We start from the raw sequence: 72,089 nt of genomic DNA on the forward strand, positions 1-72,089 counted from the left end.
CTCTCTCTCTCTCTCCATTGTCTTTCATCTCTGTGTCTCTCTTAATTTCTTCCTGGCTTCTTTTTCGTTTTCTTTGTGTATGTGTGTGTGTGTGTGTGTGTGTGTGTGTGTGTGTGTGTGTGTGTGTGTGTGTGTGTGTGTGTGTCTGTGTCTGTGTAGGCGCTCGCTTCTTCGGTCATGTTGCATATTTTATTGGTCTCTTTTGTCCTGTTCCTCTTAGCAGTTTCCTCGCCATTTGCAAGACGCTCCTGGAAAACTCTTTGCTCGCGTTCTCCTTCTCCTCCTCTTCCTCTTCTTTCTTTCTTCTTTTTTCTTCTTCTCTTTTCTTCTTTTACTTTTATTTTTGTTGCTGGTTCATTCATTCATTCACTCATTCATTCATTTACCCTTGAGATTTTTCGTTTCTTCTTCTTTTGCTTCCTTCTTTTCTTTTTCTTATCTTATTTTTGTCTCAATTTCTTCCATTTGTTTTTATTCATTTATTCACCTATGCATTCATTATTTCTTTTAGCTTTTATCCCTTATTCCATTTTTCTTCCTTCCTTCCTTCCTTCTTTCCTTCTTTTCTATCATACTTTTTTTTCCCTTTATTCACTCATTTTCTCACTCTTCATATTTTTCTCAATTGCTTCCATATCTCTCTCTCTCTCTCTCTCTCTCTCTCTCTCTCTCTCTCTCTCTCTCTCTCTCTCTCTCTCTCTCTCTCTCTCTCTCTCTCTCTCTCTCTCATATTTTCCTATCCTCTTTTATATTTCACATCCTCCATTATCTCCTCTCTCCTCTCATATAAATCAGTCGCTTAGAAAAGGGTAGAGATGGAGAGAAAGTGGATGAAGGTGGAAGAAGTGAGCGAGAAGAGTAAGTAGATCGAAGAAGTGGAAGAGAAGGGAGTGGATGGAGAGAAATAGAAGGGGAGAAGGTAAGAATAGATGGAAATAAGAACTGGAAGTGAGGAAATGTAGAGGAAAGAAAGAAGAGAGGGGAAAAATTATGAATAAAGAAAAAAATGAGTAAAAGATGAAAAGAAAATGTGAATAATTGAAAATTAATGAAAATTAAAAGTAAAAAACGAAAATTGAATATATTATCACACTTGTTTTTATTGAAGGGGGAGACTAGGGAGTTGAGAATTGAGGGGAGGGGGGTGGGGTTAGGGAAGGGTTAGTTGTGACACTTGTGTAATGAAAGGTTATTGGGATGGGTGTGTGGTTCTCTCTCTCTCTCTCTCTCTCTCTCTCTCTCTCTCTCTCTCTCTCTCTCTCTTGCGGGAGAGTTAAGGACGAGAAAAGTTACGTTGTAGGAAGCAGAGTGAGAGGAAGAGTTACCGTAGAGAGAGAGAGAGAGAGAGAGAGAGAGAGAGAGAGAGAGAGAGAGAGAGAGAGAGGCAATAAACAATAAAAACACGAGATAAATTATTACCATGTACACCCACAATGAAAGATAATGATAATGATAATAATAAGAAGAAGTAGGAGAAGAGGGAAAAGTAATACGAAATCACATACATAAAAGTAATTCCTAATAACAAGGAAGGAAAATAGATGGTGAATGTGGGCGGATTATGGGTGAATGATGATGGTTTGAAGGAGGAGGAGAAAAGAGGGGGAGGAGGAGGAAAAGGAGGAAGAGGAAGGGGAGGTGAAGAGTGCACTATAGATGATGGTGGCAGTGAATGAGGGGGACTGAGTGAATTAAAGCGCCCCGTTGGTCATAAATACAGACATAAATCTTGGAAATTGAGAAAAATGGGGAATTATTATTTTTTCGCTGCGAATTGTGAGGTGTAGTGACGGACGACTTCGACACACACAAACACATGAACGTACCACTGATTCTCTCTCTCTCTCTCTCTCTCTCTCTCTCTCTCTCTCTCTCTCTCTCTCTCTCTCTCTCTCTGTTATATATATATATATATATATATATATATATATATATATATATATATATATATATATATATATTTCCTTTTTCCTTTGCGTGAATCGAGAACAGAGAGAGAGAGAGAGAGAGAGAGAGAGAGGACACAAACGAGCAAACACCAAAGCGAGTTAGGCGAAACGAAAAAAAGTAAAACCCAACAGAAAACAAAAAAAGTGAACTGAAAACAAAAGATAAATCGGAAAAAAAGAATAGAAGTACAATTAACAAAAAAAGAAATAGGAGGAATGTTAATAAGGAATAATTGAGAGAGAGAGAGAGAGAGAGAGAGAGAGAGAGAGAGAGAGAGAGAGAGAGAGAGAGAGAGAGAGAGAGAGATTCTTATTTTCATACCTTTATTTACAGACAGGGCGCTCAGTGGATCATGTGTTTTTCTGGGTATAGTAGATAGATATTCAGAATGTATCTTATTCATACGTATTTGTTTGCCTATCTCTCTACTTTCGTACAAACATACACACATACATAAACAGGACCTTGTAATTATAATCAAGAAACTATTGAGGCTGGAAGTTACACGCACACACACACACACACACACACACACACACACACACACACACACACACACACACACACACACACACACACACACACTTAATTATTCACTTATTTTCTTTATTTCTTTTCATTTTATCTACAAACCACAATCAGTACAGTAAATATAAAAAATACCTAAAAAGAAACCATAATAAAAGAAACTCAGCTTAATATAGCACACACACACACACACACACACACACACACACACACACACACACACACACACACACACACACACACACACACCACGTAGTGTAGTGGTTAGCACTCTCGACTCACAATCGAGAGGGCCGGGTTCGAGTCCCGGAAAGCGGCTAGGCAAATGGACAAGCCTCTTAATGTGTAGCCCCTGTTCACCTAGCAGTAAATAGGTACGGGTTGTAACTCGAGGGGTTGTGGCCTCGCTTTCCCGGTGTGTGGAGTGTGTTGTGGTCTCAGTCCTACCCGAAGATCGGTATATGAGCTCTGAGCTCGTTTCGTAATGGGGAAGACTGGCTGGGTGACCAGTAGACGACCGTGGTGAACTACACACACACACACACACACACACACACACACACACACACAGACCAGGGCTTCCTCTACCCACGGCATGGCTCACAGTCGATTGATAAAATGGACATCATTAATCAATACAGTTTTTCTTGGAACACCGGACAGCGAGAAGGAACAGTTTGTCTCTGCCAAGATGCCTGGAAGAATATTCATGAGGAGGAGGAGGAGGAGGAGGAAGAGGAAAAAGAATAAGAAGAGGAGGAGGAAAAAGAGAGGGAGGAGGAAAAAGAGAAGGAGGAGGAAGAGGAAGAGGGTCAGCTACATAGGTATGGGGAATATGTGGAGGAATAGGTGGAAGAGGAAAAGGAAGAGAAAGAAATGGAGGTGGAGGAGACGTATGAGAAGAATCAAATATAAGGCCGTTCGGATGAGAGGAGAAACGCGAGAGGGATGAGGAGGAGTAGGGGGAGGAGGAAGACGAGGAGGAGGAGGTGGAGGATAAGGAAGAGGACAAGAAACTGTAGAAGGAGAAGAAGGAGGAGTAATTGGAAACGGGGCAATTAAAGGTATAGAAAAAAGGAAGAGGAAAAATTGGAACAAGAGGTGGAGACGAAGCAGTGGAGGAGGGAATTTGCAAGGACACCGTAGGATTTTAAATGACGTCCAAGTTATGTCCTATGTTGTAGAGATTTCCTTAAGTGATGTTGATTTGTAACTTTACTGGATCTAAACGAACATTTCTAACTTAACATTTCCAAAGCTAACATACCTTACCTTATCTCATCTTATCTTAATTTATCCTATCTTATCTTATCTTACCTTACCAAACCTAAGCTTAACTTACTTCTCTTACCTTACCTTACCTTACCTAACCTTACCTAACCTAATCTTACTCTAATCTACCTTACCTTACCTAACCTAACCTAACCTAACCTAACCTTACTCTACTCTACTCTACTCTACTCTACTCTACCTTACCTTACCTTACCTTACCTTACCTTACCTTACATTACCTAACCGAACCCAACCTAAACTAACCTAACCTAACCTGGCCTAGCCTAACCTTATCTATATATATATATATATATATATATATATATATATATATATATATATATATATATATATATATATATATATATATATATATATATATATATATATATATATATATATATATATATATATATATATTTTTTTTTTTTTTTTTTTACATTACAAGGGCACTGGCCAGGAAACAAAGTGTTGGAAAAAAAAAATCCACTATTGCCAGGCCCTATATATATATATATATATATGTATATATATGTATATATATATATATATATATATATATATATATATATATATATATATATATATATATATATGTATATATATATATATATATATATATATATATATATATATATATATATATATATATATATATATATATATATATATATATATATATATATATATATATATATATATATATATATATATATATATATATATATATATATATATATATATATATATATATATATATATATATATATATATATATATATATATATATATATATATATATATATATATATATATATATATATATATATATATATATATATATATATATATATATATATATATTGTGATGGGCACCGTCTTAATCCCCTTTAATTTAATTATATTATATGTGTAGCAACTGGCCACCCATCGCGGGCCCCTCGGGCTGTTCTGCTGAGCAGACGACCCGCCTCCCTCTCTTTGTTTCCACCATTTTCTTGTGTCTGCGAGCCTCGCTTCAATAACCAGCTAGTCTTCAGCGAAGGTAGACACGTGCGCTCTTGGTTTCTGGCACAGGGTGGAGACACGTGTTGCTGGGCTTCTCTTGTTACTCGCTGGTCATTGGTCTGGGAGTTGTGCCCTCCCTTGAGTAACTGGCTTGCTACTGGGTAGACCGTGACTGTTAGAGCAACGGGCTTGTTACTCTAGGAGAGGTGTAGTTGGTTTGGCTGCACTTCTGTTTTACGTCCGTACTGTAGTGTGGCGGCAACGCGTGGGAGAGACGCGGCATTGTCTCGTCCTGTTTGTTTGTTGGTGGCCGTGGTCACCAGTGGGGTTTGGTGGGCGGCTGTGTGCCCCCACCATCTTTTGTATAGTTTCAGTAGTATACTGTATTGTAGTGGTAGTAGCCACGCACACTATTGAATGCTGAGAGGCCTCATTTCGGCCAGTGGTGCGTAGTTGTCGTCCGCCAGACTTGTCTGCGACAAGTATTTGGACTCAGTGTATAGTGGGTGTCACCCGTAGGTGGTGTCTGGGCTTGTGTGTACATCACCGGATGTGCTGTACACATCATATATTGCAATAGTAGTAGGCTAGGGAAGTCAGTCTGACAGGTGTTAGGAAGCACTTGTTGCAGTAAGATAATATAGTAATATATACTGCACGTTTTGTCCCAGTCTGTGAACCCTCACAGCCTGGGTGCAAGGTGTGTGGAGAGGCATTAATACTTCATAGAGAAGTGGGTGGATTTGTCCTTGTGGGCGGTTTCTCTAGGGGGTATTAAGGCCTCGCCCTGTTACACATAACATCTACCATTTATAAATTCTACTTGGTTGGGTACAGGAAGAGAAGGAGTTGCTGAGGAGATTCCCTTGCAGTGGGGAAAATTATACACTGTTGGCGACCTGAGGGTTACGGCGGCTGTGAGTTATAGTAGTGGGGACTCTGTGGAGTGTTTTATAATCCCCACTGTACTGATCGTAACAAAGTTGGCGATTTTGCCAGAATAACACTCTAGGGAGCTGGAGCAGTTAACCGCAGCCGTGTGGCGTACGTAAACCATGACAATATATATATATATATATATATATATATATATATATATATATATATATATATATATATATATATATATATATATATATATATATATATATATATATATATATATATATATATATATATATATACATATATATATATATATATATATATATATATATATATATATATATATATATATATATATATATATATATATATATATATATATATATATATATATATATATATATATATATATATATATATATATATATATATATATATATATATATATATATATATATATATATATATATATATATATATATATATATATATATATATATATATATATATATATATATATATATATATATATATATATATATATATATATATATATATATATATATATATATATATATATATATATATATATATATATATATATATATATATATATATATATATATATATATATATATATATATATATATATATATATATATATATATATATATATATATATATATATATATATATATATATATATATATATATATATATATATATATATATATATATATATATATATATATATATATATATATATACATACGTATTAGTTAGTAGTAGTAGTAGTAACATAACACATAACATAAATAATAGGATAACAAAGGGCCACCAGGGCCCATCTAGGTTATCCTGTATCAGTCGCACAGCGACCTCGTCATCAGTACTTAAAGATACACTTACAAGTACACAATACATTATATACTAATTCTAAATATTTGGCCCATTAACAGGGCTAAGTCCTGCAGCGAAATCCTCTACAATTTGTGGTCCCCATACATGGGGATCATGTCTTGTTTAACTATAGTAAATTTCTTATAAAAACTATCATGCAGTGCTATACATAATTATAAATCTAATAAATTTAAGTGCTTATCTAATCTGTTTTTAAACATTGTCAAACTAGTGCTATTTACAACCGTCTCTGGCAATGCATTCCAGAAGTCTACCACTCTATGACTAAAGAAATATTTTCTTATATCTAACCTGCAGCCTTGCTTTCTAATCTTCCTGCCATGATTTCTAGTCCTATTTCCCTCCTCTAAGGTAAAGAAAGATCTCACATCTATGTAGTTTGTATCTGAGAACATTTTAAATAACTCTATCATATCCCTCTTATACATCTCCTCTCAAATGAAAACATGTTTAATTCCTTTAATCTATCTCTATACTCCAGGCGCTTTAATGCTGGTATCATCCTAGTTGCTCTTCTCTGAACTGCTTCTAACATGTTGATATCCTGCCTATAGTGGGGTGACCAGGCCTGTATGCAATACTCTAAATGGGGCCTAACATAGGAATTATATAAGCTACGCACCACTTCCTTACTTTTATAACTAACATTTCTATTTATAAAACCCAGGATCCTATTTGCCCTATTTCTTGCTTCTAAACATTGCTTTGAAAATTTCATAGTCCTGTCTATCACTACTCCTAAATCCTTTCCTTCCTCTACTGCCTCTAGCCAACATCCCTCCATCTCATAGTTAAAGTTTGTGTTGTCTTTACCTAAATGCATAACCTGACACTTTTAGAATTAAACTCCATCTGCCACCTGTCTGCCCATGCTATCAGCCTGTCCAGGTCTCGTTGTATTCTGTAATTGTCCTTTTCACCCTGTACTGCACATGCTATCTTAGTATCATCTGCAAACTTTGATACTTTGCTACTAATTCCTATATCTAAATCGTTAATGTACACCAAGAAAAGAAGAGGTCCTAGCACTGATCCTTGGGGTACCCCACTAACCACTTCCTTCCACTCAGACATTGCCCCATTTAATACTACTCTCTGTTTCCTATCAGAAAGCCATTCACTAATCCAATCAACTAACCTACCCCTATCCCATGTAGTCTCAATTTGTACACTAGCCTCCTATGCGGTACCTTATCAAACGCCTTGCTAAAATCTAGATATATAACATCTATGCTATTTCCATCATCTAACTCCTTGGTAATATATTCTAAGATATCGAGCAAATTTGTAAGACAGGACCTCCCTGATCTAAAGCCATGTTGGGTATCTCTAATTAATCTATTCTCATTTAAATGCTCCCAAATACTACCCTTAATGATTTTCTCTAGTATCTTACATACTATACTAGTTAAACTGATCGGTCTATAATTATTCGCATCATCCTTCCTACCTTTTTTAAATATTGGAGTAACATTAGCTAACTTCCAGTCCTGTGGTATCTCAGCAAACCTAAGTGATCTTTCAAAGATTAACTTAAGTGCTTCAGAAATACTGTCTACACCCTCCCTAAGTACTCTGGCATGTAGCTCATCAGTAGTAGTAGTAGTAGTTATTGTTGTTGTTGTTGTTGTAGTAGTAGTAGTAGTAGTAGTAGTAGTAGTAGTAGATTAGTAGTAATAGTAGTAGTAGACTAGTATTAATAGTACTAGTAGAAGTAGTAATAGTAGTAGTAGTAGTAGTAGTAGTAGTAGTAGTAGTAGTAGTAGTAGTAGTAGTAGTAGTAGTACTAGACGTTCTAGTAGTACTAGTTCGGTATTATTATTATTATTATTATTATTATTATTATTATTATTATTATTGTTATTATCATTATTAGCAGCAGCAGCAGCAGCAGTAGCTGCAGCAATATACCGAATTATAACATACTACCTACTACTACTACTACTACTTCTACTTCTACTACTACTACTTCTACTACTACTACTACTACTACTACTACTACTACTACTACTACTACTACTACTACTTCTACTACTGCTGCTACTATTACTACTGCTAGTTTTTGTTATTTTTATTATTATTATTATTATTATTATTATTATTATTATTATTATTATTATTACTGTATACATTTAGATAACACAATTGGGCGGCGAGCTCGGCACACACTGACTCCATTATGCGTGACACGTGACATCAATCAGCTGTTAATTTCGTTCTTATGAATCAAGCATTATTTTTTCCTTTTTTTTCCCATTATATCCCACACGTCATTCATATGTTATCAATTACTGAATAATGAAATAATTTTCCGCCCACTGCACCAGCCCTGCCTCCAGTGAAGTAGGTGGTGGTGGTGGTGGTGGTGGTGGTTTTGGTGGTGGTGATTGGGGGTGAGTAGGTTGGATCAGCTTATTGGTCGGTAAAATTAGGGTCGAGAAAAGCATGATTAACTGTGTACTGTCCCTGCTATCTTTGTAAGGGATCGATGATTAAGCAGAATCTCTCTCTCTCTCTCTCTCTCTCTCTCTCTCTCTCTCTCTCTCGACAGGTGAAAGGAAAAGTAAGGTTTGAAAGTGATTGGGGCGTCAGTCTTAGTAATATCCTAAGAAAGTTGGATTTTGGTTCCGTTCTCATGGCGGTATATGATTTATTGACTGGTAATGATACTGTGACACTTCTTGCATCATCATAGTAACGTTAGTTACCTACTATGTACTGAAGGTGCAGCAGTCACATCAGAATTTCAACTTATGGTAGTGTCTTGGAGAAATTAATTGTAAATTTGGAAATAAAAAAGTGTTAGTTCGTGTTCAGGAGTACTAGAAAATTATAAATATTTAATGAAAATAAGGTATTTAAGAAGTAAAGGAAAAATAAATACTACATGAATTTAAAGTAATGAAAAAATTAATCAGAAGGCCAGTATGAAAAGGACAACAATGTTACAGAACAGATTTAAAACTAAGGTATTGGAAGAGTCAGGTCGTCACTTTCCCTCCACCTTCACTAACAAACCCCATCCCTCTGTGTCGTATGAGGCTGACCTGCTGTTTGGTCCCCGACACCCTACTCTCTGGTGTCTTGCTGGGTGTTGGCTGAAGCTCTCCTTGTTCCTTGTTAGGCAGGACAGTTGCAGCAGAGGAGGGTGTGGCGAGGCAGCTGCTTATCCGTATTGATGACTGCCTTCCTTCATCATAGTGAGCGGTGTTAGCACTTGTGTGGATAGATTGATGGGTCTATTGATCGTAATGTCTCTGGGTAACTGAACTGTGTGATGGGAGAATGTTTTAGTGTGAGATAAACAAATGAAGGTAATACAGCTAAAGTACAAAAAATATGGTAATTAAACTGTCGGGGTCTAATGTTATGGTGACAAATCTAAAGAATAAAAAAAAATAATGGAAAAATATATGATGAACAAAATACCAGCAATAAAACCACAAGTGAAAATATATATATAAATAATATGTATATATATATATATATATATATATATATATATATATATATATATATATATATATATATATATATATATATATATATATATATATATATATATATATATATATATATATATATATATATATATATATATATATATATATATATATATATATATATATATATATATATATATATATATATATATATATATATGGTAGTGCGGGCAAGGTTTTTTTGTTTTTTTTATCAGAATATGGTCAACAACTGTGGCACTTCAACAACTGTGATCTTTGACCTTTTTGGTTATTTCCTTTATGTGAGTGCCACTGACCAAGAGCAACACAGACCTAAAAAGAAGGCCTATTCAAGATACAGGCTTAAAATAAAGATCAAAAGGGTCTTCAGTATTTTGTAACATTCCTCTTGAAAGCGTTGAAGTATAGGAAGGCAAGAATGCAGAAACAGACAGGGAGTTCCAGAGTTTACCAGAAAAAGAAATGAGTGACTGAGAACATAGATAACTCTCGTCTAAGCACTGCGTTCCCTTGGTTGTCGCTGAATTTCCCTTCTTGTGATTAAAAAGGATAAATGTCTAGTGGTGTAAACTGAGATATTTTTGCGTCTATTTCCTTTCAAAATTTAAACCCCGACGCTTTTTTAGCAGCACAGGTGTCGCACCCTGAGTCACTGTGCACTCAGATCGCTAATTCACGTTATTACTCATCTGTCTCGCACTTGTACAGCCGCGTGAGTCACTGTTTACACTAGGACCACATGTTTCTTGCGACGATATACCGCGACTATGTATGTACTGTACGTATAAATGAATGTTTTTTTATTTTCAAATTTTGTCGGACTAATTCTCACCATATAATTACATTTTCATGCTATTATTGTTAGTACTTCATCAATATATATATATATATATATATATATATATATATATATATATATATATATATATATATATATATATATATATATATATATATATATATATATGAATTACGATAAAAAAATGAAATAAAGGAAAAAAAACATATGTAACCAGATGAGAAATTCGCAGTTCATGACAGCGAAAGAAAAAAAAAAAAGACATCAACAGGACATAAACTCATCAATTCCAATAAAACACTCTTGAAATTCAAAGCGACAGTATATTTAACCAACACATGAGGGCGCCAGACGAACCAAGCAGGCGTGATGGCCTGAATAAAGTTGCCACGCTGCATTGTATATAGATTACTGAATTAACCAGAGGGAATGTATATTGGAAAGAGATCATCAGCGTAGTAATCAAGTGCAGGTGTCAGAAGTCCTCACCTGTGTCATACTTGTCTCGTTGTTATCTGGTGTACCGGGGGAATGGGAGAGGGGTGTCATTGTACCGGGGTACGTATTGTAACTATTGTAACTGTAATGAGATATACTGTACCGTGTACTTTTTGTTGCACCGGGGCGTTATCATTGCTGTATCTGGATCTGATGTACCGGGAGTTTATTTGTTTTACAGGGTCGTCGTCGTCGTCTATTGCTGCTGCTGCTGCTGCTGCTGCTGCTGCTGCAGTAGTGATTAACTGAGTTACTAAGAAAAAAATTATAGCGCCTCAATTTCGTGGTCATGTGGCACCGAGAGAAGAGTGTTACGGAGCTTACGGTCTTTGACCACCAATCCCATCAATAACAGGCAAACAATAAGAATAAGGTGGCACCGCCGCTAAAGTTCAGTTTACTTCAGTATTCCATTCACTGAAGTCAAAGGAGTCCGTTTTCCTTAAGCCTCGGACAGAAGACCTCCCTTACCTAATCCATTTCACTACTCGCATTCCCTCTCGCTTAACTTGGAACTATCCACACTCCAATATATAAGAAGAGCGTTATCATTTATCCATTGATTTATTCAAAAGTACAAGGCAATGGGGAAGGTTTAGCTAATGGGGGAATATAATGGCAAGATATTTTTTCCTTTCAGCCTGTCTGATTCTTAACTAATGCAGAAAATGGTGATCTATGGCTCAAAGAGAGGGATAACTGATGTATTTAATTGATTCTTCATTTAGTGTGCTGTCTTAGAGATTGATTTTTACCCGTTTAGATATAATGTTATTGCTCTTGTTCTCCTCTTTGTATTCTCTAAACTTGTTCTCTTCTTTTATCTTTCTCTTTTTATCTCTTCTACATCTTAAATTTGTTATCATTCTCCTACTCTACAATTCTCATTCGTTTTATTCCCTAAACATTTCATCTCCTTTATTTTCTCGTCTCATATCTTCTCTTCCTTTACTTTTACTCTCCTTTCCACCTCTCCCTTATTCATCCTTTCTATTTCTATTTTCTTTTTTCCTCATTCCCTATTCCTTAAACATTTTTCCTTCTCTCTCCTCTTCCTTCTCATCTCACCATCCTTTATATTCCTTGTTCTCCTCTTCCCTTCGGTTTCCTCTTCTATTAATCACTATCCTTCCTATTCCGTAATCCTCTTTTCTATTCTGCCAAATTATTAACCGCTACTGTTCTCAATTCTTTTATTTCTGTATTTACTCTTCCCTATCCTCTCCTCGTTACCACCTTCCTTTCCTTTACTCCTCTCTCGTAACCACTGCCTATCTCATCCTTCCTTAAAATATCTTTTCTTCCTCTCGTCTTCTCTTCCCTTTCACCTCCCCTCATCTCGTCTCGTCTCCCAAATTAGTAACCGTACAACCTTTATGGGCTATCGTTAACCCCGGAACCTCGCAGTGACGCCGCTAAACCCGCCTCAAATTAACTGTGGTTTGCCCTGAGCGGCCGAAATGTCTCGTCGCCGCCGACTCGTAAATTAGATTTGTCCATGAGGGAGAGGAAGCAGGGAGAAGGAAAGGAGAGAAGAGAGATGGAAAGGAGGGATACTGGTGGTGGTGGGAAAAGATTGAGCAAAAGAAGATAGGGAAGCTGCAAGAACCCATTAGCCTATTCGTGGCAGTTCTTCTACAAAACTTAACTATACATTTTTCCATCCATCTTTCTCATCTATAAATTCATGTTTCGGAGTTCGTTGCAAGTTGCAATCGTGTTATTCTAAGTGAAGACTTATTCTTACTGCAGGTAATATATTATACGGTATTGTATTTTCTAATTTTAATTCATCTAAGATTAATTACACCACTTTTCAAGATTGCTCATAATGTCACACAAATTCAATCAATGCCCTTAGAAATGTTAAGCTCATCTCCGTAAATCCTTATCTCCGTAAATCCTTCATCAATGTTAATCACATACAATAAAACCACAAACATTAGGTGCCAATTTCACAGCTGATGCATCTCAATATCAACTCAATGCTTGACTTCTATAAATGCCCATATAATGTATACACCACAATATATCATATGTAATTATCTCCTCAATATGATATATCTTAATGCATCAACTGTGGAATTGCACTACACATACATAAAATCTTAATATAACATCCTAATAAATACACATCCTATATTTGTTTCCTCCTTTCACTTAAATGACATAAACATTGTCTTAGACTGCATTAACAACTATAGAGCTTTACTCACTAATACAAGAAAGAGTCTGTCCATGACTCAAATGTTTCTTCTCCTCCTCTCGGCCACTGCCTTCTGCTTTCTCCTCTCGTTTCTGCCAAGATTCTAGAGATCTTCTTGCTGGTTTCTGCTTATTTTAAATACTCAAGGTTTCGTACCTTTTCTCCACGCCCATTTTACCATCTACCATTCAGAGATCAGACATGTGGAGGTCCACGTGTGACAATGTAAGGACGAGAACACATACGAAGGTAATGTAGAAACAACCTTAAACGTAGTATACACAACATTGCCTTACTGGTGTTTCATAGGCTCAACTTTTCCCTAGTCTCATAGCACGTTCACCATTGGTCTAAACATGAAATACTGCTTGTTCATTGGCCATTTAAAACCACCAATCCTGTTTAACTACACGTGGGGAAACACGTGTTGACTATACTACTCTCCAACATCGTAACCAGAGTATTTTGTTTTGGGTGTTTGTTTGGGTCTGCGTACCATCTGATGCCTGGCTTCCCTCTCTTCTTGTTAATGTTTGGCCTCCCACTCTCGTGTTCGCAGCAGGGTCCCTTTTACAATTCTCCCGTAGACGTAATTATTTACATCCTTGTGCCACTGCTGCATCACGCTATGTCCCACCAGGCTGTGGCATGCCAGGTTATGACACATGTAATCTTTTCATATTCCCCAAATGCCTCAACACGAACAACCTGGTTACTGAATCAAGTTTATTTCTCTCTCTCTCTCTCTCTCTCTCTCTCTCTCTCTCTCTCTCTCTCTCTCTCTCATCTTTTCATGGGTAAAGAATACGGTTTGACTGTATGTTAAAACGAAGGATACTACTGTTTCTGTATTACTACTACTACTATTGCTACTGCTACTGCTATTGCTCTCTCTCTCATCTTTTCATGGGTAAAGAATACGGTTTGACTGTATGTTAAAACGAAGGATACTACTGTTTCTGTATTACTACTACTACTATTGCTACTGCTACTGCTACTACTACCACTGAGCTACTCCGAACACAATCTCATTTCTGTATCTTGTCCTATTTCTCCAATCCCTCCTTAGGATCCCCCAAAGCGGAGGTGCCTCTGGCGCCTTGCCTCTGCCAGTTTGGGGGACCTGAGGAGGTATTATGCCGATTTTCCTTGGAATGATTACTGTTTCCGAGTCAGAGACCCATCTCTGTACGCTGAACGCATAACAGAGGTGATAGTGTCTAGCCTGGAGGCATACATTCCTCACTCTTTTTCTGAACTTAAACCTTCTAAACCTTGGTTAACACATGTGTTTTCGTGCCGTACATGATAAAGAGGTTGCCAACAAAAAGTACTTGAGCCTTCCATCTCCTGAACTCATGCACTTTATTGTGAGGGAAAACGGGAGGCCACGATCTCTCGCCCTCAAAATATATGATGTTATGCCAGAAATAATTGGACTCGCCCTTTGGAAAAGGAAAACAATACAAAACAGAATGAGTGTATTAACACTAAAGAGACAATAGACACACAACCGAACCACTGCTGTCGTGTGCAAAGAGACGGCGTGCTGAGTCACCGGGGTTGGGTGCACCAGTGAAGATCCACTCAGCAATAAGCCGGGAGGTGAAGTCCAGAAGCTGGAGTGCGGCAGGGAGACAACAGCGGTAGCAGGTGGAGGTATGGAGAGAAGCAGCAGGAGCCCAGGCTGGCTGCTTTTCCGGTGAGACGAGGAACCAGCTTGAAGAGAGGCGAGGTGTTCACCCAGGGATTGTGTGCTGGTGTCTGTCTTGGCTTCAAAACCTGGATCCAATTGTAGCCTCGAAAAGGGAGGAGCCAAGGCCAGTAGCAAAGCCTCATGGTACCGAAGGCTCATGATACCGGAGATGCAAAACTTAACAAGGGTCGGCCTGGGGGTATAGCAAAGCCGGCACAGCGTATAGTAACTACCAAGTCAAGGTAGTTTAGGAAGGGAGGAAAAGCCGGCACGGCGTATCTCCCTCACACGACCCCCCCAGACAAGAATCTTCTGCAAGTAGATTACACAATATTAGTAGGATCAACAGGATCTACTTAGCAAGTCATCACCTAGATTATCCTTTCCTGCCACATAAACGACTCTGAATTTGTAGGCCTGAAGAGACAAGATCCAACAAAGCAGTCTATCATTCTTGCCTTTGAAGGTAGACAGGTATAACAAAGGCTTGTTGTCAACCTCCAAGATGAACTCCTTACTGCGAAGGTAGAAGTCAAACCTGTTGATGGCAAAGATAACTGCAAGGCACTCGCATTCGATGGTGAAGTACTGGGTTTCACGGTCGAGTAGCTTCCGGCTGGCGTAGGCAGTGGGATGGGGACAGTCGTTGTAGTACTGCAGAAGGATGGCTCCAATCCCACGACTAGAGGCATCAGTTCTCAGAACGAAGACGAGATCTGGGTTCGGCAGATGGAGGACTGGTGGGCAGACTAACTGGTTCTTTAGGTGTTCGAACCGCACTAACAAATCTTCACTCCAGACCAAGGGTTTGGGAACAGCGTTCTTGAGAAGATTGGATAGGGGGCCGGTGTATTCAGTTGCCTGAGGAATAAACATGCGATAAAATCATACAAGTCCAAGGAAAGCTTTGAGAAGCTTCTTGCTGGCAGGTGGAAGCATGGCAGAGATATCCTTCATCTTGTCATGTTGAGGGCGAATGTTTGTCCCGTCGACGATAAATACGAGGTAGTGGATGGAAGAGACGCCAATACGACACTTAGTTGGCTTGATGGTGAGATGATGCTTTTTCAGCCTTTGAAGAACGCCTTGCAGAACTTGAAGATGTATAGGCCAGTCCTTGGAATAGACAAGAATATTATCAAAATAGAAGGAATCATTGGAGAGTCCAGCGAGTACAAGGCGCATAAGGCGAATGTAGGAAGCACAGGCAGTAGAGAGACCAAAGGGCATACGACGAAAATCCATTAACCCAAGGTGGGTTGGAAAGGCAGTGAGAGCTTTGGCCCTGTTGGTAAGAGGTACTTGATAATAAGCCTTACACAGATCTAACTCACTGAAATACTTGGATCCTGAGAATTTATGTAAGTCTTCAGTAATGTTACCAGTGGGTTCTGCATGAAAAACAGTGATTGAGTTTAACGGTAGGACTTGTCTGGTTTCCATACCATTACAACAGGAGAACAGTGGGGAGAGGATGAACATTGAATAATCCCTTGTTGAAAGAGTGTCTCAACTTCCTGTCTGAAAGATGGCTGGATATGAATAGGGACTGGATATACCTTATTCTGCATTCGATCTGTCGTGTAAGTGATGTCATGTTCCAAGGTAGTGCAGTGACCTGGAATGTCAGAAAATACATCCGTAAATTCACCCAAAAGATCTTCAATACTGGAATGGTTTTCCCAGGTGAAGGCTTCTCCTATATGAGGCCAAGGATTAGAGAAGTCCGAGGAGCTCTGTGTCGTTGGGGTGTGGAACACTTCATCAGGAAGCGGCTCCTCAATAATGGTTGGTCTATCCTTCCCGGGTGCCGAGAGTGCTTCTAGCGTAGTAGTTTCATCCAGGACCTGAACACACTGGACTTGGGCTCGGCAATGGTATTTCTTTGAAATATTAATATGGAAGACTTTAGGCCCTTGGAGAACATCAACAAGATAGTCAACCTTATTCCTTTTCTCCAGGATCTTATAAGGGCGTTTCCAGGACACAAGGAGCTTATTGGTATCACTGGGTAGCAGGATAAGAACCTCATCTCCTGACTTGAAGTTCCTATCTTGTGATTTGTAGTCGAAGTAGGTCTTGTAGAGGCGGCTGCTTACCTCAGCGTTCTGAACGGCAATCTTGCTGTACTCCTCCAGTTTCTCTGGAAGCTCTAGAGCATACTGGAAGCTGGTCCGTTCGTCTTGTGGGAGTGTCTTGTCTTCCCAGAGGTCGCGGAGCACGGAGAGAGGACCACGGACGCTGTGTCCATAGAGTAGCTCGAAGGGCGAGAATCCTGTCCTGTCACTGGGAGTTTCTCTAAGGGCAAACAAGGTTGGTATTAGATATCTATGCCACTCACGTGGTTTCTCACTGCAGAGCTTTTTTAAGATGGATTTTAAAGGACTATGCAGCCTTTCGACACAACCATTGCCACTGGGATGGTAGGGCGTAGTAAAAATTGGCTTGACCCCGAGTAGTCGATGCAGTTCTTCCATCAAGGCCGAGGTGAACTGCGTTCCACGGTCGGACAGGACTTCACGAGGGATGCCAACTCGGGAAAAGATGGTGAGGAGAGTTTCGGCCACTGAAATAGAGTTGATATCCTTTAATGGAAGAGCCTCAGGGAATCCTGTGAAGAAGTCTATGAGAGTCAAGATATATTTATGGCCAGCAGATGATGGAGGTGAGAGGGATCCAACCAGATCTATTGCAACCCGAGCAAAGGATTCGGTAACGATGGGCATAGGCTGCAGGGGGGCCGGCTTTACTCGTCCCTTTTGGGAAAAGCGCTGGCACTTGTCGCAAGAACGGCAGTTTACTCTGATGTCAATACCCATTCCCGGCCAGAAGAATTGGTCAGCAACCTTTTGTTCCGTCTTGTGATGAGAGTAGTGACCAGCTAAGGGATTTTCATGTGCAATTTTCAATATAATGGGCCGACACTTCCGTGGAACAACTAAACAAAGTTTACCCACCTTCACTGGACGGCGTGAAGAAACACACTTCCGATAGAGGAGTCTGTCTTGGTAAAGAAACTGGAAGGTGGAGTTGTTCCGGACTTGGTCTATCTCTCCCGTTGCAGCCTTGGTGCTGGCGACGGTCAGAGTATCACAGGTCCTCTGAAGATGGCCAGATTCCTCAGGAGTGACAGATAGAGGCTGGAGATCCGGGAGATGAAGTGGGTGGAGGCGCTTCATCCTAGTGGTCGAGGCACGAGTCTCCATAGCACACCGATGAAGTAACAGGAGGTAGAGAGTCTTGGGAGACAGATGAAGTAACAGGAGGCAGAGAGTCTTGGGAGACAGATGAAGTAACAGGAGGCAGAAAGTCTTGGGAGAAAGAGCAATGCTTCGAAAAACTCTGGACTGGAAGTGTTACCGCAGAGGCAGACAAGAATCCTGGAACTGAAACTAGCTCATCATAACTGAAGGTAGGATATGGTTCCTTTGGTGTACGAACCCCAGGGACATCACCAATAAAAACACTGGCAAACTTGATGGGAGCTCGGACTGCATCAGTCCAACCTTCAAAGTAAGGACACCTGATGTAGCACTGGATGATAGGAAATGTATCAATACGGCCCAGGTAGTCAGCAACTTGACAGGACTGGCAGTTGCTAATGTCAGCATCAGGTAGAACTTCCTTTGCTACCACAATACAGGAACAACCACTATCCCTAAGGATGGAAGATGTCCATGATTCATTAACGGTGCCTGTAACAAGGGGCCGAGGAACACGGTGATCAGTGAGGCAAAATCCTACCGTGAAGGGCTGAGATGGAGGACTCTCCTTGAAGGCACGTGGGTTCTTGGGACACTGGAGTCTAATGAGGCCTAACTCACCACATCCGTGACACTTGATAGTGGAAGAAGTCGATGAAGGTGACGAGTGGACAGGCGGTGTTTTCTTGAGAGGAAGCTTGAAGTATCGCGAAGAAGACCTGAAGGTGTAGTGTGCCGATGCCCAGTCATCAGCTAGCTGCACTGCTCGGTGAAGAGATGAAGGTCTGTGTTCTTTGATGAAGGTGCGGAGGTCAGGATTCAGCGAAGCCAAGAACTGGTCGAGCATCATGAACTTCTTTAGGGAATAGAAGCTTTCCTGAACTTGGAAAGCCTCAACCAGCTCAGAAATAAACGGGTTAAATGAACTGAAAACTGGGAGTAATTTTCACCGTCTCGAATTTTAGCGTTGCAGAAATCAAGGCGATATCCGTCTGAAGTCTTCTTAGATCCTGTCAACAGAGACATCTTAAGAGCTTCATAGTCTTTGGTGGTCTCAGGAGAGAGAGAGACGTATAAATTAGCAGCTTTTCCTGTTAAGAGACATCCCAACCTCACAGCATACATACTTGGTTCGAGCTGTAACAACTCTGCCACTATCTCTAAACGGGCGAGATAAGTAGCGATGTCTTCTCCTTCCTGGTACACTGGTAGCGTGGGAAGAGCAGCTACTTCTAGGATGGTAACAGCATCAGGCTTACCTTGAGCAGTGAGACGCATTCGCTCGGTTTCAGATTTCAGTTAGGCAAGTTCTAACCTCTCCTGTCGCTCCACTTCTTCCCTTTGTTCTTGTCGCTCAGCTTCTTCCCTTTGTGCTTGTCGCTCAGCTTCTTCCCTTTGTGCTTGTCGCTCAGCTTCTTCCCTTTGTTCTTGTCGCACCGAAGCTCGCTCATCCCACTCATATGCCTGTTGGCTGGTGATGTAGTGTAGGGCGTTTGTTCCTGAGAGACCAAGAGTGGCAGCCTGTTTCTGAAGTTGCTCAAAGGACGACATGGTAGATACAAAACTGAATAAATAACCCCAAAAGAAATACAACCCAACATACAAAAGACACCTCGCAAAATTGTATGCTCTGAGACTGAAGAAAATCTGTCAGTCTAAACAAGTGAAACAATTATAAAATTGTCCACTCAGCAAACACAGCAAGGATGTATGGATAAATAACAACTTACAAGAATGGACGTCTGTAAGGAACTCACTTCCGGGCCTCAGACAGTGAGTGCGTGCTCAAGGCTGTACAGCTGTAAACCTTCCAAGGGCTGGAACAATAGGACAATTAATAATAACACATGTCTATCCTGGCGAGGTCGCCACGTGTGAGGGAAAACGGGAGGCCACGATCTCTCGCCCTCAAAATATATGATGTTATGCCAGGAATAATTGGACTAGCCCTTTGGAAAAGGAAAACAATACAAAACAGAATGAGTGTATTAACACTAAAGAGACAATATGATACACAACCGAACCACTGCTGTCATGTGCAAAGAGACGGCGTGCTGAGTCACCGGGGTCGAGTGCACCGGTGAAGATCCACTCAGCAATAAGCTGGGAGGTGAAGTCCAGAAGCTGGAGTGCGGCAGGGAGACGACAGTGGTAGCAGGTGGAGGTATGGAGAGAAGTAGCAGGAGCCCAGGCTGGCTGCTTTTCCGGTGAGACGAGGAACCAGCTTGAAGAGAGGCGAGGTGTTCACCAAAGGATCCAATTGTAATGGAGGAGCCAATGCCAGTAGCAAAGCCTCATGGTACTGGAGATCCAAAACTTAACAAGGGCTGGCCTGGGGTATAACGAAGCCGGCAGAGAATATAGTAACTACCAAGGCAAGGTAGTTTAGGAAGGGAGGAAAAGCCGGCACGGCGTATCTCCCTCACATTTATATTTCTGCCCGGAATCATGCCAAGTCTGTTCTTCAACTTGCCAAACACTTCTTAATGAATAGAAAATGTCAAAATCTTTCAAAATCTAACCCCCTTCGAGACATCTGGCATCTGGCCAAAAACATCTCTAATGACTTGATTTCATCCTAATGGCACCACTGCCATGTCATCTATCTCCAAAGCTGAACTCTTCTCTCAAACCTTTGCTAAAAACTCCACCTTGCATGATTCTGGGCTTGTCCCTCCCTCTCCTCCTCCCTGTGACTATTTCATGCCTGCAATAAAAAATCTTCGTTATGATGTTTCCATGCCCTCGCTGGTCTAAACCCTTGAAAGGCTTATGGACTTGATGGGGTGCCTCCCATTGTTCTCAAAACTGTACTTCCGTGTTTGCACCTTGCCTAGCCAAACTTTTTCAACTGTGTCTATCGATTTCTACCTTTTCTTCTTGCTGGAAGTTTACCTACATTCAACCTGTTCCTAAAAAGGGTGACCGTTCTAATCCCTCAAACTACCGTCCTATAGTTTTAATCTCTTGTTTGCCTAAAGTTTTAGAATCTCCTCAGTAGGAAGATTTTCAAACATCTGTCACTTCACAATCTTCTATCTGATTGCCAATATGGCTTCTGTCAAGGTCGCTCTACTGGTGATCTTCTGGCATTCCTTACGGAATCCTGGTCATCCTCTTTTAGAGATTTCGGTGAAACTTTTGTTGTCGCGTTAGACATATCAAAAACTTTTGATAGAGTCTGGCACAAAGCATTGATCTCAAAACAGCCCTTGTATGGTTTCTATCCTTCGCTCTGCAACTTTATCTCAAATTTCCTTTCCGACCGTTCTATTGCAGCCATGGTAGACGGTCACTGTTCTTTTCCTAAATCTATTAACAGTGGTGTTCCTCAGGGTTCTGTCCTGTCACCCACTCTCTTTTCTATTATTCATTAATGATCTTAACCAAACTTCTAGCCCTACTCACTCCTACGCTGATGATACCATCCTACATCATTCCACGTCCTTCCAGAGACCACTAACCCTTCAGGAAGTCAACAGATCACGCAGGGACGCAACAGAATGTCTGACTTCTGATCTCTCTAAGATTTCTGATTGGAGCAGACAAAATTTAGTAATGTTCAATGCCTCAAAAACTCAATTCCTCCATCTATCAACTCGACACAACTTTCCAGACAACTATCTACCCTTCTTCATTGACACTCAACTGTCCCCCTCTTTCACTCTGAATATCCTCGGTTTGTCCTTTACTCATAATCTTAACTGGAAACTTCACATCTCATCTCTTGCTCAAACAGCTTTTATTAAGTTAAGCGTTCTGCGGCGTCTCCGCCAGTTTTCATCGCCCTCAAATGCTAACTATACAAGGGCCTTATCTGTCCTTGTTTTGTTTTTTTCATATTAACGTTAAGTTCTTAAGTTTATCTAGTTTTACCATATATGTTTCATTTTTAGGTAGCATTTGTAACCGAAGTTATAAATATATAATATATATTCCATCAGGTTTGAGATCAATAGAATAATATTATCTATCTATCTGTCTATCTATGGAGCACTCTTCGCATTTTATTTATTATTTTTTTTGGGGGGGCGGGTTCCACTCACACAGTTTTATTAGATAGGGTGGAATCAAAACTTTTTCTTCTCATCAACTTCCCTCCTCTGACTGTCTTCAGCCTCTTTCTCACCACCGAAATGTTGCATCTCTTTCTATCTTTAATCGCTATTTTGATGCTAACTGCTCTACTGATCTTGCTAACTGCATGCCTCCCGTTCTCCTGCGGCCTCCCTGCAAAAGGCTTTCTTTTTCTCACCCCCATTCTGTCCAAATCTTTAATGCAAGAGTTAACCAGTATTCTCAATCGTTCATACCTTTCTCTGGTAAACTGGAACTCCCTGCCTGCTTCTGTATTCCCATCTTCCTACGGAGACTTGACTTCTTTTAAGAGGGAGGTTTCAAGACATTTGTCCCTGTTTTCTGGCTAATTCCTTTTTCATCATTTAGGGAACTCGCGGTTAATTGGGTCTTTTTTTTTCTTTTAATATTGTGTTGCTCGTGGCAAGCTTGCATAAAAAAATACTACTACTACTACTACTACAATTACTACTACAACTACTACTACTATAAAAACTATTGCTACTGCTACTGTTACTACTACTACTACTGCACAACAACAACAACAACAACAACTACTACTACAACCTCTAAAAGTAATAATAAAAAAGCAAGGACAAAAACATTTCTTTTTTTAAACTTCAAGGTTAAATGCACGCTCACATACACAATACTCGTCTGACTGCGTGCGCACACACACACACACACACACACACACACACACACACACACACACACACACACACACACGGCTTTATCAAGTCGACACACGGCATTTCTCAAGAGTTGCGATAATACTTCTTTTTATCAATCTTATCGACAACCTACGATGAGGAAATATGGCGGAAACCTCTCGCTTGGGACGGCTTATCATTGGTTTTGGGACGTTCTAACTCATAGCTGGAGGAGGAGGAGGAAGAAGAAGAGGACTGCAGCGACGTGATGGAAGAAAAGAGGATGTGATGATGGCGTTTTGGAAGTAGTTGTTACCACTGAGGGACGTTCTGTTATTGTTTTATTATTGGAAGATGGTCTAGATCTGAGTAAGTTACGTGTAGTGTAGCTGGCATTTCTCTCTCTCTCTCTCTCTCTCTCTCTCTCTCTCTCTCTCTCTCTCTCTCTCTCTCTCTCATTGATACTACAATCTAGTGTTTTAAAGTTTTTTTTTTATGGTTTCAGTGAGAGACTGATTTCAACATTATTAACAGTAGAAACAGTCTTGATAACCCGTCTGATAATTTCTGTGGCTTTAGAAACCTTTTGAAAATAATCGTGGTGAGAGAGCAAACTGTTTCTGAGTACAGGGATAGGTTTCGCTTGGCTTGCAGTTTCTCTTTGTGTATCTCTACTTTCCTTGTGGCTACAGTAAATTTCACATAGTTGGCAGTTTCCCTTTCTCTATCTCTGTGATCGATAAAGTTATTCTCCTCACTACAGTTTGGATGTAGGTCAAAGTAGAACCGTTTGGAAAGTCTCCGTTTGTTTACGAGGCATATACATAAAGACTAATGTGTATGAAGATTTCACTGTGGTTTGGGCTGCTCTTCACTAACTGTTTACTGTAAAAATCATAATTAGAATACAAAGAATGAATTTAATGCCAGACTACCCATCTCAGACCCCCTTTCCTCGAGGTTATTACACACACACACTATTAAAAGCAACAGTAAGCACAAATTTGCCCAACACGCCATAACAATGACCATCAGGAGAGAAACATCTGGTGTCGGCCTTGGAGAATCCCATAACCTGGAATGGGAATCGGGAATAGAAATATCGGGAACACAATGCCACTAGCGGACGTCTTGCTGTGCTCGTAATTGAAAACCTCACTGGTAAGGGCGAGGGGAGGGGTAAGTTGCTGTTTCCCACCCCCGGCCCCACCAACCTAGCTGTCCCCCTTAAATACCAACCCCATCTTTCGCTGTCATCTCTACTGTACGCCTTGCTGTGAATATTTGTGATTCAGTTTTCCTCGGTGTATGTGTCCAGTGAAGGAGAATGAAGAGAGTGTTGGAAGATGGAAGAGTGTCAGCACATCGCAGAAAAGTGCCTTAAATCCACGCTAGAGTGTCGGGGCGCGGCAGCGTGTCCCTCCAATGCCCACAGCCACACATACTGACAGGGCGCGGAGCGCGGGGCGGGACACGACACTGCACGGCACGGCACGGCACGGCACGGCACCACACCGCACCGCACCGCACCGCACCGCACCGCACCGCACCGTGTCGTTCCTTTAAGCTTCATAATATATAAAAAATCAACCCACACCAGCAAAACAAATAACGAAAACAAGATGAAGATCGGTCTGCGTCATATGAGAGACAAGTTTACCGACCTTGCGCATTGTAAAATACAGTGGATCACCCATGCCGCGCCGCTCTAACCACATGTTGTGATAAAACTTATGCTGTTTGTGTTTTACAAGGTCTGGGAGTGTGGGGTAGCCTAATTCTGCATCACATACCAAATTTGGTGTAGTTTTCCTGTCGCCTAAAAGCTCTTTTATCGCCTAGTTATATAATTTGGTGACAGGTTTCACATCGGCACACATCCAAGACTCACAGCCATACAAAAAAGCAGGCATAAGTGCAGCATCGGAAAGCCTACGTTTTACGATAAAAGGAATGTCATTATTTTTCTGTGTAAAATATGCAGATTTTAAAATGTGACAATTGTTTTGCACATGTAATTTGACTGCTGATGACACCGACCCGTCACACGTGAAAGAGCTGCCCAGGTACACGTAGCTAGTGCAATGCTCTATCACTAGCCTGCCCACCTGCAGTGCCACACACGCACCGCGTAGTGTAGTGGTTAGCACGCTCGACTCACAATCGAGAGGGTCCGGGTTCGAGTCCCGGAGGCGGCGAGGCAAATGGGCAAGCCTCTTAATGTGTAGCCCCTGTTCACCTAGCAGTAAATAGGTACGGGATGTAACTCGAGGGGTTGTGGCCTCGCTTTCCCGGTGTGTGGAGTGTGTTGTGGTCTCAGTCCTACCCGAAGATCGGTCCATGAGGTCTGAGCTCGCTCCGTAATGGGGAAGACTGGCTGGGTAACCAGCAGACGACCGTGGTGAATTACAACATCACACGGTTCTCCATAAATTACGAAAAACGTTGTCTTATCTACATTATTTTTCATTCCATTCATCATAATAAAAATCATACACAAGCTGAACTTTTTTCAAAATATTTTACCTAGTTGTAGCTAGTAAAACGATGTCATCTATAAACAACAAAATATGTAACCAGTCGATAAAAGGCTACTTATAAAGAGCAGGCATGATGTAGACAGACCCTGCAATAAAAGTAGCAAGGCGGTCAGCCCGCCGTCTTTACGCTCCTCTTACTTTATTTCATATTTCATGCTGTACACCTTCGTCTTTTCTTCCATTTCACCCCCCTGTCTATCCCCCTAGCTTAGCTTAGCTTAGCTTAGCAGACCCTGCCTTACTCCAACCGTAGACATGACAACTGCACATCCTACAATGCTCTCTGTTAGGCGGTACATGGCAATAATGGCTGATAGCATGACCATTCCGCAGCCCAGTCGCTTAAGTGTCCTGAAAAGTGTGTGCCTTGGCATTACATCATACGCTTTTGAACAGTCAATAAAAGCCACAAATATAATTTGTTTTTTTGTTTTCCTTTTTGCTGAATCAGTAATCATGCGCAAACTTCTTATGTGCTCAAGGCATCCCGCTTCCGTTGTGCCCCTGCCTGCTCACGGCAAGGTTTAAACCAATCATATAATCGCCTACAAATCATGTCATGCAATTTAGCGATGGAGTTGGTCACACTGATGCCCCTGTAACTGTTCGGGTCTCCCCTGAGCCCTTTCTTATAGATGGTAAACATTTTTGCCCTTGCCCATGATGTAGTGTACTGATTGTCTGAAAATATTCGATTAAACAAAGTGGCAATAACTAACATCATGAAGTGAGCAGGTAACAGAGAGAAGATGCCGGGAGAAACTTCGTCAGGGCCACAAGCTTTATCTGGCTAGAAACTTCTCACCTGAACACACACCTCTTCTTGATAGATTGGCTCGTCTAGAATAGGAATAGTAACATCAGTGTTAATATCTTTATCTTTATCCTGTAAAATCCTTTCCCACCTTCCTAAATGTACGTTATCATCTTCGCTGTTACTGTCGACTCTGCTATAAACTGCACATGTTTGCAATTTACAAGAGAAATCACTCACCAGAACAACAATATCAACGTTTACATCCACATCCACATTAACATAGCAATACTGTTCCTGTTTTATCAATACTAGAAAAGTTCACCGAAGCAACGGTGAGTCTACGCCTGGCAGCGGGGCCACTCAGATATGAGTGACGCTCCGTGATGGCGACTCTGCCCTTTCAAAGGGCAAAGGTGATCAAGACTCAGTCAGATGGCCTTGAGCAGACCATTTTATGACCATTTTATGAAGATCACTTAAGGCGTTTTCAGTAGCGGTGCGGCTGGGGGCAAACTGAGTCAAACGGAGGCAAGTTTTTGCAAATGCGAGCGAAAGCAAACGCCTTTCCAAAACGTTTGCTTTTGTTTGGCAAACGCTTTTTAGCCAATCAACCTCATGGAATGAGATCAAGGAGTTACATTTCGAATAAAACTGAATAATAGGACGCATGTTAGGCCATAGAAGTGGGTACTGTAGATGTAGATTTACGTTTACATATTGTGCGGCATACTGGAGAGAACCGATAAAAAAAATACGGCGTGAAATAAATTAAGGAGCTGGTGGTAGCTGGTGACATGTCGCATCTATCCGTCCCTGTTGTGGGTGTTGTCCGATTCCATACTTCTGGTCGTGACTTCGATACAATAGTGGAGTTACTTTTCTATTATTAGGTGAAAAAATGATAATATTGTTGCAAATCCTTACATCATAAAGTAATGAATGATGGTAAAATATATTATCTGCCAAGTATTGACATAATTCAATTATATAGGCATCAGAAAACCGCAGCCATACATCAACAATGGAACAGCTTCAAAACAAGACCGCGTAGATCAAACCACTTTCAAGGACTGAAAATCTGTTGTTTTTAATGAGTATTGCGCTGCTCGGCCCTCGGCATATACAAATGATGAAACACTGGTGACCTCTAATACTCCCCATCAAGGAATAAATTCCCAAACTCTTCCACCATGCTGCTGTGTTTACGTCTTGACCACAGCGCAGACTCAGGCGACTGATGTGTACGATAACTTCTCCCAGGGATTGAGATCACAGTGACACGGTCGTCTGGCACCACCGACGGTGTCCTCAGCACTATCCTGTTCAGCGTGAACTCAAACATGTTTGACCTTGCAGTGACGCTACTGAAAACGCCTTTAGGCGTTGGCTTTTTCGGGGATTTCCTGGCTTGCGGCACTGCCAAACCTTGTGCTGGGCAAATTAAGGGATTAGAGCCTATGTGTCAATGAGAACCTTGCTTCCCACACCACCTCTCTCTCTCTCTCTCTCTATAGAATTTACATTTCATGCAAATACATTTCCATCAGAGATCTATACTTATAAATTACTAAAATTTGAGAAAAGAATCTGCCTGTCAGTCAGTCTCTCTCTCTCTCTCTCTCTCTCATCCTGGCTGGTAGCGGGAGAGGAAGTGACCCATGGATTAACATGGTCACTTTGACCTGTGACCTCACTCGGTCAACCAGAGGGATGTGACAACGCTCGGAGGAAACATGCAAAAACAATGCAAAATATATTTAAAAATAAACACAAATTCCTCTAACTTGCCTTTTTAGAGCATGACAATGTATATGTACTACAACACCATTCAGTTAATAAGTATTAAGTACCTAACTTGAGGTGCGTATTGGTACAAGTGTGACAGCGCCACAAGCTGGGAAATCCCCGAAAAAGCCAACGCCTAAAGTGATCTTCATAAAATGGTCAGACTATAGCAGTGCAAGGAGGGGTAGAGGCGGTCACACATGCGTAGGAGCGGGTAGCACAATCCATACCAGTCTTTATGGATTTGTTTGTCTTACCAGGAGATGGTGTTCAGGTACGCTTGATGACCGTGGTGGAGGTGTCCATGTGGTCACCTGGTGAAGTGGAGCCGGCGCTTGCGGGGTTGGGGCCCGGCTGGACCACTGTTTGGTTTCACCAGAGGCATCACCTACACAGCGTCATCCTGCTTATCCTTATTCCTTCACTATATGCTCTGTTGGTGGCGATGCTTGAGCTCTGTGGGTGAGTGATGTTACTGCTAGTCGGCACGGAGTTGCTCTGAACCTATGTCCAGTCAGTACGCTGGCTAGCTTGAGAGTAGTCGCATTCATCGTTTTAAGTTTGTAAAGGTGGTGTCACACTAGCACTTTTTCCGTCGTTTTTCAGAAAATCGACAATATTTTGGCTGCAGCCTGTCACACACAAACAGTGTTTCGTCGTCACTTCCCGCCAACACAATGTAAACACAAACATGGAGGCCATGCTGCGGCAAAGATACGCTGCTCTGAACGTAATACTGTGTATTACGAAACTTAGACGAGCTAAACAAGCCAAAAAGCGTGCATGGATGCGTTCATGGTTAGTGGTAGAACCAATGCACGTAGAAGCAGGTTGAGGAGACGCGGCAAGTCTTGTGGTCTTGGTCTTGGTATGTAAACAAAGGCGGAAAATTTGCAGACAGAAACGATCCCTATCGTCTGACAAATTCATGTGATAAGTTCATGCGGAACGTTGAAAACTAGACGGAAATCGCATTAATCAACGGAAAAAGTGCTAGTGTGACACCGCCTTTAAAGGGGGCTTTACACTTGGCAATTTTCGGGAAGCAACATTGCCGAAACGTGTTGCCGATAGCATTTTGGGTCTCGGTCTTAGACTGGGAGCGCTAGAAGAAGGTAATTGAGAAGACCCAGACAGTAGAAAACGGCCGGCTGGTGATCCAGGGCGGCGGCTACGACCTGGAGAGGGTCGGCGAAGAAGAGACAGTGAAGGAGGTGGTGGAGGCAGTGAAGGCTGCTGAAGCCAAGAAGATGTGTGTCATGGTACAATAACGTTTTGATAGGTAGACGCACGAGAACATTATTGGAACCACCAGCTGACTCAGTGACGTCATCCGGTTGTGTAAACAACTCCATATCTTTGAGTGAGTGTACACGTGTGGCAGAATTTGATCTTGGATTATATGTTTAATGTGCCTTAATATTAATTTCTTATTGTTAGTATGGGCAAAGCTAGACCTTGTGCAGTGTATAGATGCACGCCTGCCAAGTCTAGTAATTTTAAATATTATAAATTCCCCAAGAACAAGACCATCGCAAGACAGTGGCTCCAAAAATGCTATCGTGCTGACACAGTAAATGTAAATAATGCCGTGATTTGTGAGCAACATTTTAGTTCCGCCCAAATTAAGCACAACTTGAAATATGAGTTATTAGGCTCCCCAGTTCCAAGGAGTTGGAGGGATCTAAAAACTGAGGCAGTTCCTGATCAAAATCTGCCATTTCGTGGACACGATAATGGAAGTGGCCTTTCTGCAGAAAATACAGGTAAGGAAACTTAGATTTACTGGCTAAATCTGATCAGTTTCAACACTCCAAATTAGAAATTGTATAATCTGCTTATGCTTAATGAACGAAATTAGTTCTACTAGTAGCCTAGACCTAGTCCATAATTTACAGTCTATGCCAGTCTTACAGGCTACTGACTGTACCATGGTAGAATCACTTTTTGATATGTCTCGTTATTGTACATTGGGTTTACACTCAAGAATAAAGTACCTATATGAAGTGTGAATAGTTTAGGGCCGATGCAAGCTAAAGGAATGGATTGCCACATTTAAATAGCGGTATGCACTCACGGTCCATTCATATTACATGCATTTCAATGGCTTACGGCCCCCACTGAAATGCATTTAGTATGTGATAGCACCGTAAACAGAGCGTGACCGTTCCTTTATAGTGTGGATCGCCTTTAGACTCATACGTGCATTAGCCTTTAGGGCCCCCACACACGAAGCGATTTTAGAAGCGCGACTTGAGAAGCGCGATTCTGGGTTGACCCCACACACACAGCGACTGGTGTAACGACAACATACCCCCTCCCCCGCCATACCCCCATCCCCGCTACTGTATCCACGTGGACTGCCCACCAATGACGCGGGAAGCTATTTCTATTTCATCTATTAATAATTCGGTATTAAAGCGGTCAGCAGATCACTCATCTTGCTATGCGTGGTTGTGATGCACTCCTCCAAGCCGGATGTTACCAGTTACCCCGCACTCCCCCCCCAAGCTGCCCCGCGCTCGGACTCCACGTGGAGGAAAACTCTGCTTGATAGCTTATTGGCTCTAATCTCACCCCGACCAGCCAATGAGATGCAAGTAGTGATGAAATCGCGGGAAGCTGTCGCCTCGTATGTGGGGCTTCATAGTAACATGTGTTACTTGAGTCGCTCAGGAATCGCGCTTCACCAAGGGATATCTCGAGTCGTGCTTCCAACCCAGCGAGTCAAAATCATCAGCCCAGAAAAATTGGTTTCTTGCTTTATTAATCACCAAATATTTCCTTGAAGGTTGATGCATTAAAAAAGCATCTGATTTAGAAATAGGAAAGGGAAGGGAGGTCATCCTGAAGACATCAAAGGTGTCAGCTGGAATTCCTCGCAAAGGAACGATTAAGTAGAAGCTCAAGTCATGTAATGCAGTCTTATGGATTACACGAATAGCAGCTCTGTGTAATCCTAAATATTCTGGTTTAGGAGGAAACAATAACTCATGTTTATTTGATATCTCATCTAAAAGTTCTAGTAAAAGGCATTGGTCACAATATTAGGAGAAATATGGGTTTCTATCATACTTTGTAATCCTATCTTAAAATTAATATGATCAGCTGCAATGGATGTCAAAGCTAGCTGGACATGCAGTAAAATTTCCAGTGAAAGAATGGACTTTTCATTGTTTTTTATATGTTTTTCCATTTTATTCATAAGGGTCTTAGTAACACAGGTAGCAGTTTCTAGTTTTTCTAATGCTTGATGAACATTAGTCAGTTCATTTAGAGTGACATTGATGACATGATAATGAACATTGAGGAGTTTTCTTTCCTCTTCTGTGAAGGAATCTAATGATTGTAGTCTTTTATGAATGAAATCAATTTGATTTTGTGTAGCAGTCCCAAACAGTGTGTGTGCAAGGGAACCTACAAAGTTTATTGCCCCTCTAGTTTTCCTTTTAGGTTGGGGAATGTCATTGGCTACAATATGCATTAGAAAATCCTGCATTGAAACATGTAAATTTTGAAATCTTTCTTGAAAAGCAAGGATATGTTGAGAGATTAAAGAGGTAATTAAGATAAAGTCATCTCCCTCAATTTCATCTAAACTATATATAATATTCTGAGTGATATTGTTGGCTTTTCTAATAGGCTCATAAATATCCTCTAATTTCAACAGAAAGGGCACCACATAAGCTTGTCCAGTTACAAGTAGATGACGGTCGTGGGAGAAACTCATCCCTTGTTGAGGAGGTGAGCTTAGGGGTACATCCCAGGCTTGATTGTATCCCATGCATAGCCCCACAGTCTGCAAAGGAACATTTCTTTTTACTTATTTACTTTTACCATATTCTAAGGGCTTATGCATTATAAACGGAAGATTCGGCACACTTGTCCTTGACCGTAAACTGTATGGGACTGATGTGGTAGCTTCTCCTTGAGATTCTTCTTGCACATTCTCTGTTGCATTATCAATTTCCTCATCAACGCTATAACTCGCTTCTGATAGTGAACTGTCATCCAAGTCTGAATCGACACTGTACTCTACATCCCCTGAGAAGACTGGAAAAGGATCCAATGTCTGTAATGTTACCTCAGTTTCCCTTGTTTCACCTGGCTCGTATACTGGATATGCTCGTCTGACATTAGGGTTCATCTGTGGGGTAGCATTGTCTTCATGGATAATTCTTATTCTATCAGTGTGTAATGTTGTTGTTTTACCAGTTCTGATGTTTCTTAATTTGACCACTACATCACTCACCTTTTCTATCACTCTATAAGGACCTGTGTATGCTGGTTGCAACTTAGCAGGGGTTCCTGCAGTGGGCACTCTATGGACATATACTCTATTTCCAACTTGAATAGTCTTTAACCTTGCTTTCTTAGATTGAGCCTTTTCATTTATTCCTTTAGCTTCTTCTAAATATTGCTGACACCTAGCATATACCCTATTTGCTTTTGTTGCCAGCTCTTGCTTAAAATCCTCAACATTATACCAAGCTTGTCCCTCTTTCAGCACTTCAAATGGGATGGTTGGATCTCTTGAGATACATGAGATAAAAAGGGCTTTCTTTTATACTTGTGTGGTAAGCACTATTATATGCAAATGTAGCTATTGGGAGCATAGTGTCCCAGATATTCATATTATCTTGCACCAAAGTGCACAGTATGTTAATCAAGGTTGCATTTGATCTTTCAACTATCCCATTTGCTTGAGGATGGTAAGCTGTAGTTTTGCTATGTTTAAACTGTAATAACTCAGCTAATCCTTGTAATATAGAATTGACAAATTCTCTACCTTGGTCTGTCACTAACATCTCAGGTATACCATGTTTACAAATCACCTCATCAAAAAATACTCTTGCAACTTCTGCAGCCAACTTAGTCCTAAGTGGTTCTGCAATTAAATACCTAGTAAGCACATCTATCACAACAAGACAATACATATGTCCATTATCTGATTTACCCATGGGACCAACAATATCCATATGAACGCATTGGAAAGGTCTCTCAACATCCGGGTATCGTCTCAGTGGTGCCGGGGCATCCTCCAACCTTTTAAGGCGACGGCAGATGAGACAAGACCTGCAATATCTTTCAATGTCCTCCTTCATTTTTGGCCAATATGCAAATTTCTGACACCTACTTAAAGTAACGGATGGCCCACCATGCCCGTGGTTGGCAAGGAGTGGCCGAGGTGTACAGCAGTGTACACGAACTTGTCAGGGACTAATATCTGACGCTGTGGTAGTTGTCGTAAAACTAGGGTAGCATGGAGACACCTGAGTCCATTATGAAAGTGTATTTACGGTAGCACAATACACAACAAGTGTAAACCGAGCGAAATGAGAGGCAGGAGACGTAGCGTGTCGCCTGAGGCGGTGGCGAGCGAGGACTGAGGGGAAAGACGTGACGTCAGACAGAAAGGGAGTATGGGAAAAACAAAGGACATGCTAACATAACGCGTTATTTCACCATATGTGTTCTGACTTACTCTGTAAAGCATATTGTTGTCTAGAGATAATTCTGATATCTTCAACTTCTTATATTTCTTATCAATATTGTGCTTACTTAATTCTCCCTTAATTTCTTGCTCAGTTAAATTCTCGCTCAGTAACTCCTTCATTACGCCATAAAATTCATGGTTGTCTTGTGACCTTATCAATTCCTTCAGTTTCCAATCCACCATATTTTCCTTTGTGTTTCCTGTTATTGCTAACATGTGTTCATTAGCATCATTGGTTTCCACTTCCCTCAATCTAGATAAATGGTCTGCTACCTTGTTAGGTTTTCCAGGAATGTAGTCCACCTTAATATCAAACTCTGCAATAGCTAATTGCCACCGAATGATCCTGCTATTTGCATTAGAGGTAGTCAACAGCCATACTAATGGCCTGTGATCTGTGAGAATATAAATGGGATAACCTAGGCACAAATCTCTGTTTATCTTGAGCCCATACACAATTGCTAGAGCCTCCCTTTCAATTGTACTATAATTAAGTTCAGCCTTGTTCAGTTTCCTGCTAAAGAATGATAAGGGTCTTAGATTATTCATGCTATCTTTCTGTTGTATAAATCCTCCGATCGCAAAGCTCGAAGCGTCCGTTGTCAAATAAAATAGCTTTGAGAAGTCTGGAAATTTTTAAACAACATTTTGTGCCAACTCTTGCTTCAAGGTCTTAAAAGCCCGATTAGCTTCTTAACATATAACTCAAATAATAGGATAACAAAGGGCCACCAGGGCCCATCTAGGTTATCCTGTATCAGTCGCACAGCGACCTCGTCATCAGTACTTAAAGATACACTTACAAGTACACAATACATTATATACTAATTCTAAATATTTGGCCCATTAACAGGGGTAAGTCCTGCAGCGAAATCCTCTACAATTTGTGGTCCCCATACATGGGGATCATGTCTTGTTTAACTATAGTAAATTTCTTATAAAAACTATCATGCAGCGCTATACATAATTATAAATCTAATAAATTTAAGTGCTTATCTAATCTGTTTTTAAACATTGTCAAACTAGTGCTATTTACAACCGTCTCTGGCAATGCATTCCAGAAGTCTACCACCCTATGACTAAAGAAATATTTTCTTATATCTAACCTGCAGCCTTGCTTTCTAATCTTCCTGCCATGATTTCTAGTCCTACTTCCCTCCTCTAAGGTAAAGAAAGATCTCACATCTATGTAGTTTGTATCTGAGAACATTTTAAATAACTCTATCATATCCCTCTTATACATCTCCTCTCAAATGAAAACATGTTTAATGCCTTTAATCTATCTCTATACTCCAGGCGCTTCAAAGCTGGTATCATCCTAGTTGCTCTTCTCTGAACTGCTTCTAACATGTTGATATCCTGCCTATAGTGGGGTGACCAGGCCTGTATGCAATACTCTAAATGGGGCCTAACATAGGAATTATATAAGCTACGCACCACTTCCTTACTTTTATAACTAACATTTCTATTTATAAAACCCAGGATCCTATTTGCCCTATTTCTTGCTTCTAAACATTGCTTTGAAAATTTCATAGTCCTGTCTATCACTACTCCTAAATCCTTTCCTTCCTCTACTGCCTCTAGCCAACATCCCTCCATCTCATAGTTAAAGTTTGTGTTGTCTTTACCTAAATGCATAACCTGACACTTTTAGAATTAAACTCCATCTGCCACCTGTCTGCCCATGCTATCAGCCTGTCCAGGTCTCGTTGTATTCTGTAATTGTCCTTTTCACCCTGTACTGCACATGCTATCTTAGTATCATCTGCAAACTTTGATACTTTGCTACTAATTCCTATATCTAAATCGTTAATGTACACCAAGAAAAGAAGAGGTCCTAGCACTGATCCTTGGGGTACCCACTAACCACTTCCTTCCACTCAGACATTGCCCCATTTAATACTACTCTCTGTTTCCTATCAGAAAGCCATTCACTAATCCAATCAACTAACCTACCCCTATCCCATGTAGTCTCAATTTGTACACTAGCCTCCTATGCGGTACCTTATCAAACGCCTTGCTAAAATCTAGATATATAACATCTATGCTATTTCCATCATCTAACTCCTTGGTAATATATTCTAAGATATCGAGCAAATTTGTAAGACAGGACCTCCCTGATCTAAAGCCATGTTGGGTATCTCTAATTAATCTATTCTCATTTAAATGCTCCCAAATACTACCCTTAATGATTTTCTCTAGTATCTTACATACTATACTAGTTAAACTGATCGGTCTATAATTATTCGCATCATCCTTCCTACCTTTTTTAAATATTGGAGTAACATTAGCTAACTTCCAGTCCTGTGGTATCTCAGCAAACCTAAGTGATCTTTCAAAGATTAACTTAAGTGCTTCAGAAATACTGTCTACACCCTCCCTAAGTACTCTGGCATGTAGCTCATCAGGACCACTAGCTTTCCTATCGTCTAGTTCAAGAATAAATTTCCTAATAATTCCCGGTTTTATATCAATATTTTTAAAGCTCTTAAACTACTCGTCGCACTGTTTGTAACAGGATTTCCTATTCTTTCCTAGTAAATACTGAAGAAAATTGTTCATTCAATAATTCTACTATGTCTTCATTTTGATCCACTACTACACCATCTTTTCTGAGTGGTCCAATCCTATCCTTATTTCTTTTATCACTGACCTTGTAATAACTATATAATTTTTGGGATCTTTACTCCCAGCTCTAGCTAGTTTTATCTCTGCCTGCCTTTTACTTTTTTTATAACCTTACTCAAATCATCTCTGACCTGTCTGTACCTAATCAAATCTACATCTTCCCCACTTTTCTGCAACTCTCTGTATGCCTCTCTTCTCTCTGATCTGGCTACCTATCTCATGAGTCCACCATAATGGCTTCCTGTTTCTCTGCCTTATATCTTTGTAAGGGATACACTGCATCACTATACCTTTACTACAACCTTAAAATATCCCACATCTCCTGTGCAGTTTTATTTCCAAAACTATCTTCCCAGTTTACCTCTCCTAATAACTGACGTAACCTACCATGATTGCCTTTCTGATAGTTTGGGACTCTAGTCTTATTCACTATATTATCCCTACTGGAATTAATGATAAATCTAATTATATGATGGTCACTGTTTGCTAAAGTCTCTCCTACCTCAACTTCATTTAAACAATGCTCAATATTTGTTAGTACTATGTCTAAAACCTTCCTCCCCCTAGTAGGTTTATCTACCATCTGCACTAAATAGTTATCCTGAAAACTTTCCATAAACTTATTTTCACTAGCATCTCCTACCATCCTCTCCCAGTTTACTGACTTAAGATTAAAATCCCCTAAGATAATTGTCTGACTAGTACACCCCCTATTTATCTCATCTACCATAAGGTTGTCTACCTCTGCTGACTGGTTAGGTGGTCTATAAAAAGCTCCTACTCTAATAACCTTACTTTTGTTTACTCTAACATCCAGCCATAAGGACTCTACTCTGTTATCTACCTTAATACCATTAACCTGACTGGAAATGAAGGATTTTTTTACATAAATAACTACTCCTCCATCTATCCTACCAATTCTCTGGTGTAAATACATTCCATATTATTTGTTTATTGTTTTCTTTCCATTCACCATTCCTGCTGTTAGTTTAGTTAAAGGAGCAGCTATCTCAGCATAGTTTCTCACAAACTTCCTATAGTAGTTAGCCATTCCAATGAAGGACTGTAATTTTTTCACTGTAGATGGTGCTGGCATGTTCTTAATAATCTCAATTTTGCTAGGCTGTGTTTTTTAACCCTTCTGCTGATATAATATGCCCTAGATAATTCACACTGTCCTTAAAGAAATTGCATTTTTTCAAGTTTACTTTCAACTGAGCCTCTTGCAAGCATAGAAGAACCCTCTCCAAATTCTTTACATGATCATCTAGATTTGTTCCTTGGACTATGATATCATCAATATAAACAAAAGTATCAGATCCTGTCAGTCCAGCCAATACCTGATTAATAATTCTACAGAATGCCGCAGGAGAATCCTTTAAACCCATAGGCAACACATTATGTTCATATAATCCATTAGGTGTTACAAATGCAGTCCAGGGCTTGTTTTCTTCTCTTAACTGTACTTGATGGTAACCTTGCTTCAGATCAAGGCATGAAAATAACTTTCCTTTTCCTAAGTTATGCAAAATATTATTCACATTAGGCAAGGGGTATGAATCATTCAAGACATGCTGATTTAAATTCCTGAAGTCTATACATAATCTGATTTTTCCATCCTTTTTCACTATGGGAACAACTGGGGAATGAAAGGCTGATCTGGAGGCTCTCCATTACTTTAATTTGCTCAGCGAATTTATCATGAAAGCAAGCAGGTATGGGATAGGGTTTCTTGGGCGTAGGCATGGACTGTAACTGGATAGTATGATAGAAAAAAGGTGACACACTTGGAGGGGGGCGGGATGTTCAAACGCTCGTAACGGCCGCTACGATCACCTTAGCGCTAAATTTGTCGTAATCCGCGCGTAACTCGCCTAAGGTATATGTTGGAAAGATCTTGGAGTCGTCGCTACGATTTTCGGACCGCCATATTTGCTTGTAGCGCTAAGTGTCTCGAAGAGCACCCTTACAGTGATCGTAGGGTGGTTTGTTTACCTCCCGTGGAATTCTGTACCCACGTTGCCTTGTCAGAGATGGAGTTACAAGTTGTATTGCAACATGATGTTGCAGTAAACAGGGCCTGGAGACGTGAAAGAAGATTTAGAGACCGAACAGATCCATTTGCTTTTAGTGATGAACACTTGCTGAGATATTACAGACTCCCGAGACAGGAGCTTCTTCATTGGTGCCAGAAGCTAGAACCAAAAGTTGGCCGAGCAACAAGAAAATCCCATGCAGTGCCATGTCATTTACAGGTGTTGATGACATTTAGGTTTTATGCCAGTGGGTCATTCCAAAGTGTGTTGGCAGACACATGGATTAACACAAGGATGTGTCAGCAGAGTCATCAACAGAGTGACAGATGTGCTGTATACGGCGTCACTTAGAGAAACACGGATGCCAAGAGGTATGTACTACTGTACTACTTCATATATGTATCTGGTAAGAAATAGTGCATGTAATCTATAGTACACTCCCAGATCTAAACTCAACCTAAATGTAAACTAACCTAACCAAACCTAACCATTGCCACTGAACTATAGGAGACTCATATCAGAAGGGACTAATACATGATGGGAGTGCCTTTTTTTCTAGGAAACACATAAAAAAGCTTTTAAGGAAATACTTGGTCATGCCTAACATTATGTTCTTATGTTTTATAGATAAAATCTGCTGGTTCAGTATACTGTACTATGGAATATTAATTTCCTTTTGGGTAGCATGGTAGTTACAGAAACACTTTATAGATGCATAACATAACCTATAACTAAACCTATGAAAAGAAAACTCTTACACCTAATGCAAAAAGTAATAAACAAGTAAATAAATGAATAAATATATATATGTATATTTATATATATATATATATATATATATATATATATATATATATATATATATATATATATATATATATATGTAATTTATTTATTTATTTATTCATGGACAAATTGCATTTATAATGTAGATGTTATGCCAAAAGGTAAATTTAGAAATGGTTACAATATTACTTACTGAATTACTGTATAGCTTTTTACTTACCTAGTTTGTAATTCTTGTTAAATGTGTATAATATTATGAAGCAGTGAATATTAATGTAATTTATATCTATATATTTTGCATTGTGTGAATAAGCAACCTTTTCTTTTCATCAGGACTAGAGGAAGCCAGGGTAACAAAGGAAATTATATGGAATTGCCAATTTTCCAAATGTGATTGGCATCATCGATGGAACACACATCCCGATTGCTGCCCCACCAGTTGATGAAGAACTCTACATTAATAGAAAGAATTTCCATTCACTGAACATACAAGTTGTGTGTAATGCAGACTACATTTTTCAAGACTATTGCTGCCGTTTCCCTGGAAGCACACGATTCATTTGTATGGGAGAACAGCATCCTCAACAGGAGATTCCAGCGGGGTGAATTTGGAGATGCCTTTCTTCTTGGTATGTTTTGAAGTGTGCATTCTGTATGTACTGTACTATACGTACCACTTCATAAACTAGTCTGTCATTATGTGCATGCAAGTGATTTTTTATTTTCTTCATTTTTTTTAATGTAATGATCAGCATCTGTGGTGTAATGTTTAGCACATTTTCATACCATTAGTATCATCATATTCACTTTGCTCAGCCCAGGCAGGAAAACTCCTACCCACTCTTCCACTCCTGGATGAAGTAGTAGTCAACCCTGATGACATAGATGGACCTGTGTTTGTTCCTGCACCAGCTGGTGGTGGAGGACGGGATGCAAGGGCAATAGCTGGGAATGCAATGAGAAGGCAAATCATTGCACAACACTTCTCATAGTCTGAAAAGGGGGGATATAGTTGTGTAAAGTAAGTTTCTATCAATAGTTAGTTTTAATGTGTTGAGCTGTGCTGGTTGTTCCACTGTTGATGGTGCTTACGATGTTCATCATTCTTGGGACATAGGATACCTTCTACAAATAAGGTAATGTTAAGAATATACATGATAGGTTGTTTATTGCAGTTTACACTGCATATATGATTAATTTTGTAAGTACAAAAGTAAAAAAAATAGGTTCTCCATTATAACTAACTGTATAATATCACATTATTCATTTGGTATGTATCGTAATAGGTAACTATAATATCACATTATTAATTTGGTATGTACTATCAGATAGACTAATTACACAAATTGTAATGCACAGCCAGTTAAAAAAATGTTTACCTGATTTCTTGACCCACTGCAATATTCAACTGTTACTTGTACTTGAGTCACCACTCTAACCCATTCTTGCAGCAACATATTGGCCATATATTTAGTAGCTTTTCTTAAATACAGCTTCAGTTTCTTGTCCTAGTGGTGTATTTAGCTCACCATTACCTTTCCTGTAGTATTCCTTGTGTCTTATATGAATGTGTAAATATTTATATTCCCATGTAGTAACTCCAGGATTGGAACCCGCACAATGTGTGTGTGTGTATACACACATTGTGTGGGTTCCAGTCGTCGAGTCACTGTATGGAAATATAAATATTTACACATTGATATAAGACACAAGGAATACTACAGGAAAGGTAATGGTGAGCTAAATACACCACTAGGACAAAAAACTGAAGCAGTATTTAAGAAAAGCTACTAAATATTATAAACAATAGGTAATTGTTCACCTTCAAAATAAATTTACATCTTTGTCAAAATATTAACTGAAATGTTTGAGGAAATGCAAATGTACACTAAAATTATTTCATAATTAATAAATGGTATTTGGAGGCTAAGTCTGCATTACATTCAAACTTTTAGTGCAAAAAGAATTCATCATTAATAAATAGGCTACTCCGTAAAAATAAATAAATATGTCATTGTACAAAATAAGAAAATAAATGGCACTGTGAAAACAGGTTATAAACTCCTTAAATTTAAAAATAAATAACTACCTATATATCAAGCAAAATAGAAAAATAATACTGTGGAAAATAATAAGAGTATTCCTTAAATAAAAAGAAATTGGTAATGAGCAAATTCAGAAAAGAAATGACACTGGAATGCAAAATAACATAAGAATATTTTGTAGGACATTTTGAAATGTTCCTAAACAAGTCTGCGAGATGCCAATTCATTCAAAGATGTTGCTATTCCTGGCAAATATGTAGTAATGCATTCAGTCAAATCAGACAAGGAGTTTCTTATGTCCTCGTGAACTTGAAGCATTTCTGGAGCCAGTGTACCCTCACGACGTGATGAGCCTCTCTGATTTCTACCAGCCTGAGGAGGTTGGCTGTATTGATGATCATCAGCTTGTGGTGGAGCAGGTTCAGATGCTATCTCCACTACTCCCTCTGTGTCAGTGTCTGGTGACAGAGGCTCTGGAGGTGATGAGATTTGGAGGTTTTGGGTGCCACTGGGTCTTGGTAAGGCTGGCCTTGATGGTAGTGTAACATCTATGTCACCTGCTGCCAAGTCCTCTTCATCATCACCTGTAAATAAATAAGAGGAAAAGAATGTACTACAAAACTATTACATATTAAATTTTAAAAGAGAGTGTGTGTGTGTGTGTGTGTGTGTAAATTACTGCTTGATGTGATGCAGCCTCTGTTGAGGCAGCCAGACATTACCCTGAGGTCAGAGCTTGTTGTCTCCAATCTCTGGTATGTCTGAGACCACTCATACTCCGTACAACAGAAAAGAGAAATCACAACTTAAAATTTTAATTCCGTACATTAATAATAAAAAAAAATGACAAAAAACCATACTGGCAGGATGAGGGTCACGAAGTCCAGGAACACCAGATACTTGGACATCTTTTATTAACGGAAGCATTGCCTCTTCAACACTGGTCAGGGGTTTTACATCAGGCACTCCGCCACCTGAAATGTACAAAACATAGAGTGAACTTCAAAAGTTAGCTACATTAGCACTAATTTTGCAAGGAAGTTATATTCATTAATGTTTTAATAAGTAGCTAAATCAAGTGTGTGTGTGTGTGTGTGTACTTCACTGTTAGATCTGCTGCAGTCTCTGATGAGACAGAAAGACCTTATCCTACAGAGCGAGCTCTGAGTTATTTCCAAAAGGTCCGAGACCAGTCACACACATCACACTAGGACAACAAGGTCACACATCCTTGACTTACATCCTGCACCTACTCACTGCTAGGTGAATAGGAGCTAGACATGAAAGGAGACACACTCAAATTATTTCTACCTGCCTGGGAAATCGAACCCAGATCCTCTGGCTTTTGTGTGTATGTGCTTTTGTGTGCATTACTGTAGATGGCTCCTTTCCCCACAAAATGAAACAATTTTCCTTACCAGTTTTTTTCCTGTTGACACTTGAGAGCAGCATGCTTCCTCTTTACTGATGACTTGAAGTCAATAAATTTTTTCTTCACTTCCTCTCTCTCTTGCTACAGGAGAAACTGCATTGACAGCACAAGTTATTTCTTCCCATGCCTTTCTTTTTCTCTCTGCAGTTACTTGATGGCTGAACTTCTCCTGCAAGACAGTTTTTCTGTCCAGCCAACCCTAGAATCAAAAGTGATTGTAAAGTTATAATATTTCCCATATAAATAAATGCTTTAATTAATCTGTTGGTTAAATTTGTTGGAAACCAGTTTTTTATTCTCAGAAATTAATGAATAATGAGATAACTTATAGATTAATAAAGTAGGTACTTCATAACTTAGTACACCAAAACCTACAAGAAAATAACTCTCCACTTACATAGATTACTAGGATGGATTAGGTTAGTTTAATTAGGTTCCTCACCAAGCCACATTGCCACATTACAGTCTTTTATGAGTGTATAATATGAGGATGAAATTATTTTCTTGTAGGTTTTGGTGTAGTAGTATGTTATTGAGTACATAGGTATATACCTAACATACTGATGTTTCCCTCATTTCATATTTCATTAATTATTAAACTCTGAGGATAAAAAAAGATGTTTGACAAAATTACCTAACACATTAAATAATTAAGAGTACCTAAATCTACCAGAAAACATGGTTTTCTACATGTGAGAAAATATCAAGAGGTGACAGTGTCTAACACTACAACAAAACACAATGGTTGTAATTATGTTACATGAAAGCATTTTTAAGTGCAAATTGCTCATTTCCAAGCTCCTAATAACAAACTCTAGTTAGTTCCTACAGAAGTTTGGTAAGGTCAAAAAAGTTTCTAACAGATCATTTAGTGTGTGGTAAAAGTTTAATAAAAAACATGTACATATCCAGTAATTTTGCCCACATTAATAACTTGTATGTAGCATATTGATTGTGATAATAGCCACTATAGTGGTTTTAATTACATTTTTACTACTATATGATTTGTATGTACATTCAGTAGTTAGTTAATACTTGTGAACAAAATTATTTTAAACTGGCCTCCATATGTTACAAGGAAAGTGTGAAACAGTCAGTCATTTCATGAGATCCTCAATAAATATGCTTTTTTTTTTTTTTTTTTTTTTTTTTACCAAGTTATAGAGCCTAATGTAACTTAACCTACCATAACCTACCAGACCCTAAACTAACACTAACCTAACCTTACAAAAATTTTCATATTATGTTATTTTAATTAGGTTAGGTTATGCTGAGTAAAGTTAGGTTAGGTGAGGTGGGTTAGACTAGGTTAATCCGAGTTGGTTAGGCTAGCTTAAGATAGGGTGTACTCATAAAGGCACAAGTCTCACAAACACTTAAAGGAATACACTGCTAGGAAGTACACATTTTTCTAAGACACTTTTCTTCTGTTCACTTTGCCACAAATTACTCCTCTATTATTTTCTTTTCCTCTGTTCACTTTGTCACAAATTACTCCTTTATTATTTTTGCTACTACATAACTATAACTCTTTCCCTAGCCCTCTTTCCTGAGACCAAGGTAGGTTAGGGTAGATTATGATAGGTAAGGCTAGGTTATACATAATAAAAAAATGCATTTAGCAAATTTGATACCTATTAGGGATTTCATGAAATGATTTAAATCACAACCTCCTATAATAAAGTTAACCTTAAAGTAATTACTGGGGTGAAAATTCATTATCGGCTGATGTGATCAGAAATAAATACCTATTTATGTAGTTATGGTGCACTCATACACTAACCTGGAAATTCTAATAAAGAATTCTAAATAAGATTGTGTGACAAAGCGTATACTAAGCTGAGGTATGACCTGTTTAACACATTACCTGTATTATTGTCAGCATTTCTTCATCCGAAAAGTTTGCACGACGAAGGCGTTTGGTGGGCGGCACCTCACTTGCCATGTCTGCTTTCCTTTCCACCACTGCTTACTGCTGATTACATACAACACTTCTTCTCTTCTTGCTGTCTGGGCTTCTACACATGTAACACTGTCTCCACTGCAAGTGCGTGTATTTGTTTACGTTTCACGGTGCAATATCATTGGCTATCACACATGTTAATACGCCTCTTCTGGTTGGCTGAGCGGCAGTCACCCGAGTTTCATTCCTGGACAGCGGGACGGAACGCACCAAGCTTTACGATCGCATCATCGTGAGCTACGAGCGTTCGGACGGGTGTTTGAAAATACATCTTAGCGGTGGTCGTAGCCCACGATAAAAAATGTCGGCTACGAGAGGACAACTAAGATCTTAATGGCGGAAAGTTACGATCCTTCGAACATCCGCCCCCAGGCGGAGACGGGTGATGGCGACGTCTAGTGCACGGGACTGCTGTCGCATCCAGGGTTGTGGGGAGGAATTACACCTGTACTGGCCCAGAGAAGTGGTGAGGAGAGCAGTGTTGAGGGAGGTGTCCCAGGTGGAGTGACATTTTCTGGAGATAATGCGTTTGGCGGTGGAGAGAGGGAGAGGAAGCGGAGTGATGTTTACCTCCGACAAGCCCATCTTGGCCGCAGCATCGGCAACCTCGTTTCCTCGGATGCCTGTGTGGGATGGAACCCATAGTGGGGGAGTGAACGAGGAATGTGGATGAGGTTGGATGGCGGGATTGAAGGAGGTGCAGGGAGGAGAGGGAGTCAGTATAAATAACTGCTGAGCCTGTAGAGGAGAGTGTGGTGAGGTGGTTGAGGGCTTGCTGAAGGGCATAGAGTTCCGCTGTCAGGACATCGGTGTCTGGTGGGAGCCTCCACGTCGTGCAGGTAGAGGATGCAGGTAAATAGATGGCTGCAGCTGTGGAAGGGTGTGAAGGGGAGTGGGAGCCATCAGTATATATTCTGAGGTGGTGGTGGTATAAGGTTCTGTCCAGCTGTAGAAAGAGGGTGGGAGCTAGGACACCAGCAGAACCATGAGTGGGAGGGAGGCCAGGAAGGTGCAGGTTGATCTTGTCTGAGATGTCCAGTCAGGGTGGTAGTGATGAGTGTGGGCTGATGGGTTGTGGAGGTGGTGGAGGCAAGTCTAGGATGGCATGAGCTAGGAGAGCTCTCACAAGCAGTGGTTGCCTGGCACCAGGAAACCATACAGGTGAGTGCTGATCCACTCCAGAGGTGGTGTATAGAGTGATGAGAGGATGTGAGGGAGGTAGGCTCATGATGCGGTGGTATTGGTGGCAAAGGGCTTGTCTCCTGTAGGCACTTAGGGGGAGAATGCCACTCTCTGCATGGATGGAGACTGTTGGTGAGGAGCTCATGGCACCCAAAGAGATCCTCAGAGCAGCATTCTGAATGGGGTCAAGCTTTGCAAGGGTGGATGGTGCAGCTGACCCATAAAAACAGCACCCATACATCAGCTTAGATCGGATGGCAGCCAGGTAGTATTTGATGAGGAGGTCCCTGTTGGCACCCCAGCCTATACCAGAGAGCCTCTTCATGACATCTACACGTTTGGAGCAGGTAAACCGGAGGTAATCGACATGGGCATGCCATGACAGACGTGGACCCTCCAGACGAAGCCCGAGGAAGGTGTGGGGTGGTGGAGTAGGGGACAGCCTCCCCTTGGATGGTGACTGTGGGGTGGGTGCGGAGTTTTTTGAGTGTAAAGCACATGAGTGTGCTCTTCTGGGCGCTGACTATGAGTCCCCAGGTGGTCAGCCAGCTTCCCAGTGATGTGGCAGCTTCCTGGAGATGGGTGGAGGACTGGTCTAGTGTTGCTGCCCTGCTGACGATGGTGATGTCATCTGCATAAATAAGTAGGTGAGTGTGGGGAGGGAGGTGGAGGTCTGCCAGAATGATGTTGAAGAGGAGTGGGCTGAGTACAGACCCTGGGGACACCTCGCTGTATGGAGTGCAGGGCAGACTTGGAGGCACCACTGCTACCTGGAAAGAGCGACCAGAAAGGAAGTCCTTCACCCAGGAAAGAGTGGTGCCTGTAATGCCCATGTTGGCCAGCTTGTAGAGGATTCCCGTGTGTGGTGCTGAGTCAAATGCTCCTCGAGGTCGACGAAGAGGGATGTCATGACCTGCCGCTTGCGGTAAGTGTCACAAATGTGATACTCCATCTGACCCAGCACGTCCAGGGTGACCCTGTGGGATCGGAAATCACACTGCTGATCACTCAGTAGGTGTTTCATCTCCAGCCACCAGGTGAGACGGGTGGTTGCCAGGCGCTCCAATAGCTTGCCTATGTTGGAGAGGAGGGCGATGGGTCTGTAGGAGGATGGTCGTGTTGGGTCCTTCCCTGGTTTGGGGATAGGGATGAGAATGGAGGACTTCTAACTTGTCCTGACAGCCAACTGGTGTTGAAGATGTGAAGGAAGCTAATTTGTAAGGGAAGAGTGAGGTGGGTGAGGAACTCTGATGGGAGCAGGTCTGGGCCCGGAGCCTTGCCAGTCTTGAGAGTGGAGGTGGCTGCTGCCAGTTCTTGTGTGGTGAAGGGCTGGATAAGGTCTGGGATGCCAGGAGTGGTGACAGCTGTGGTGATGACGGAGTCCAAGTCTTGTGGAGGTTGGAGAGTTGGAGGAATACCAATTTTGTGGTGGTAATGGCATGCCAACAGCTCAGCCTTCTGCTGATTGTCCAGTGGTGTCTGGGAGTGACCAGTTAGGGGGATGGCTTGGCGAACCTGTTTACCTTCCATGATGTGCAGGAAGTCCCAGGTTTGTTTTGAGGAGGAGGAGAAGGAGAGAGAGGAGCAGTGTGCCCTCCAAGCACGTCTCTTGGCCTTGAGGATGGTCTTGGCACAGATGGCATCGAGGCGGCGATATTCTCTCCCTGCCTGTGGTGTTGGGGTTCGCCTCCATTGAGACCAAGCATGTCGGCGGTCTTGGACAGCCTTGGCACATGCCTCGTCCCACCACGGTTTCCCAGGACGACGAGGAGACTGTCTGGTGGAAAGGGAAAAGGCTGCTCGTCCTGCTGCTTCTAATGACTGGCTGAGGGCTAGAACTGCTTGGTCAAGTTGGAGTGTGGTGACATCGGGATTAGATAAGGTTTTTGGAACCGAGGCCAGGCTGATGGTGTCAGGGTCCAACGAGGTAGACGGCCAGGGTGGGGTCTGGGACGGTGTGTGGTAAAGTGGGTAGCGGAGAGTGGCCCATGTAGGGTCCTGTGGAAAACTGTGAGGACTGGAAAGTTGAGTCACCCAGGAATAGGTCAAGGACAGAAGGGGCTCCTGTGTGAGGGTGGAGGTATGTAGCCAGGCCAGGTGGACTGAGGAGGAGAGGTGAGGAGAGTCCAGAAGGGTTTGGAAGAGAGCAGTTCCTGTGGGGTTGTGGTTGCGTGGCAGTAAGGAAGGATTCCAGCGTTGGTGGTGTGCGTTGAAATCCCCCATGATGAGTACTGGCTGTGGAAGGGTGGAAAAGTAGTGGTCATACTCCTGTTGGGTGGCATTACCGGCAGGGTTGTAGCACGCCACCACAGTGAGCCAGTCCGAGTGGAGGCCGACCTGGGCAGCAACCACCTCCATGCTGCTGCCCTGCCACTGAGGAAGGGTAAGCTGGGTGTGGATGAGGCTGTTGTGAAAAGCGAGAAGGACACCTCCACCGCGTCCTTGAGGGCGGTCCCTACGGATGATGGTGTATCCGGGAGGCTAAGAGAGATGTGAGGGGGCAGCCACGTCTCACATATTCCGATGACGGATGGAAGGGTGTCCTTTAGGTATGTCTGGAGCTCATGGGACTTGCGGAGGAGAGATCTAGCATTCCAGAACATAACTGTGAAGGCCATTATTGGAAGAGAGAGGTCAGGAGTCTGGAGAGAGTGGGCCACAGAGAGGTGAGTATGGTGGGAATAGGAGTGCCATTCTGGTAAAGGTGAAGCCCTTTCCAGAAGAGGGTGAGCAGTTGGGAGATGGTGTCTTCCTTGGGGGATGCGGAGGACATACCTTCAGGTGACTGAGGTAGGTGAACAGGAGCAGCAGTATGACTTGGAAGAGGTGCAGGACCGGTTGGTGTAGGTAGGTGGGGCGGTTGGGGTGGGGGAGCAATCTCCTCGATTAGGTGAGTGGGGCTGGCAGGAGGTGGATGGACGTCAGCCACTGTGAGAGAGTGCACGAGGTCACAGTCCAGGATTTGTGGAGTGGGAGGTGGCGGGGCTGGTGGATGTCGCTGCCACCTGGGGGAAGGACGTCGTGAGCGGCTGCGGCTGCTGGAGGAGTGGGTGGCTGTATTGTTAGGTGCAGGGGCCGGAGAAACGTCTGGGGCATTTCCATCTTCGAGGTCCTGCAGAAGTGCGAACCTGTTTCCTGTGGTGACTACTGTGGAGTAGGGTACACCTGACTGAACTTGTCGTGGAGGCTGAGGGTGTGATGGTGGTAGTGTAGCAATAGGAGGGGCAGACTTGTGGGTGGCCTGCTGCTTGGGGAGCTGTAAGGACCTCAGGTGCCTGTTGATGTCAGTGAGAGTGTCCTTCCTGAGTCAGATTGATGTAAGTCTGTTGGGCCTGGCGGTTGAGGGGGCAGTAGACTGACCTGGGTCTGTGTGGTCCACCACACTGAAAACAGTGGAATGGTCGGGTGCGTGTGACGTCGTCTGTCCGGGAGGAATGAGGGCCACTGCACCTGGAGCAGCGGACATTTGACCTGCAGGTGTTGATGGAGTGGCCAATCTTCAAGCACCCAGGACAGCGAAGCAGAGGCAGGAGGTAAGGTATGGGCCTGTATACAAGCTGATGTATGGCTACACGAGTGGGAAGGGTCCCGCTTACCTTAAGGTGCAGCCACCTCCCTGTGGTGGTCCGGGGCAGACAGTGGGGAGGGAGCCAGGTGATCTCTACCACCTCACCTCCATCAAAGGTATTGAAGCCCTACCTCACGGCCTCCAGTGAACCAGGTCAACATCATCTGCCAGCGGCCCCACCCTGGCGTACCTGAAGGTGTCACCTCCTTTGTCTGCCCGGCGGCTGGTGACTGTCCAGTCTCCTAGTTGGAAGGTGGATAGCTGGAGTTCGGGAACCTTAGAGATGTTGGATTCCCCGATGGCGACGATGAGAGCAGAGCCATTACCCAGTGAGCGAGTTTCCCCCTCCAAGATGTACTTGCCCAAGGTGGAAGAGTGGAGGGCCTGGGACACCTTGCTAGGATTGGAGAAAACCCGGGTGCCATTGGTCGCTCTCAGAAGGAAGGAGGCTGTGGTTGACGTGGTGTGAGGAGGGTCCTGGTCGGGAAGGGTGCGAGGGGTCTTGCCAGAACCTTCTATGGATGGGGAGGGACAGTCCCCGCTTCTGGGAGGCCGGGTCATGGTCCATGGCCACGGGGCCAGCAGGGCCGGGTGGCATGGCCCCGAAGCGTAAAGGCACTAATATTTGCGCTGATGGAATACAGGATAGTCTGGAATGTGTGTCACACAAGCAGGTAAGTAGAGTTCCGTGGGAGAGGTGAAGAGAGTACGAGCAGCGATCACACGTCCTCTCCGTGTCCACGTCGGGATGGGAGTCTGGTGATGGTGTGAAGTGTTGTTGTTGTTGGTGTTCCATTCACTGTATACTCATCACTACCACTTGGTAAAACCTCCTTCTGGGAGTACTGTACACATAGCCTAATGTTTTTCCTGGCTCTAACGGCACGTGTTCACTTGAGAAATTTATATATCTCACTACAAATCTAGATTTTTTCTTCTCCTTGTCACATTCTAACTTCACCAAACCTGGACATAAAAACTTAGACCCCACAACTCCTATAATTGGCTCAAATACAGCGATATCACTCTCTACTAACTTGGTTTCCAAGGTCACATAACTCACCCTCTCTCCATGTAACACTGATGCCTGAGCTACTGAGCATTTATAACTGGGATTATCTTTTGATTAATTTGTTACAGTTTCCTTTTCACTTCTCTCTGTGATGATGATGGCATGCTTCAAGGGTATTTCTGCAATAACAATTCTTCTTCCTTCAATATATAATTTCAGAGGTTTGGTATTTAGATTCATATTATATCCTTTCATAAAGTCAAAGCCTATTATTATCTGTGATGGCAAAGCTCTATCTTCACTTATGACAAAATCATGTGTATACATCTTACCTCCAATTGTCAATGTCAGCTTAGTCTTTCCTGAGGTCAACATTACATCTCCACTCGCATTGCGAATAACCTTCATTTGTTGGAGCAATGTGTTTATTTCTGAGTTTGTCTACAACGTCACGCGATACGAGAGATACCCCTGCCCCGGTGTCCAGCAAAGCTAATGTACTCTTATTTTCAATGTAAACCTCAATAGAAATACTCCCCGTGTCACTGTTTACCGCTGTTATTACTACCGACTCATGGCATTGCGTTGGTAGTAAAACGGCGTTTTTTTGTGTGTTTGATTTGTGGCGTACCTACGTGGGTTGCTCATACAGTCCTTATTTGTGTGTCCCTGTACCCAGCAGGTGAAACAAGTTACCGTGGGCCGCGCCCGTGGTGGCAATTTTACAGTACACTGGCTAGCAAAGTGACCCCACTTATGACATCTGAAACAATCTATTGTTCTACAATTTTGAATAGTGTGGTTATTTCGCCCACACCTTTGACAATACATATTTCTGAAGTTCTGAGGGCGATTCACTGTGTTATCTGAAGTAACAGCATTCGCTGTCACTGCCTTTACGGGGACAACTCTGGTTTCCTTCCGTACTGCAGCGTCGTGTAGCTGAAGGCTTGGGTGTGATGCTACATATTTGAGAGCCTTTTTATATACTGACAGAGGCTTTTTCATATCTGCCTCAGCAAGGATATAAGAAAAGTCTTTAGGCAAAGCATTCACAATGATAGAGACAAATATATCATTATATACCTCTTTACTGTCGAGTCACTGATGACAGTTCACTGATCAGGCTTGGAAGTGATCTATCATCTGGATAAATCTCAAGGAATTGCTTTTTTACATCATCCCAATCATTTTGATGTTACGTTGCGCAGTGTGACATATGAGTGTATGCACTGTCTAATGCATATTGTTTGGCCAACTCTATTCTCCCTTCGTCTGTCCAGTTCGTCATTGTGCGATTTTCTAAATCTTTTATCCATGCATGAGCGCTGGTGATTCATTTTACATTTGGTACCGTCTGGCTTCGTTCTTCACCTCCACAAAAGTATGGTAAGCCAATTACCTTCGAAAAGTTATTTTTGCGTTTATAAGTATATAAGTTTATTTACAGAAAGTTATATATACAGAAGATGGGGGTGGTGTATCTCCTCGCTAAAGATACACTGGAAGAGATAGAAGGTGAAAAATAGAAAATAAGTAAGAGAAGGAAAGTAGCCGGGCGGTCCCGGCTTGCTGTGGTAAAGTGATGAGCGTCACAGGGCAGTGCTGAGTGTTGGGTGGAAACCGGAGAGCCCGGGAGAAAACCACCCACACTGCTGTGGGAGATGCGATTGAGATGTGGGGGGTTACATGTATCACATAATAATATACATAATGTAAAACAGCTTAATTACACTTATGAAAAACGTTAGTTAGTTAAATATATTAGTGTCACATAATAATATACATGATTGTAAACAGCTTAATTACACTTATAAAAAGGTTAGTTTGTTAAATATATTAGTGTTAATTAGGTATATATGTTGATGAGTCTGTACAAATGATGTGTGTGTTTGTTGTCTGCGGCACTTAGGAATGTGTCTTGTCCTGTTCGCTAGTCACTTTGTTTATCGTTCTCTTCGTGTAAGTCTGACTACGGTCAGCACTTTCTTTCCTCCTTGTCACAACCCGTCCTGTGCGGCTCACGGTAGCAGCTTGGAGACCATCGGTGCGGTGCAGTGCCTTCCAGCCCTCCGGAGCTGGCCGGGTTGGGGTGGGAGCTGCCTCCTACATCAGTCCTGGTTCACTTAGCGCTAGTGCCGCGGCCAGGCCTGGCAGCGCTGGTCCGGGGAGGCCCCGGGTGACGAGCAACCGCAGCGACGTGTCCTTCGGTGTGGTGCAGTGCCTTCCAGCCCTCCGGAGCTGGCCGGGTTGGGGTGGGGGCTGCCTCCTCCATTAGTCCCGGTCCACGTTGGGTCGTTGGTGCTTTGTCCGACAACGCCGCCGGCACGTCCCGTCTCATGATGACGTTGACTCCAGCTTCAGAGACCGGTCAGTCCTTGGTGTATATGGTGTACAGGGTTGGGGAAAGGACGCTCCCTTGAGGCATCCACGTTTCCAAGGGGAAGAGGGTTGAGATATGAGACCCAACCTTGATCGTTGCACTCCTGCCATCCAAGAAGTTGCAGAGAAGGCGCTCGAGGGAATCTGGGAGTCCCAGGTGCAGTATCTTGAACTGGAGCCCTAGATGCCACACCTTGTCGAACGCCCGGCTTACGTCACGGAGGGTGAGATTGCAGATGTCGTTGGAGGCAAGGTGGAGTGCCATGGTCTCAGTGGCCACAGCGATGGCGTGTGTGGTGCCTCTCCCTCTCCTGAAGCGATACTGTGCTGGGTGAAGGCTGTTCGAGTCTTCCAGGTAGGACTGAAGCCGGCGCGTGACGATCCTCTCCAGTGTCTTGCCAGGGACCTCCAGGAGGGAGATGGGACGGTAGTTCTCGGCTCGTGTTGGTGTTTTCCCAATCTTGGGAATCATCCACATCACTGCTCCTTTGTAAGGCATTGGGAAGTATCCTGCAGAAAGGGCTGCATTGAAGATGTTGAGGAGTCTTCTTTTCACAGTCTGTGGGAGATAAGAAAGTATAGTCCTGCCTATCCTACTTCCCCCGGGGGAAGTAGTCCTGCCACCCTTGATGGCTCCAGACAACTCCTCGAAAGAGACACGACAGTCTAGGTGTGTGTTGCCTGTCAGTCTGTCTTGGTCTGCTCTATCGTGAGGATTTGTTCTGTGAGAGTTTTCAGTAATGAAGTTCTGTACCTGTTCGTTTTCGTCGAATTCGTCATGAAATGTGTTTCTATACACTCTGCCCCATATGTCAGAGAAGATTTCCCTTTTTTCCTTGTCAGAGAAGGCTTTTCGTCCCCCGTCAGTTATTAAGTGAGTGTCCTGTCCTTGTGTCCTTCCTGAAAGGAGTTTGAGCTTCTTCCAGAAGATCTTTGGGTCTCGGTAATTGTTTGATAAGACTGTAAGTGTCCCCCTGGGTGTCTGTCTCGTCGCTCATGTTTAGAAGTGGGTCTGTCGAAAAAGTGTCCCAGTCAGTGTTGCGGTAATTGAATTGTCGTGATGTGGGTATGAGAATTGGTGAGATGGAGATGTCTATGATGATAGGGATGTGGTCACTTGTAGTCAGTGGTCCTGGAGAAATATAGTGGTTGAGAAAATTGGCCCTGTTGGCAAGAACAATGTCGGGTGAGGAAGCAGAGGCGGGTCCATAGAAGGTAGGAAAAGTAGGTCCCAAGTGTAACCCCTTTCTTGTAGGTCCAGCCTATTTTATACCCAATGTCTCGCACTTTTTTCTTCCACGCCTAGTTTACCATCCACCATTCAGAGATCACTCCACATGGGGGTCCACGTGTGAACAACATAAGGACGAAAACATACAAAATACCATCAAATAATTCTTAACTGTAGTACAGCTCCAGAAATGCGACATCATCCTATTGGCGTTTCAGAAGTTCACGTTTTCCCTACAACAATAGCAAGTTCCTTATTGGTCTAACTATGATATTCAGGTTGTTTATTGGTCATATTTATGCACCAATCATGGGTCACTCCACGTGGTGTATATACTTACTAAGATAGCCAATTTCTTATTGGTCTGATCAGGATAACCAGGTTACTTATTGGCCAGTTAAGTTCACCATCCATGTTTAACTCCACGTGGGGAACCATATGTGATTTACACTACTCCCCAAGGTCATATACTACTCCCCAAGGTTGTTTAAAAGTCATTTGGTCTTGGACATCTGCCTGGGTCAGCTCCTGGTTTGAAATCTGATCCCCGGCAGCCTATTCTCTTGTTAATGGTTTCTTGACCCACAGCATCTTGACCCAGCTGGCTTCTATTTATAGCAGGGTCAATGTCCCATAGGTATGTTTGTTTTTCCATGTGTTGCTTCTGCTGCTGCATCAGGTTATGACAGCAATCATAATAGTGAGCATTATCATAAGTATGAAGATAAACACACTAATAAATCAACAAGTAAACAACAGACAGCATCACAGTCTAAGCTGCCAAACAGAAGAGGCGCACTAAATTATCACTGCCACCACTATTCACCAAAAACAACGAAAACTAAAATAAAAATAGAAAATGATAATCACTGAAATATAAGTACAGTGGAGCCAAGTGCGCTTTGGGGTCCAAAGGGTTACAAGCCCACGTGTTCGAATCCTGACCATGGTCAGTTTTTTTTTTATGCAGGAACAAAGTGGCCAAGGGCAACAAAATTGAAGAAAAAAGGTCTACTGGGTTGCCATTTCCCTGAAGATTTGCATGAGTTATTTTAAATTCAGGAAGAAATATCTTGAAACCTCCCTTTTAAAAGAAGTCAAGTCTTAGGAAGAAGGAAATACAGAATCAGGCAGGGAGTTCCAGGATTTACCAGAGGAAGGTGTGAATGAGTGAGAGTAGTGGTTAACACAGGGAGACTCCAAACCCGAGGAATCGCCACCTTTCTGAAGTTGTTTCATCTCACCTACTACTATTTTCACGCCATGACTGATACTCCCAACAGTGTGCAACACTTCATTCTATCTCATTATCGTTGTCAGTGACAATGTTCACATCAAGATTGGCAGCAGTCATTGTCTATTGAAGTTTTGGTGAGGCATGAACACAGTTAGGGAATCGATGTGTTCCAGAACATCTTGTGTAGCCTCGGCTGTGTTGGGGTTCCCACGGCCCAGTGGAACCTGGACATAAGATGGGTAAATAGACCAAGTTTGCATATTACTATGTTGGGTCCTCGTGGCTCAGTGGGTAGAGTGATGACATTTGGATTGGCGTGAAAGAACTTGCAAAAACTCAGAGATCACTGCTCAGGGGAGAGCTGCCCTCCCCCCACGCTGGGAACTACAAGGACTGCCTTACTGACTCTCTCAAGTAGGTTAACAATTAGCTAGGTTAGGTTAGGATAGGAGAGAGTCAGTATCTGTAGTCTAGGTAATAACCGCAATAAGGAGGAGGATCCACCACCAGCAGCAAAGGAGGAAGAAGAGGATCACCAGCAGCAGCAGAAGATCACTACCAGCAGCAGAAGAAGAAGAAGAGGACCGTCATAACAACCACCACCAGACGACGAAGAAATGGCCAGCAGTAGAGGAAGAAGAAGAAGAGGACCACAACAACCGCCACTATGAAGAGGAGGAGGATCGGCAGCAGCAGCAGCATCAGAGGAAGAAGAAGAGAACCATCGCCAGCATCAGCAGTAGAACAGTACCCCACCTACCAACCACCAGCAACATCAGGTGTGTGCACAAATAAGCATCAATTTGTCTCTTCAGGTACACACCAACAGCAGCACAGGAAGAAGAACAGGAGCACCGGCAGGAGAGGAGGAGCAACAGCAGCAGCAGCCAGCAGCTTCAGGCATCCTACAGAAAAAAAGAAAAAAGAAAAGCCTCAGGCATCGTACAGTACGCTCGTTTGGCCAGCGCCCTACGTGGGGTCGCATGGGAGCGACGGGCGTGTCTTGGTGTCTGAGGCAGGAAAGGAGGAGGAAGAGGAGGAGGAGGAGCAGCAGCAGCCTCAGGCATTTGGCCCGCGCAGCAAAGGATCAAGAAGAAGAAAAGGAGGACCACAACCAGAATAAGAACCACCACCAGCAGAAGAAGAAGAGGAGCAGCACTAGTAGCAGCAGCAGCAGAAGAAGAAGAAGAGGATCACCACCACCAAGAAGAAGAGGAAGATCGAGCAGCAGCAGCAGCAGCACCGCCATCCGGAGAAGGTGAGTAATGTATGTGTATGAGTGTGTTTGTATGTAATGTTTGTGAGGTGAGGTGGGGTAATGTTAGCATGTAAGGATCTGATTAATAATGTAATGTATCTATAATGTGTATGTAATGTAATGTGTGTGGGGTGAGGTGAGATAATGTTAGTATGTAAGGACCTGATTAATAATGTAATGTATCTATAATGTGTATGTAATGTAATGTTTGTGGGGTGAGGTGAGGTAATGTTAGTATGTAAGGACCTGATTAATAATGTAATATATGTAAAATATCTCTAATATGTGTAATGGAATGTGATGTAAATGTATATATAATGTAATATATGTGATGTTATATAATGTATATATGATGTGATGATGTATATGTAAGTAGTGTAATGTAATGTATATGTATGTATGTGACATACAAGGTAATGGAATGTGATTATATGGTGTAACGATATATATGTAAATAATATAATGTAATGTATATGTAAATAATGTAACGATGTATATGTAAATAATGTAATGTAATGTAACATGTAAATGATTTAATGTATTTGTATGTAATGTATATGTATGTAACGTATATATGTATGTAATATAATGTAATGTAATATATGCATATATGTTTGTTATGTAATGTAATATATATGTATGTAAAAATCTGTAGTATGTAATGCAGACCAACATTAATTAAAAGTAATGACATGTAATGTAATGTTAGTTTGTAAATAAAAATGTAATGTAATGTTAGCATGTAAGAAGCACTTCACCTTCACCTCACCCCACCTCACCTCACCTGTAATGCAATGTAATGCAATGTAGTGTAATGAAATGTAACGTTAACCTCTAAGTATCTGCAACGTTACCATGTAAATACTCTCACCTCACCTCACCTGTAATGTAATGTAATGTTAGCCTGTAAGTGCCTGTAATGTTAGTATGTAAGTACCACTTCACCTCACATCACCTGTAGTGCAATGTAATGTAACTCAAAGCAATGATGACCTAAATTACAACACTGCCATTTTTGGTCGCCCTTTGGTAACATTGCAAACGATCATCATGACGGGTACACACAACAAAAGAAGAGCAGGTTAACTTACCTTTCCTGAGCTGCACAACTAACACAATCAAACACAAACAACAAAACAAACGTTGTAGGCGAATATGGTGCCAAATAATATCTTGCAGGGTAACCCCGCGGGACACACCAACACCACAATGTCCCGCTAACTGCCCACACAGGACCACCTCACGCCAACACACACACACACACACACACACACATCACCCTGACAATCAAATATATTAACTTAATACACATTTTTTACACCGACTCTACAATACACTGATAATAATATATTGATCTTTCGGAGCTTAATTGGGAGTATTGCATAATTAATATTCCTTCCCTGGCTTAGTGTCCGTCGAGTTGGTACAGCGGATCACTTTCTTTTCCTTTGTCTTGTCACGCCCATCATCCACGAGTCATCATTCACTGCATGCATAATCTCTCTCTCTCTCTCCTGTCTGGCAGATCCATCTCCAGCATCCTGCTGCCCACACATTCATCTCTCCTCTGCCAGACAGCCACGCCACGTCACTCTTGCCTACCGACCTTCGTCCTAACTCGTATTCTGAAACGCTTTGCTCTCCCACCATCACTGCTTTCCAAAGGCTTCAGTTGAAGATACTTATGTTCTTAAGAGTACTTTTATGGTTCTGGTGATAGATTGGCAAGATTTCAAGTTTGTTAAAATGGGAAACTATTTTGAAAACCAAGCTAGTCATCTCTGTGGCCTTGGACTATTGTCGTAGTGAGAGTTGTCGGGCTCATTTCCAGCTTTATCGACCTCGATACTTCAGAGGAGGTGAGGAAACAAACATCAGAGCATAAGAACATGACAAAAGAAAGGAGGCTGAAAGAAGCCATCACACGTACTACACTTAGCCGTCCCGGTATGAAACACCGGTCAAAGTTACTTGTAAGTTTTGCAAAATAAAACAAAATAGAAAATGTGACAATAACAAATTACAAGACAGCCGAGGGAGTTTTGTTACAAAGGCGAGTCTTCCTCCGCACCATCACTTGAACCTGAACCTGAGCCTCTCCTTTCTTACCTTGCCTCCCTTTCTTCGTGTGTCACCAACGCAAGACACCAGTTGCAGCCTGTCACAACATTTATACTCCACACAAGAACTACAAAGACACTTTAGGAAATAAAACATTATTCAGAACACAAAGAGAACACAGATCGGACCAGTCATGGTACCTCAGTGTTGCTATGTTGTCAGGCGACTACAAACATTCCCACCTTGAAAAATGTAAATGTCATTCAATTTTTCTAACTCTTTACATCTGCGATAAACGATAAAATCTCCAGTATGTGAAGTACTTTCTTCCCTTCTCGTAAGACATTAATAACCAACGCTTAATGAACACAGTCATACTTCAAGAAACCAATAAGTCGTGTGAAATGTTGCCACCACGTATTTGAAGCTAAAAAAAAAAAAAAAAAAAAAAAAAAAACACCACTCGTTTGACATTGGATCGGTATTGTGATTTTCTTCACCAGATGTGTGTGTGTGTGTGTGTGTGTGTGTGTGTGTGTGTGTGTGTGTGTGTGAGTGCGCTGAGTATAATTATAAATATTAGTGCGTGTGTGTGTGTGTGTTTAAGAGCGGGCATTGATTTTACTGTAAGGCTGAAAGGTCATTTATCACACGCTAATCTGAGTAACAGCACCTTTGTGGAACACGGCTCCGCGCCCTGAAATGATGCCACATTGTACTGGAGGACACAAACCTACTTATCTGTGTCTCTCAGTAACACAAACACACAAAAAAGTAAAGTTGCAAGAATCCATCATGTCTTTGCGTGTCACCTCTTGTATAAAGAAAACCACTATCTCTATCCATGTATAATTTATATCTATCAATTTATCTTGTCTTATTTCAAAGTTACCTTTTAATTCAATATGAACACTAAACAGCCTATAATGAAATATGATGACGCCGGACAAAGAGATCACGTGACATTTGTAGTAGTTGGTGACAGGTGCATTAAGAACACATTCCAGTGGATTACAAATACTAGGAAGTAAGAGTAATGCATCAGGCAGATCTATTTTTATTAATTCATAAAGAGAGTTCTAGTGATAAATTACTTATTGTTTTCATGAAAAATATTAATTTTACTTTGACAACACAAAGGAGCATAAAGAAGAGTTTTTACGTAACAAAAAATAAATTAAAAGGTTGTACGTAAAATTCCTACGAAAGATTTCTTTCCATCTGTGTTCCTTACAAAGTGACAGGCCAAGACAGGATCTGATGGAAGTATTCACATAAAGGACGCAACAAGATTGATGCAAACAGGATTAGTATTCTTAGGAGTCAGAAGAGGAAAATGCTTGCAAAATAATACAAGTATTATCTTTTAAAATGATGTATGAAAAAAACGTGCAAGTAAATAGTGTTGGATAACTAAATCAAATTAATAATGAGCTTATTCACATAACATTATGGCAACACTAATTACACCAAGAGATCAGATCATATCACGATCACATTGACTACAACAAACTGTATAACGGTCACCCCTCTCTAAATAAATGCTATACACAGATGGTTCATTTTGTTCCAAAGGAAACTTAGTATTTTTGTTAAATTTTTCCTGTAATTAATTTCAGTAAAAGGAAGCTCTCGGCAGGCATGGTGTGGTTCAATTGTTACTGGTGCTTCCCATGAGACGTGTTGGCAATGGACATAACACTTATTGCATTTACTTGTCTTGTGAATAGTGAAGGACAGGATCTTTGTGTTAATTCACCGGACAACACTCCATTTTTTGTTGCTTTTGATTGTGTCTTGTGATTTGTGAAGATAGGATATAAGTATTTTTTGTTTCCTAAGGGACTGAACACCACACAAACTCTCTTACTTATAATAGTGAAAGATGGTCATTAAAAACGCATCTAATACCTAATTATTTTGTCTGCATGGTGTTCTGATCCTAAAGGGAAGTATTTACAGAAGTTGATACACAGTTTTAATGAAAAAAAATAAGAAATACACAGTTTTAATGAAAAAAAAAAAAAGAAATAGTGTTGTATGTAGGTAGTAGGATATTTTTAAGATTTGTTAGGATTTCTTAAGATGTTGTTGGGATAGGTAAGGAAGAGATTGGGTTTTACGAAACATAGGTAAAGTGATTAGCTCAGATTACGATGCCATCGCCTTTCAAGCACATTTAAACAGTATGAACGAAGGGGCAGACAAATGGCAAACGCAGTTCTACATTAATAAATGCAAACTACGTAGCTTAGGAAGAGGAAATCCACGAAATAGATACACGATGAACAACGAGGCCCTGGTAGGTTCAGGAGAGGAAGAAGATTTAGGAATTATAGTTAGCTGCGATCTTGGTCAAAGAAAACATTGGATAAAGGCCAGAAATAAGGCAAATAGGGTACTAGAAGTCATTTTGATGAGTGTTAAAAGCACAAGTCCAAAAGTAAGAAATTCTGTGGATCAGTAGCGGGGATAGAATCAGAAATAATGGGTTGAAGCTTGAGAAATACAGATTTAGGAGACAAATGGGTGAAAAAAAACTCATTTTTTCAAGTAAACGATTGGCTGATGAATGGAAGTGACTCAGCAATGACGTTGTTAGTGGTGAGTCAATAAGGAGCTTTAAAAGAAGATTAGATAACCTTATGACATATGGAATCAGGTAACCTTGCTCATACAGGAACTGCCCCGTGTAGAAGTGACAGCCTCTTGAAGCTTCCCTTATTTTCTGATGTTCTTAACTTATTATTCCTCTCACTTTTTTGAGAAGGATTTATTCTCTCATTCGTTGCCAAAGACTATTTCTTACCTTTTTCATTTTCATATATTTTTTAATGTGTCTGACATTCTGAAGGAAGAGATCCAAATGCTTGTTTTAGCTTTTCTTGGTTTTTAAGTTGGAACGTATTTCTATTCTCTCTCTCTCTCTGTGTGTGTGTGTGTTTCACTGTTTGATCTGCTGCAGTCTCTGACGAGACAGCCAGACGTTACCCTACGGAACGAGCTCAGAGCTCATTATTTCCGATCTTCGGATAGGCCTGAGACCAGGCACACACCACACACCAGGACAACAAGGTCACAACTCCTCGATTTACATCCGTACCTACTCACTGCTAGGTGAACAGGGGCTACACATGAAAGGAGACACACCCAAAAATTATGTTAGCATGTCCTTTGTTTTTCCCATACTCCCTTTCTGTCTGACGTCACGTCTTCCCCCTCAGTCCTCGCTCGGCCGCCACCTGAGGCGACAGACACGTACGTCTCTGCCTCTCGTTTCGCTCGGTTTACACTTGTTGTGTATTGTGCTACCGTAAATACACTTTCATAATGGACTCAGGTGTCTCCATGCTACCCCTGTTTTACGACAACTACCACAATATCTCCACCCGGCCGGGGAATCGAAACCCGGTCCTCTGGCTTGTGAAGCCGGCGCTCTAACCACTGAGCGTGTTACTCGTTACCGGGCGTGTGTGTGTGTGTGTGTGTGTGTGGATGTCTAACTATTCTTGCCACACACACACACAGTGAAGCTTGCGGCAGAAACACACCATCCACTTACAGGGGCTAACATTACACTGCATTACGTTACAGGTGAGGTGACGTAAAGTGGTACTGTCATGCTAACATTACAGGCACTTACAGGTTAACATTACATTACATTACATTACACTACAGGTGAGGTGAGGTGGTACTTACAGGCTAACATTACATTACATTACATTACATTGCACTACAGGTGAGGTGAGGTGAAGTGGTAACTTACATATTAACATTACAGGCACTTACAGGCTAACATTACATTACATTACAGGTGAGGTGAGGTGAGGTGAGAGTATTTACATGGTAACATTGCAGATACTTAGAGGTTAACGTTACATTACATTACACTACATTGCATTACATTGCATTACAGGTGAGGTGAGGTGAAGGTGAAGTGCTTCTTACATGCTAACATTACATTACATTTTAATTTACAAACTAACATTATATTACATGTCATTACTTTTAATTAATGTTGGTCTGCATTACATACATTACATTATTTACATATACATCGTTACATTATTTGCATGTACATTACATTACATTATTTACATATATATCGTTACACCATATAATCACATTCCATTACCTTATATGTCACATACATACTGTTACGGTCACGGCTGTGGTTAACTGCTACAGCTCACTAGAGTGTTATCCTGGCGAGGTCGCCAACTTTGTTACGGTCAGTACAGTGGGGATATAACACTCCACAGAGTCCCTACTACTATAAATCACAGCAGCCGTAACACTCAGGTTCTTTCAAGGTCGCAAACAGTGTATAACTTCCCCCACTGTAAGGGAATCTCTTTAGCAACTCCTTCTCCTCCTGTACCAAGTAGAATTTATAAATGGTAGATGTTATGTGTAACAGGGCGAGGCCTTAATACCCTCTAGAGAAACCGCCCACAAGGACAATTCCACCCACTTCTCTATGAAGTATTAATGCCTCTCCACACGCCTTGCCCACAGACTGTGATAAATCACAGACTGGGACAACACGCGCAGTATATTACTATACTATCCTACTACGACAAGTGCTTCCTAACACCTGTCAGACTGACACCCCTAGATTATGATGTGTACAGCACATCCGGTGGTGTACACACAAGCCCAAACACCACCTACGGACGATAACAGCCATACAAGGAGTCCAGATACTCGTCACAGACAAGTCTGACGGACGAGAACCACGTACAAACTGGCCGACAGTACGAAGCTTCTCAGCTTTCACTAGCGTGCGTGGCTACCACCACTACAACACAGTATACTACTGAAACTATACAGAAGATGGTGGGGGCACACAGCCGCCCACCAAACCCCACTGGTGACCACGGCCACCACAACGACAAACAGGACGAGACAATAACGCGTCCTTCCGCGTCGCCACACCCGAGTGGACGAACGCACGAGAAATGCAGCCGAACTAACTACACTTCTCCTAGAGCAACAAGCCCGTTGCTCTAACAGTCACGGTCTACCCAGTAGCAAGCCAGCTACTCAAACAGGAGGGCACAACTCCCAGACCGATGACTAGTGAGTACTTCTAACGCACATTCCAGCACACACATCTCTTCCTGTGCCCAGAGCGCACGTGTTAGCTCAGCTGAAGACTGGCTTGTACTGACTCGCTCGCCAGACAAGTGAGACAACGAGAAGCAGGGAGAGGGAGGCGGGTTGTCTGCTCAACAGAACAGCCCGAGGGGCCCGCGCTGGATGGCGTCACACATACGCACACAATGAAATAATAAATTAAAGGAGATTAAGACGGTGCCCATCACACACCCTCCCTTAAAAGAAAAAATTTTGGAAACAAAACATTTACAAAATTTTTTAAAAGGCATGGAACTGATTAAAGGGAATGGCCCGGGACAGACAATCAGCCACAACGTTGTCTGCTCCTTTTATATGTCTGACAATGATATTGTACTCCTGGAGTAGAAGACTCCAGCGAGTTAAACGCTGATTTTTAAATTTAAACTTTTCTAAGAACTGAAGGGGACTATGATCTGAATAGATGACTACTTGGGGCCCATAAGCGGGGATGTAAATTTCAAAATGCTGCAAGGCTAGCAAAATGGCAAGCAGCTCTTGCTCAATGACTGATTAGTTCTTCTGGGCGGGAGTAAACTTTTTCGAGAAATAACACACAGGGTGGTTAACACCCTGGTCATCAGGCTGCAATAAAACTGCGCCTACTCCCACCTGACTGGCATGTACTGCGAGAGCAAAAGTTTTTCTGAAGTCGGGGGCCTGGAGCACTGGCATCTCGCATAAAATGGTCTTAACTCGGTGGAAGGCGCTCTCACAGTCTTCACTCCAGGCCCACTTCTTACCCTTTTACAAGAGATCTGTAAGAGGTGCCAGGATGGTCGAATACCCCGGTACAAAACGACGGTAGTAACCTACCACTCCTAAGAATCTCTGCAAGGCACGGCGACAGGTCGGTGCGGGGAACCGCCTGATCGCTTCTACTTTGGCTTCAGGAGGAGTGATGTAGCCATGGCCCACTTGGTAACCCAGGTATTGCACCCGAGCTTGTACAAATTCACACTTCTCCAAGTTGACAACTAATCCCACTTCCTGGAGTCGTGCAAAGAGGGCTTCTACATAAGTCAGATGCTCAGCCCATGTTGTATCATAGATAACCACGTCATCAATGTATACGACACAGTGAGTCAGACCATCAGTAACTCGGTCCATGAGACGCTGAAATGTGGTTGGGGCATTTCGCAGCCCATAAGGCATCACTTGGCACTGATAGACAGCGCCGTTGGCCACAAAACTCGCTATCTCCTTAGCCCGCTCCGTCAATGGGACCTGCCAGTACCCCTTGACAAGGTCCACTTTGGTGATAAAAGTAGCTGACCCGATTCGGTCCACAGAGTCATCTACATGGGGCAAGGGATAAGTGTCTACTTTGGTTAGAGCATTCACCCGCCTGAAGTCAATACAAAACCTGACCTTGCCGTCAGGCTTAGGCTGCAGGGTGATTGGGGAACTCCATTGACTGTAAGTCCGAGTAATGAGCCCATGCTCAAGCATGTACTCCAACTCCTTCTCCACCAGTGCTTGCTTCATAGGATTTACTCGGTAGGGGAGCAGTTTGACAGGCTCTGCGTCCCTAACATCAATATCGTGTGCTATCAACTGTGTCCTGCCCGGGACACTGCTAAACATAGAAGAGTACTTCCTCAGCCGCCGAAGCAACTCATCTTGCTGATCCCCTAAGTGTTCAACCTTCTCTTTCAAGAGATGGAGGCTATTCCGTTCCCACTGCCCTGTAGGAACAACAGGTTCAGGCCCAATAACTTCTGGAGCCTCTCCCTCCCGGCAGAAAAATAAAACTGAAGATGCCTCTTGCACGGCAGAACTAAAAGAGCCCTTCTGGCTAGTAGAACGAAAATAGGGCTTCAGCATGTTAACGTGACACAGCTGACCCCTCTTGCGCCGGTCAGGAGTGACCACCAGGTAGTCGAGGTCACCTGCCTTCTTCTCTATAACATAGGGGCCACTATAGCGGGCAGCAAGCGGCTGGCCCTGAAGTGGTAACAGCACGAGCACTTCATCTACAGGGGCAAAACTCCGATACTCGGCCCTTCGGTCATAATACCCCTTCATACTCTGCTGGGCCTTACACAGGTGGGCCTGCGCCACCTCTAATGCCTTGGCTAATCTCTCTCGACTGCTCATGAGGCTCTTAAGCAGTGAGACAGGGCGCTCAGGCGACGGCTGACACCAAGCCTCCCGAACAACGTCGAGCGGTCCACGCACTCGGTGTCCAAACACTAGCTGATTGGGTGAGGAACCCTTGGACTCAGTGGGCGCTTCTCTCACCGCGAATAAGACAAAGGGGACACCCTCGTCCCAATCCTTATCTCTCTCTATGCAGAAACTCCTGAGCATGGTCTTGAGAGTTTGATGATGTCTCTCCAGGGCTCCCTGAGACTGCGGATGATAAGCACTGGACACAATATGCTTGATCCCCCACGCAGTCATCGTATCTTTAAACAACTTTGAAGTAAAGTTGGTCCCCTGATCGGACTGCAGCTCTGCTGGCAATCCAAAGTGTGTAAAGAAGGTTAACAATGCCTTCAACACCACCTTAGAGTGAGTGCTTCTCAGGGGAATTGCTTCAGGGTACCGCGTGGTAACATCCATTATGGTCAACAGATACTTGTGACCAGCCCTGGTAGTAGGCAGAGGACCTACTATATCAATCAAAACCCTCGTGAAAGGAGGATCAACAGCAGGGTGGAGTGGCGCCACAGGGGATGTCTGATTAGGCTTGCCCACCACTTGACAAGTGTGGCAGCATTTAAGAATCGTGGCTACTTCTCCAAACATGCTGGGCCACCAAAAATTGCGACGCAGGCGAGCGACGGTCTTCCGGATGCCCAGGTGTCCAGCCATGGGCCCATCATGTGCCAACAGCAGCTTATGCGGCACAACTACTTGCAGTAGTTCACCACCGTCACTCTCCTGCCATCTACGACACAACACCCCTTGATGCAAAACAAACTCCTCCCTGCCCTCCAACTCCTCACTTCCCTCACCCACTCGAGCAAAGAAGGAGGCCAACGCCGTGTCCTCCTGCTGCCTACGAATGAGCTCTGCAGGCTCTAGCTGGGTCAGAGAAAGGGGGACTATAGGGTCATGGGGTTGAGGCAACGCTGCAACCCTACGTCCCACACGGCATCGAGGACGGAGAGCTGGCCCAGGCTGCTCCGCTACACAAGCCCAGACACCACCTACGGATGACAACAGCCATACAAGGAGTCCAGATACTCGTCACAGACAAGTCTGACGGACGAAAACCACGTACAAACTGGCCGACAGTACGAAGCTTCTCAGCTTTCACTAGCGTGCGTGGCTACCACCACTGCAACACAGTATACTACTGAAACTATACAGAAGATGGTGGGGGCACACAGCCGCCCACCAAACCCCACTGGTGACCAAGGCCACCACAACGACAAACAGGACGAGACAATAACGCTTCCTTCCGCGTCGCCACACCCGAGTGGACGAACGCACGAGAAATGCAGCCCACCTAACTACACTTCTACTAGAGCTACAAGCCCGTTGCTCTAACAGTCACGGTCTACCCAGTAGCAAGCCAGCTACTCAAACAGGAGGGCACAACTCCCAGACCGATGACTAGTGAGTACTTCTAACGCACAGTCCAGCACACACGTCTCTTCCTGTGCCCAGAGCGCACGTGTTAGCTCAGCTGAAGACTGGCTGGTACTGACTCGCTCGCCAGACAACGAGAAGCAGGGAGAGGGAGGCGGGTTGTCTGCTCAACAGAACAGCCCGAGTGGCCCGCGCTGGGTGGCGTCACACATATGCACACAATGAAATAATAAATTAAAGAAGATTAAGACGGTGCCCATCACAATACATATACATTACATCACATTACTTACATATCACATCACATCATATATACATTATATAACATCACATATATTACATTATATATACATTTACATCACATTCCATTACACATATTAGAGATATTTTACATATATTACATTATTAATCAGGTCCTCACCTCACCTCACCCCACACACATTACATTACATACACATTATAGATACATTACATTATTAATCAGGTCCTTACATGCTAACATTACCTCACCTCACCTCACAAACATTACATACAAACACACTCATACACATTACTCACCTTCTCCGGATGGCGGTGCTGCTGCTGCTGCTGCTCGATCTTCCTCTTCTTCTTCTTCTTGGTGGTGATCCTCTCCTTCTTCTTCTGCTGCTGCTGCTGCTGCTACTAGTGCTGCTCCTCTTCTTCTTCTGCTGGTGGTGGTTCTTATTCTGGTTGTGGTCCTCCTCTTCTTCTTCTTGATCCTTTGCTGCGCGGGCCAAATGCCTGAGGCTGCTGCTGCTCCTTCTCCTCCTCTTCCTTCTCCTCCTCCTCCTCCTTTCCTGCCTCAGACACCAAGACACGCCCGTCGCTCCCATGCGACCTTAAGTAGGGCGCGGGCCAAACGGGCGTACTGTACGATGCCTGAGTTTTTTTTATTTTATTTTTTATTTTTATTTATTTTATTTATTTTTTTTATATTTTTTTGAATTATTTAATTTATTTATTTATTCATTTTTATTTTATTTTTTTCCTCTGCTGCCTCAAACACCAAGGCACGCCTGTCGCTCTCATGCGACCCCACGTAGGGCGCGGGCCAAACGAGCGTACTGTACGATGCCTGAGCCTTTTCTTTTTTTCCTTTTTTGTAGGATGCCTGAAGCTGCTGGCTGCTGCTGCTGCTGCTCCTCCTTTGCTGCCGGTGCTCCTGTTCTTCTTCCTGTGCTGCTGCTGGTGTGTACCTGCACTGCTATCGGTCGGCTGCTATGTTGGCTGTGAAGCAAGCGATGGACGCTCAGAGAGTGATCAGAGTCTATCCGACATTATGACACCATGAGGGCGCACTCCTTCAAGTATCGTCGTACGGGTCTCATGGTTCGTAGACACAACATGGTATCGGCACGCATCAGGCTGGGCTACAGGCCGGTGTGACAAGTCGCACGGCTGGAGGAAGAGCAGCACTTCACCACTTGTCAACTCTGTAATGCACCTTTCTCAAACACCTTACAACATTATTGCCTACAGTGCCCCATTGTTAGTGATATGTTGCCTAGGGAAGAAACATTAAAACAAATATGTCTCTTTTTACTCTCAGGTGATCATTTAGACACCATACTTGTTCGCTACCCACGCTTTGGTGGTGTTAATCCACTGTAAACAACGACATCTTCCTGTATGTATCCTTTTTGACAGTTATGTCTTTTGACGTAAGTTTTGTACCCTTACATCACTAACTCTATTGCGTTTATTCTGTACGTAATTCATTAACTCTTGTCATTAGTAATATTTTGTAATTTCCTATGATGGTTTGACGCTTCTCTGCGTAATAAATTCATTACAACAAAAAATCTCTCTCTCTCTCTCTCTCTCTCTCTCTCTCTCTCTCTCTCTCTCTCTCTCTCTCTCTCTCTCTCTCTCTCTCTCTCTCTCTCCCCTTGTCTGTAAGACCAGCCATTATAGAACTAGGTCATGATGGATTGTCAGGTCATCTAGGCATCCAAAAAACCTACAAGAAGGCTCTTCAACATTTTTTTTGGCCAGGAATGAAAAAGGATGTGTCACACTATGTAAAACATGTCACATATGTCAAATTGTGGGTAAGCCTAACGAACGCCTTGTGCCAGCTCCTCTGACGCCTATTCCAGTTCAGACGGAGCCCTTCGAAAAGATCGTTCTAGACTGCGTAGGGCCCTTACCCAAAACCAAACGAGGGAATGAGTATTTGTTAACCCTCATGGATCCCACTACCAGGTACCCTGAAGCATTCCCTCTTAAGAACATCACATCAAAGACCATTGTAAAACATCTAATACATTTTTTCACCTCGGTAGGAATTCCAAGACAAATTCAGTCTGACAAGGGTAGCAATTTCACTAGCAATTTTTTCCAACAGATAGTGAATGAGCTAAACATCGACCATGTTACCTCCTCGGCTTACCACCCCCAATCCCAAGGCCGTCTGGAGCGGTTTCACCAAACATTAAGGAAAGAAAAACCTCATCAAGGTTGGACATGATTTCGCTGTTTGAGGGGCGTCCTTTAGGTGACGAGAAGAGGAATTCGATGTCGGACTCTTCCTCGGGGGGCACAGGACCAGACTCCTTCTCTACCAGACATACAGGTACAGTGCAAGACAAGTCGTCCTCTGGTTCTCTGGAGTGGTAAGGTTTCATTAGATTAATATAAACTAGTTGCGAATCCTTACGACGGTCAGGAGTGTGGACCACATAGTTTAATGGACTTAGTTTTTGAGCCACAACATAAGGTCCCATGAACTTACTGTGAAGAGCATTGCCTGGAGTGGGGAGAAAAAGTAAAACCTTGTCTCCTGGTTTGAAACTTCTCATGACAGATTTGGGAAGAGAATTCTGTTGCATTTTACTTTGAGATTTGAGAAAGTTTGATTTAGCAAAAGATCTGACTTCACTGATTTTATTCCTAAGGTTACTGATGTAGTCAGACACACTGGAGCTTCAAGCCCCAGTGTGTCTGACTAAATCAGTATTTTGAGTAAACCATTGATCCTTTGATATTTTGAGAGGCCCCCCGATCTGTCTACCATAGAGTAATTCAAAAGGGGAGTAACCTAAAGAATCTTGAGGAGATTCTCTTAAAGCGAAGAGAAGGAGAGAGATACTTTCATCCCAGTCTCCTTGATGCTCCAAGCAATACTTCTTCATCATGGATTTTAACACCTTCACAACAGTCTGATCTTAAAAAGTTATTGCTAGACTTTTCAGAAATCACAAGTGACCTTCCAGGACTTTGTAATACTATCCAACATGATATAACTTTAATATCTAATGACATCAAACTATAAGACAACCAGCCTATCGCATTTCACCCATTAAAAGAGACTTGATGAAAAAAGAGGTAGACTATCTGCTCTGTCATCACCTTGCAGAACCTAGTATATCTCCGTGGGCTTCTCCCTGCCTGTTAACATCTAAGCCAGATGGTAGTAGTCGATTTTCCACCGACTACAGGAAATTAAATAAAGTGACGGTGCCAGACTCCTACCCATTGCCCTTGATAGAGGACCTTATAGATAGCATAGGAGTAGCCAAATTTGTAACCACCATAGACTTACTTAAAGGTTACTACCAGATTCCCCTCTCGGACGAGGCCCGAATAATATCCGCCTTCATCACCCCCTTCGGACTATACCAATATACAGTGATGCCCTTCGGCTTGTCTAATGCTCCCGCCACATTTCAGAGGGCTATAAATTACATCACCCAGGACTTGGAGGGAACATCTGCATATCTGGACGACCTGGTGGTGACTTCAGACGACTGGGTGACACATCTGACCCATCTTCAGAGGCTGATGGGTCGGTTGCAGGAAGCCGGGCTTACAATCAACCTGGCTAAGTCCACCTTCGGGAAGTCTACGGTGGTCTACCTGGGACATGAGGTGGGGAACGGCAAGGTTCGCCCCAAGAGAGTCAACGTGGAGGCCTGTGTTTAGCATGCATTTCTGTGTTTTCCTGCATAAAAATATGAAAACTACTAAAAAAAACATATTTCCGTTACTTTTACTTTTAATTCTCTATATTGGCTTGTTTTCATCAATTTTATCGTTTTGAAGCATAACAATGTGAAATGACTTGAATATACAAGATTTTCAATCGAGACAGTTTTTTTCACAAAACATCTTAAACAAACATAAAGAAGACGTTTCAACAAATGTAGTGTTTTGTCTGCATTTCTGAGTTTTAGTGCATAATATGCTGACATATTTCAGCTAATTCAACAAATAGTGTGTTTTCCTTGCATTTCTGTGTTTTGGTGCAAAATAAGCTTAAAACTACAAAATATATAGCGTTTTCGTTGCTTTTACTTTTGTTTCTCTATATTGGCTTGTTTTTATCAGTTTTATCGTTCTGAAGCATAAAAATGTAAATTAATTTGAATATACAAGATTTTCAATTGAGATAATTTTTTTTTTCACAAAACACCTTAAAACAAATAAACAAGACGTTTTAACAAATGTAGTGTTTTATATGCATTTCTAAGTTTTGGTACATAACATGCTGAAATACATCAAAATAACCCGTTGTTTGACATATTTCAGTTAAATTAACAAATAGTGTGTTTTCCCTGCATTTCTGTGTTTTAGTGCAAAAAACTAAAACCTATCAAAATAACACGTTTTCCTTACTTTTTACTTATTTTTTTCTCTACATTGGCTTGTTTTTATCAATTTTATCGTTTTGAAACATAACGAGGTAAAATGACTTGAATATACAAAAATTTCAATCGATATAGTTAAAAAAAAAAAAACACTTTATAAACACTTAAATAAGACGTTTTAACAAATGTAATGTTTAATCTGAATTTTTGAGTTTT

General features: G+C 42.0%; 1 protein-coding gene and 1 long non-coding RNA gene across 3 annotated transcripts; one reads left to right on the forward strand and one right to left on the reverse strand.

Annotated features, from left to right (window-relative positions):
* Positions 1-38,185: 38,185 nt before the first annotated feature.
* On the forward strand, positions 38,186-41,267 carry LOC123506264. The gene is made up of 3 exons (XR_006675392.1): positions 38,186-38,795; positions 39,544-39,839; positions 40,027-41,267. It is a non-coding gene; the product is annotated as an uncharacterized LOC123506264 (long non-coding RNA).
* Positions 41,268-41,408: 141 nt separating this feature from the next.
* Positions 41,409-44,698, reverse strand: LOC123506263. Of its 2 annotated transcripts, XM_045258201.1 has the most exons (4): positions 44,555-44,698; positions 42,674-42,886; positions 42,116-42,229; positions 41,409-41,839 (listed from the first exon to the last, which is right to left on the reverse strand). In XM_045258201.1, the coding sequence occupies exons 2-4, from the start codon at positions 42,705-42,707 to the stop codon at positions 41,454-41,456; spliced, it is 534 nt and encodes a 177-aa protein (XP_045114136.1). In that variant the 5' UTR covers positions 42,708-42,886; positions 44,555-44,698; the 3' UTR covers positions 41,409-41,453. The 2 variants fall into 2 exon arrangements, with proteins under 2 accessions (XP_045114136.1, XP_045114137.1); XM_045258202.1 differs by lacking the exon at positions 42,674-42,886.
* Positions 44,699-72,089: the final 27,391 nt, after the last annotated feature.

The sequence above is a fragment of the Portunus trituberculatus genome, chromosome 19 (genome assembly GCF_017591435.1).
Source record: "Portunus trituberculatus isolate SZX2019 chromosome 19, ASM1759143v1, whole genome shotgun sequence".
Lineage (NCBI taxonomy): Eukaryota > Metazoa > Arthropoda > Malacostraca > Decapoda > Portunidae > Portunus > Portunus trituberculatus.

What these genes read in the sequence shown, in the direction of transcription:
- LOC123506263 (XM_045258201.1), bottom strand. Translation starts at nt 42,707, where the DNA reads ATGCTGCTCTCAAGTGTCAACAGGAAAAAAACTG. An exon ending in TGTCAACAGGAAAAAAACTG is followed by an intron (nt 42,230 to 42,673) that starts GTAAGGAAAATT and finishes TGTACATTTCAG; the next exon opens with GTGGCGGAGTGCCTGATGTA. An exon ending in TCGTGACCCTCATCCTGCCA is followed by an intron (nt 41,840 to 42,115) that starts GTATGGTTTTTT and finishes ATTTATTTACAG; the next exon opens with GTGATGATGAAGAGGACTTG.